Here is a 71,685-nt window from a genome sequence, read left to right as displayed (position 1 = left end):
GAAACAATTTTATTACAAGTCACATAAATATTTCACTATATGCACTACAGAATCTATTTCCATCCCTGAAAGAATACCATGCTGAAAGCAGCTTGCAAATAGTTTATTAGAAAAACTTTCATTACTAGTCTCTTAAACACCTCACTAAATGCATCACAGAATAAATATCACTGCCATCCAATGAATAAACTCTGTGATAAACATGGTTTGCAAGTGTCTTGTTAGAAACACCTTTCTTACAAGAACTTAAAACACACACAGCATGCCTTAGTGAATGGGTATGACTTCCATTCACTGCAAGAAACTGCTGAACAAAGCTTGCTAGTAGGCTGAAAGGAACATCTTTATTACTTTTAAAAATAAACACATCACTACATGTGTTACAGAATAAGTATCACTTCCATTCAATGAAAGAAACTGCACTGAACACAGCTTGCAAGTGTTTTCAGAAACAGTTTTATTGTAAGTCCTCTAAACAGTTCTCAAATGCAATACACAACAGGAATCAGTTTCATTCACTGAAATAACACTGTAGCAAATGCATTTTGCAAGCAGCTTGTTAGAAACTCCTTGACTACAAGTTTCTTAAACACTTCACTCCATGCATTATGGAAGAATATCAATTTATTCAATGAAAGAATACTGTGCTGAATATCGCTTTCAAATACCTTTTTAGGAACACTTTTATTATGCCTCTTAAACAATCATGACATGCATTACAGAATGAGTATCACTTCCATGAACTGAAAAACAAATTGTGCTTGTGGTGCAACTTGCAAGTGGCTTGTTATAACCATCTTTACTTCAAGTATTGTAAACAATTCAGTATATGCCTTACAGAATGACTATCACTTCCAATCACGGAAAGAACACTGTATCAAACACATCTTGCAATTAACTTGTTAGAAACTATGACAAGTCTTGGTAACACTATACTACATGAATTAAAGAATGGATTTCACTTGCATATACTGAAAGTACCATGGTTAACACACCTGCGAACACCTCTATAGAAAAATCTTTAGTTCAATTTTTGAAACAATTCTTTACAGTCATTATATAGTGGGTTTCACTTTCTTTCACTGAAAGAACTCTGTACTTAATGCATAATGCAAAGTAGCTTGTTAGAAATACCTTTATTACAAGATTCTAACCATGTCACTACATGCCTTAGTGAACAGGAATCATTTCCATTCACTGAAAGAATACTCTACTGAATGCATCTGGCAAGCAGGTTGTTAGAAACACCTTTTATTACAAGTATCTTACCATTTCACTTAATTTTTTAAAATTGAAGTGTAGTTCACATAAAATATTATATTAGTTTCAAGTGTACAACACAGTGATTCAATATTTTTATAGATTACGAACCATACAAAATTATTATAAAATATTGACTATAGTCCCTGTGCTGTACATTACATCCCACTGACTTATTTTATAATTTGTAGTTTGTACCTCTTAATTCCCTTCACCTATTTTACCTCTTCCCCCGACCCTCCTCTCTGGCAACCAGTAGTTTATTATCTGTATCTGAGTAATTTTCTCTCTTGTTATATTTGTTCATTTGCTTTGGTTTTTTAAAATTCCACATATAAGTGAAAATATACAGTATTTGTCTTTATTTCGCTAAGCCTTATACCCTCCAGGTTCATCCATGTTGTCACAAATGACAAGATTTCATTCTTTTTTAAGGCTGAGTAATATTCCATTGTGTATACATACCACATTTTCTTTATCCATTTATCTGTTGATGAACACTTAGGATGCTTCCACATCTTGAGTATTGTACTGCTGTAAACATTCAGGTGCATATATCTTTTTGAAATAGTGTTTTCATTTTCTTCAAATAAATACCCAGGAGTGTAATTGCTGGATTGTATGGTAGTTCTATTTTTAATTTTTTGAGGAACTGCCATAAAGTTTTCCATACTGGTTGTACCAATTTACATTCCCATCGCAGTGTACTAGGGTGCCTTTTCTCCACATCCACTTCAACACTTGTTATTTGTAGTTTTTTTGACAATAGACATTCTACCAGGTATGAGGTGCTATCCCATGGTTTTGATTTGCATTTCCCTAATGAGTAGTGATATTTGTTACTGAACATGGACTTGGGTCCACTCACCTGACACTCAGCAAAGTCAGTCTTATGACACTGGGTTGTGGTTAAGGAAAGTAAAGCATTTATTGCAGGGAACCAAGCAAGGAGAATGGGCAGCTCATGCTCAAAAGACCTGAACTCCTTGTTTGGCACCTTACAATAAAAGCTGTACCTTCCTTCAATACAACTCAGTGTCAGCAGACTGGCTTTGCTGTGCATTTGGTGAGCAGACCCAATCTAAGTTCAGTAAAATGTTGATCATCTTTTCATGTGCCTGTTGGCCATCTGTATGTTTTCTTTGAAAATATGCCTATTCAGGTCATCTTCCCAATTTTTTAATCAGATTTTTTTATATTGAGTTGTATGAGTTCTTTATATATTTTGGGATATTAATTCCTCATCTGACATATCATTGCAAATATCTTCTCCCATTCAATAGGTTGACTTTTCAAATGGTTGATGGTTTTCTTCACTGTGCAAAACCTTTTTAGTTAGATTTGGTCCCACCTGTTTTTTTGCTTTTGTTGTCCTAGCCTGAGGAGACATATCCAAAAAATGTTGCTAAGACCAGTGTCAAAGAGATTATTGCCCATGTTTTTTCTTGGAGTTTCAGGTCATACATTTAAGTCTTCCATTCATTTTGAGTTTATTTTTGTGTATGATGTGAGAAAGTAGTCCAGTTTGATTCTTTTGCATGTAGCTGTCTGGTTTTCCCAACACCATTTATTGAAGAGGCTGTCCTTTCCCCATTGTATATTTTTGCCTCCTTTGTCATAGATTAACTGACCATATATGCATGGGTTTATTTCTAGGTTGTCTATTTTGTTTCACTGATGTGTGTGTGTGTGTGTGTGTGTGTGTGTGTGTGTGTGTGTGTGTGTGTGTGCCAGTACCATACTGTTTTGATTACTTAGCTTTGTAGTATAGTTTGAAGCCAGGGAGCATTCTTTTTTCAAGATTGCTTTGGCTATCTGGGGTCTTTTGTATTTACGTACAAATTTTTGGATTGTTCATTCTAGTTCTGAGAAAAATGTCATGGGTATTTTGATAGGAAATGCATTAAATCTATAGATTGCTTTGGATAGTATGGACATTTTAACTATGTTAATTCTTACAATCCATGAACACAGATATCTTTCCATTCATTTGTATCATCTTCAATTTGCTTCAGTGTCTTATATTTTTCAGAGAACAGTACTTTCACCTCCTTGGTTAAATTTATTCCTATGCATTTTATTCTTTTCCTATGCATCTGCAAACAGTGACAGTTTTACTTCTTCCCTTCCTATTTGGATGCCTTTTATTTCTTTTTCTTGTCTAATTGCTGTGGCTAGGTCTTCCAATACTATGTTAAATAGGAGTGGCAAGAGTGGACATCCTTGTCTTGTTCCTGACATTACAGGATATTTTTCAGATTTTCACTATTGAGTATAATGTTGGCTCTGGGTTTGTCACAAATGGCCCTTATTATGTTCCCTCTATACCCATTTCATTGATAGGTTTTACCATAAATGGATATTGAATTTTATCAAAAAGTTTTCTGCTTCTATTTAGATGATGATATGATTTTCATGCTTCAGGGTGTTAATGTGGTGTATCACATTGATTGATTTGAGGATATTGCACCTTCCTTGCATCCCTGAAATAAATCCCACTTAATCATGATGTAAGATCCATTTAATATATTGTTGAATTCAGTTCATTAATATTTTGTTGAGGATTTTTATATTTATGTTTGACCTGTAATTTTCTTTTTTTGAAGTGTTTTTGGTTTTGATATCAGCGTAATGTTGGCCTCATAGAATGAGTTTGGAAATGTTCTTTCCAATTTTTTAAGAACAGTTTGAGAAGGACAGGTATTGACTCTTTATTAATCCTTTTATTTTTTTTTTAGTTTTTATTATTAGCTTAATATTTATTGAAATATAGTTGATTTACAATATTGTGTTAGTTTCAGGTGTACAGCAAAGTGATTCAGTTACACACACACATATTTTTTTACATTCTCTTCCACTGTAGATTATTACACCTATTGGCGTATACACATAGAGCTGAGCAAAACTTTAAAGTACATCTCAAAAGAGCAGTATTATAGATCTCTTCAACATATAATTCATGCATCACACTTCAAAAACATCTTCCACTCAATAAAAGAACGCAGTGCACAGAAATTCTTTCTTATGGTAAGAAACAATTGGCTACATTCCTTCTGTGAGAATCACGTTTAATTCTGCCCTCTGAAAGCCTTTACCTTCCAATCACATTGAGCACACTTAGTTGAGGTCAACAGGACTTAGCAAATAAAGTTGCTATTTACAAGTTTAGGGAACACATCTCTGCCTCTATCACATACAAGGTATAACGTTCCTTCATGAAAAGAACACTGTCGGAGAAACTTTATACTGGTAGCCAGGTACAAAGTTCTTCTAGTTGTGATGGGAGGCTCTTCATTGTATGCATGTTGACAAGGCCATTGACTATATTCTCAGTTAGTAACCTGTATTGAGAAAAGACTCAAATTACCTGTAAAACCGTAGTGTTAGACAGCTATGAAATAAAACACTACCTACTTCAGTCACTTGGGGTCAGTTCCCAACACTGAAAGAACACTGTGCCTAAGAGTTCTTTCCTCTATCTTGTGAAAAACACATACTTTTACTATGGGGGAAAGAAGCCTTGGCATACAGTCTCACTCTCATTTGGCCTCTGAACATGGAGCATCTCGCAGCTTTTGATGCCAATTTTCAAAGGGTTGGTTTACAGGTCTCTCAAACATTTAACTAGCTACTCCAAATCCTGGGAACAATTTCCAAACACTGAAAGAACAATCTGTATAAAACCTCGTCCTTCTACTCTGTATGATACATATATTTTCTATATAGAAATCAGGCCTGTTCCACAGTGTGAAAGACCTTCACACCAATTGCCACAGCTTTAAAGTACCTCTCCAAAGACCAGTATTACAGATCTCTTAAACAATATACTTCATGCATGACAATTCACATATATCTTCCACGCAATGAAAGAACGGAGCGCACAGGATTTCTTTCTTATGGTAAAAAAAACAGTTGGCTACATTCCTTCCATGAGAATCATGTTTAACTATGGCTTCTGAAGAAAGGCTTTAACTTCCAATCGCATTGAGCACACTTAGTTGAGCTCAACCTCACTAAGCAACTACAGTTGCTAGATTTACAGGTTTAGGGAACACATCTCTGCCTCTATCACATACAAGGTATAACTTTACTTTAGAGAAAGAACACTGTTGGAGAAACTCTGTATTGGTAGCCTGGTACAAAATGCTTCTGGTCGCAACTGAAGACTCTTCATTGTATTCGGGTTGACAAGGCCCTTGATCACATTCTCATTTAGTAGCCTGTTGTGAGGAAAGACTCAAAGTAGCCTGTAAAACCGTAGTGTTAAAGACAGCTGTGAAATAAAACACTACCTGCTTCGGTCACTTGGGGTAAGGTGCAAACACTGAAAGGACACTGTGCCTAAAAGTTCTTTCACCTATCTTGTGAAAAACACATATTTTACAATGAGAGAAACAAGGCTTGGCATGCAGTCTGCAAGGATTTCACTCTCATTTTGCCTCTGAACCCTGAGCTTCTTGCAGTTTTTGATGCCACTTTTCATAGGGGTGGTTTGAGGTCTCTCAAACATTTCACTCCAAATCCTGGGTACATGTTCCATACACTGAAAGATCAATGTGTATAAAACTTCATCCTTCTACACTGTAGGACACGTATATTTTCTCTATGGGAAACAGTCCTTTTCCTTACGTGGGAAAGGCCTTCACAACTATTGGCATAAAAACAAAGCTGAATGCAGCTTTAAATTACCCCTCGAAAGACCTGTATTACATCTCTTAAACAATATAATTCATGCATCACACTTCAAATACATCTTCTACTCTATTAAAAAAAAAAACACAGTGCATAGAAGTTTAACAGAAACAATTGGCTACATTCCTTCTGTGAGAATCATGTTTATGCCATCTGAAAGGCCTGACCTTCCAATTGCATTGAGCACACTTAGTTGAGCTCAACCTCACTTAGCAATTATAGTTGTCAATTTACAAGTTCAGGGAACACACCTCTGCCCATATCACATACAAGGTATAATTTTCCTTCATGGAAACAACACTGTTGGAGAAACTTTGTACTGGTATGGTAGCCTGCTGCAAAGCGGTTCTGGTTGTGATGGGAGACTCTTCATTGCATGTGGGTTGACAAGGCCAGTGATTATATTCTCAGTTAGTAACCCTGTTTTGAGGAAAGACTCAAAGTGCCCTGGAAAAACACTTGTTATATATGTCTGAGAATTAAATTACCACCGCCTTCAGTCACTTGCAGTAAGTTCCATACAGTGTAAGAACAGTGTGCCAAAAATTCCTTAGTCCATCTTGTGAAAATCACATAGTTTTTTTGAAGAAGGAAGAAGCCTTGACATGTGATCTGCAAGAATTTCACTCTCATTTCGCTTCTGAACACAGAGCTTCTCTCAGCTTTCCATACAACTATACAGAGGATTGGTTTGTCAGTCTCTGAAACATTTCACTAGCTACTCCAAATCATGGGTAAAAATTCCATACACTGGAAGAAAAATATGTATAAAACTTAGTCCTCATACGTGTATGACAAGTACATTTTCTTATGGAAATCTGGACAATTCCACAGTGTGAAAGGACTTCACACCTATTGGGATTTACACAGAGAGCTGAGAGCAGCTTTAAAGTACCTCTCCAAAGAGAAGTATTACAGATCTCTTAACAATATACTTCATGCATCATAAACAAATATAACTTACACTCAATAAAAAAACACAGTGCATTCTTATATGTGAAATAAAATACTACCTGCTTCAGTCACTCGGGGTCAGTTATGAACAATGAAAGAACACTGTGCCTAAAAATTCTTTCGTCTAACTTGTGAAAAACGCATATTTTTACTATGGAGGAAACAAGCCCTCATGTGAAGTCTGGAAGAATTTCACTCTCATTTTGCCTCTGAACACAGAGCCTCTAGCAGCTCCTTTTACTCTGTATGATATGTACATTATCTCTGTGGGAACCAGGACTTTCCTTACTTCACACTTACTTGCTTTACACTCAGAGCTGAGCACAGCTTTAAAGGACATCTCGAAAAAAAGCATTATAGTTACCATGGGAAACTCTTCATTGGATGCAGGTTGAGGATGCCATTGCTTATATTCTCAGGTAGTAAACCTGTTTTGAGGAAGACTCAAAGTAGTCTGTAAAAAACACTCATGTTGTAAGTCTGTGAAATAAATCACTACCTTCTTCAGTCACTTCGGTTACCTTCCATACGCCAAAAGACCACTGTCCCTAAAAATTCTTGCGTCTATCTTGTGAAAACAAATGCTTTTACTACAGGTGAAACAAGCCTAGGCATGCAGTCTCCAAGGATTTCACTCTCATTCCACCTAGGACCACTGAGTATCTTGCAGCTTTAGAAGCCACCTTCTAAACTGAGCGCAACCTCACTTAGCAATTACAGTTGCTAAATTTACAAGTTCCAGGAACACATGTCTGCCTCTATCGCATACAAGGTAGAACTCTCCTTGATGGGAAAACACTGCTGGAAAAACTCTGCACTGGTAGCCTGATCCAAAGGGCTTCCGGTTGCTCAGGAGCCTCTTCTTGGTTTGCAGCTTGACAAGGCCATTGATTACATTCTCACACCTGTTTTGCAGAGACTCAAAGTAGCCTGGAAACAGTGGTGATAGACAACTGTGAAATAAATCACTACCCACTTCACTCACTTGATGTACATTCCACATCCTGAAAAAGCACTGTGCCTTAAAATTTTTTGCATCCGTCTTTTAAAACAAATACTCTTACTAAGGGTCAAGCAGGCCTTGGCATGCGATCGGCAAGGATTTCACTCTTATTTTGCCTAAAATCTCAGACCATCTCGCCACTTTTGATGCCATGTTTCAAAATGTTGGTTTTCAGGTGTCTCAAACATGGCCCTAGCTACTCCAAATTCTATGGACGTGTTCCATACCATGAAAGTACAATCTGTATAAACTTTTGTCTTTCCACTCTGTAAGAAAACTACATTTTCTCTATGGGAAACAGTCTTTATTCTTCTGTGGGAAGAAGCTTTCACATCGACCAGCTTTTACAAACAGAGCTGAGCCCCTGCAACTTTTATGGTGAAAAAACACCTTACCTATAGAGGAACAAAGAATACATCCAGCATATTTTCAGAAACCATGCAGGCAAAAAGAGAGAAGAGTGAAATATTTAGAGTGTTGAGGAAAATACCCACCAACCTAGAATTCTGTGCCCTGCAAACTATCCTTAAGAAGTGAAAGAGAAATAAAGACTTTATCAGACAAACAAAACTAAGGGAATTTGCTATCAGGACACCTGTCTTTCAAGAAATGTTAAAAGAACTTCTTTAGAGAGAAGGAAAATAATATAAGTCAAAAACTCAGATCTACATAAAGAAAGGAAAAGCATTGAAGAAGGATTAAGCAAAGATAAAACTAAAACTTTTGTTTTTTAAATTCTTAATTGATCTAATAGGTAACAGCTTTTTCAAAACAACAATATTAACAACGTATTTGATTTTGTATGCTTGTGTACATGATATAGATAGGTAGATAAAAAGACAGATGCTTCTGTATGCTTATATATAAGTGAAATGAATGACAGCAATGATACATGGAACAGGAGGGAGGAATTAGAATTATTTTGCTATTGTTATAAGGTACTCACACAACCTATGAAGTGGTACAGTGTTATTTGAAAGTGGACATGTATTAGTTGTAAATGTATATTGCAAACTCCAGGGCAACCGCTAAAGAAAATAATAAAAGAAGTATTACTGAAATGCTATGAAACAAGAGAAAATGAAATCATATATAATGCTCAATTACCCACACACATATGGTCAAGTAATCTTCGACAAAGGAGGCAAAAATATAAAAGGAGAAAAGTCTCTTCAGCAAGTGGTGCTGGGAAAGCTGGAGAGCCACATGTAAATCAATGAAGGTAGAACACTCCCTAACACCATATACAAAAATAAATTCAAAATGGCTTAAAGACTTAAATATAAGACATGACACCATAAAACTCCTAGATGAGAACACAGGCAAAACATTCTGACATAAATAGTACAAATAGTTTCTTGGGTCAGTCTCCCAAGGCAATAGAAATAAAATCAAAAATAAACAAATGCGACCTAATCAAACTTACAAGCTTTTACACAGCAAAGGAAATTATAAACAAAACGAAAAGACAACCTACGGAATGGGAGAAAATATTAGCAAACAATGCAACCAACAAGGGCTTAATTTCCAAAATATGCAAACAGCTCATACATCTCAATAACAATAGCAAAAACAAACAACCCAATCAAAAAATGGGCAAAAGACCTAAACAGACATTTCTCCAAACAAGATATACAGATGACCAATAGGCTCATGAAAAGATGCTCAACATCACTAATTATTAGAAAAATGCAAATCAAAAGTACAATGAGGCATCATCTCACACCAGTCAGAATGGCCATCATTAAAAAGTCTACAAATAACAAATGCTGGAGAGGGTGTGGAGAAGACGGACTCCTCCTACACTGTTGGTGGAAATGTAAACTGGTGCAGCCACTGTGGAAAACAGTATAGAGATTCCTCAAAAAACTGAAAATAGAGTTGCCATATGATCTAGCAATCCCACTCCTGGGCATATATCTGGAGAAAACTATAATTCAAAAAGATACATGTACCCCAATGTTCATATCAGCACTATTTCCAATAGCCAAGACAAGGAAACAACCTAAACGTTCATCAATAGATGAATGGATAAAGAAGATGTGGTATATATACACAATGGAATACTACTTAACCATAAAAAAAAATGAAATAATGCCATTTACCACAACATGGATGGACCTAGAGATTATCATACTAAGTCAAGTAAGTCAGAAAGAGAAAGACAAATACCATATGATATCACTTACACATGGAACCTAAAGTATGACACAAATGAACTGATTTATGAAACAGAAACAGACTCACAGACATAGAAAACAAACTTATGGTTACCAAAGGGGAAATGGGGTGGGGGAAGGATAAATTAGGAGTTTGGGATTAGCAGATACAAACTACTATATATAAAATAGATAAACAACAAGGTCCTACTGTATAGACCAGGGAACTATATTCAATATCCAGTAACAGACCATAATAGAAAAGAATATGAAAAGAATATATATATATATATATATATATATATAAATAACCGAATCACTTTGCTGCACACCAGAAACTAACACAACATTGTAAATCCACTATACTTCAATTTAAAAAATTAAAACTTTAAAAAAAAACAGTAAACAGTATGTAAAATTAAAAGAAAAAATTTTAAATAAATAAAACACTCAATTAAAATCTCAAAGGCAGAAAGAGAGTGGAAGACAAAAACAGGAACAAAGAACATAAGCAACAAATAGAAAACAGTAACAAATATAATATTAATCTAACTACATCAATTTGAATGTTAGTGGTCTAAATGCACCAAGACAGAGATTGTCAGATGGATCAAACATGATCAAAAACATGATTCAACTATATGTTGTCTGTAAGATACGTTGTTTTCATTTTAAATATAAAGACACACAAAGTAAAAGTAAATAAATGGAGAAAAACATAATATGTTAACACTAATCAAAAGAAAGTTTGAGTAACTATTAATTTCAGACAGAGGAAATGTCAAAGTGAGGAACATTATCAGGGATAAAGAAAGGGAATTACATAATGATAAAGGGGTTAATTCTCCAAGAAGACATAACAATCCTTAACATGAATGCACATAACAATGTATCATCAAACTACATGAGGTAAAAACTGATCAAACTTCAAGGAGAAGTAGATGAATCAACTATCATAATTGGAGACTTCCACACTCCTCTATCAGAAATGGACAGATCCAGCAGGCAGAAAATCAGTAAGGATATAGCTGAACTCAGTAACACCATGGATCAACTGGATATAATGGACATCTACAGAACACTTCACCCAACAACAGCAGAATATACTTTTTTCTCAAAGTAACCTGGAACATTCACCAAGATAGACCACATTCTGGGCGATAAAACACACTTAATAAATTTAAAATAACACCAATGTCTGCTCTCAGATCACAATGGAATTAAACTAGAAATGAGTAACAGAAGATAGCTGAAAAAATCCCCCAAATTCTTGGAGATTAAATGATACACTTCTATATATCACATGGGTCAAAGAAGAAATCTCAAGAGAAATTCTTAAATATTTTGAATGAAATGAAAATGAAAACACAACTTATCAAAATCTGTGGGGTATAAGGAAAGCAGTGCTTAGAGGGAAATTTATAGCACTGAATACATCTATGAGGAGACGAAAGATCAAAAATTAATAATCCAAGCTTCCACCTTAGGAAACTAGAAAAAGAAGAGCAAATTAAATCCAAAGTAAGCAAAAGAAAAGAAATCATCAAAAAGCAGAATGAAGTTGAAAACAGGAAATCAATAGTAAAAATCAATGAAACCAATAGCTGGTTCTTTGAGAAGATCAATATCAAAAAGTCTTCAGCTGTGCCAACTAAGAAAAAAAGAGAGAGAGGGAGGGGCAAGATGGCGGAAGAGTGGGACGCGGAGATCACCTTCCTCCCCACAGATACATGAGAAATACATCTGCACGTGGAACTGCTCCTGCAGAGCACCCGCTGAACGCTGGCAGAGGACGTCGGACCTCCCAAAAGGCGGGAGGATCCCCACGTACTTGGCCGTGTGGATGAAAGGCTCTCGGTGCTCCAGCCAGGCATCAGGGCTGTGCCTCTGAGGTGGGAGAGCCAACTTCAGGACACTGGTCCACAAGAGACCTCCCAGCTCCACGTAATACCAAACGGCGAAAATCTCTCACAGATCTCCATCTCAACATCAAGACCCAGCTTCACTCAACGACCAGCAAGCTACAGTGCTGGACACCCTATGCCAAACAACTAGCAAGAGAGGAACACAGCCCCATCCATTAACAGAGAGGCTGCCTAAAATCATAATAAGGCCACAGACACCCCAAAACACACCACCAGACGTGGACGAACCCACCAGAAAGACAACATCCAGCCTCATCCACCAGAACACAGGCACTAGTTCCCTCCACCAGGAAACCTACACAACCCACTGAACCAACCTTAGCCACTGGGGACAGATACCAAAAACAACGGGAACTACGAACCTGCAGCCTGTGAAAAGGAGACCCCAAACACAGTAAGATAAGCAAAATGAGAAGACAGAAAAACACACAGCAGATGAAGGAGCAGGGTCAAAACACACCAGACCTAACAAATGAAGAGGAAATAGGTAGTCTACCTGAAAAAGAATTCAGAATAATGATAGTAAGGATGATCCAAAGTCTTGGAAATAGAATAGACAAAATGCAAGAAACATTTAACAAGGACGTAGAAGAACTAAAGAGGAACCAAGAAACGATGACAAGCACAATAAATGAAATTAAAAATACTCTAGATGGGATCAATAGCAGAATAACTGAGGCAGAAGAACGGATAAGTGACCTGGAAGATAAAATGGTGGAAATAACTACTGCAGAGCAGAATAAAGAAAAAAGAATGAAAAGAACTGAGGACAGTCTCAGAGACCTCTGGGACAACATTAAACGCACCAACATTCGAATTATAGGGGTCCCAGAAGAAGAAGAGAAAAAGAAAGGGACTGAGAAAATATTTGAAGAGATTATAGTTGAAAACTTCCCTAATATGGGAAAGGAAATAGTTAATCAAGTCCTGGAAGCACAGAGAGTCCCATACAGGATAAATCCAAGGAGAAACACACCAAGACACATATTAATCAAACTATCAAAAATTAAATATAAAGAAAACATATTAAAAGCAGCAAGGGAAAAACAACAGATAACACACAAGGGCATCCCCATAAGGTTAACAGCTGATCTTTCAGCAGAAACGCTGCAAGCCAGAAGGGAGTGGCAGGATATACTTAAAGTGATGAAGGAGAAAAACCTACAACCAAGATTACTCTACCCAGCAAGGATCTCATTCAGATTGGATGGAGAAATTAAAACCTTTACAGACAAGCAAAAGCTGAGAGAGTTCAGCACCACCAAACCAGCTTTACAACAAATGCTAAAGGAACTTCTCTAGGCAAGAAACACAAGAGAAGGAAAACACCTACAATAACAAACCCAAAACATTTAAGAAAATGGGAATAGGAACATACATATCGATAATTACCTTAAATGTAAATGGATTAAATGCTCCCACCAAAAGACACAGACTGGCTGAATGGATACAAAAACAAGACCCATATATATGCTGTCTACAAGAGACCCACTTCAGACCTAGAGACACATACAGACTGAAAGTGAGGGGATGGAAAAAGATATTCCATGCAAATGGAAATCAAAAGAAAGCTGGAGTAGCAATTCTCATATCAGACAAAATAGACTTTAAAATAAAGACAATTACAAGAGACAAATACGGACACTATATAATGATCAAGGGATCGATCCAAGAAGAAGGTATAACAACTGTAAATATTTATGCACCCAACATAGGAGCACCTCAATACATAAGGCAAATACTAACAGCCATAAAAGGGGAAATCGACAGTAACACAATCATAGTAGGGGACTTTAACACCCCACTTTCACCAATGGACAGATCATCCAAAATGAAAATAAATAAGGAAACACAAGCTTTAAATGATACATTAAACAAGATGGACTTAATTGATATTTATAGGACATTCCACCCAAAAACAACAGAATACACATTTTTCTCAAGTGCTCATGGAACATTCTCCAGGATAGATCATATCTTGGGTCACAAATCAAGCCTTGGTAAATTTAAAAAAATTGAAATCGTATCAAGTATCTTTTCCGACCACAACGCTATGAGACTAGATATCAATTACAGGAAAAGATCTGTAAAAAATACAAACACATGGAGGCTACACAATACACTACTTAATAACGAAGTGATCACTGAAGAAATCAAAGGGGAAATCAAAAAATACCTAGAAACAAATGACAATGGAGACACGACGATCCAAAACCTATGGGATGCAGCAAAAGCAGTTCTAAGAGGGAAGTTTATAGCAATACAAGCCTACATCAAGAAACAGGAAACATCTCGAATAAACAACCTAACCTTGCACCTAAAGCAATTAGAGAAAGAAGAACAAAAAAACCCCAAAGCTAGCAGAAGGAAAGAAATCATAAAGATCAGATCAGAAATAAATGAAAAAGAAATGAAGGAAACAATAGCAAAAATCAATGAAACTAAAAGCTGGTTCTTTGAGAAGATAAACAAAATTGATAAACCATTAGCCAGACTCATCAAGAGAAAAAAGGAGAAGACTCAAATTAATAGAATTAGAAATGAAAAAGGAGAAGTAACCACTGACACTGCAGAAATACAAACGATCATAAGAGATTACTACAAGCAACTCTATGCTAATAAAATGGACAACCTGGAAGAAATGGACAGATTCTTAGAAATGCACAACCTGCCGAGACTGAACCAGGAAGAAATAGAAAATATGAACAGACCAATCACAAGCACTGAAATTGAAACTGTGATTAAAAATCTTCCAACACACAAAAGCCCAGGACCAGATGGCTTCACAGGCGAATTCTATCAAACATTTAGAGAAGAGCTAACACCTATCCTTCTCAAACTCTTCCAAAATATTGCAGAGGGAGGAACACTCCCCAACTCATTCTACGAGGCCACTATCACCCTGATACCAAAACCAGGCAAAGATGTCACAAAGAAAGAAAACTACAGGCCAATATCACTGATGAACATAGATGCAAAAATCCTCAACAAAATACTAGCAAACAGAATCCAACAGCACATTAAAAGGATCATACACCATGATCAAGTGGGGTTTATTCCAGGAATGCAAGGATTCTTCAATATACGCAAATCAATCAACGTGATACATCATATTAACAAATTGAAGGAGAAAAACCATATGATCATCTCAATAGATGCAGAGAAAGCTTTCGACAAAATTCAACACCCATTTATGATAAAAGTCCTGCAGAAAGTAGGCATAGAGGGAACTTTCCTCAACATAATAAAGGCCGTATATGACAAACCCACAGCCAACATTGTCCTCAATGGTGAAAAACTGAAACCATTTCCACTAAGATCAGGAACAAGACAAGGTTGCCCACTCTCACCACTATTATTCAACATAGTTTTGGAAGTGTTAGCCACAGCAATCAGAGACGAAAAAGAAATAAAAGGAATCCAAATCAGAAAAGAAGAAGTAAAGCTGTCACTGTTTGCAGATGACATGATACTACACATAGAGAATCCAAAAGATGCTACCAGAAAACTACTAGAGCTAATCAATGAATTTGGTAAAGTAGCAGGATACAAAATTAATGCACAGAAATCTCTTGCATTCCTGTATACTAATGATGAAAAATCTGAAAGTGAAATTAAGAAAACACTCCCGTTTACCATTGCAACAAAAAGAATAAAATACCTAGGAATAAACCTACCTAAGGAGACAAAAGACCTGTATGCAGAAAATTATAGGACACTGATGAAAGAAATTAAAGATGATACAAATAGATGGAGAGATATACCATGTTCTTGGATTGGAAGAATCAACATTGTGAAAATGACTCTGCTACCCAAAGCAATCTACAGATTCAATGCAATCCCTATCAAACTACCACTGGCATTTTTCACAGAACTAGAACAAAAAATTTCACAATTTGTATGGAAACACAAAAGACCCCGAATAGCCAAAGCAATCTTGAGAACGAAAAATGGAGCTGGAGGAATCAGGCTCCCTGACTTCAGACTATATTACAAAGCTACAGTAATCAAGACAGTTTGGTACTGGCACAAAAACAGAAATATAGATCAATGGAACAGGATAGAAAGCCCAGAGATAAGCCCATGCACATATGGTCACCTTATCTTTGATAAAGGAGGCAAGCATATACAGTGGAGAAAAGACAGCCTCTTCAATAAGTGGTGCTGGGAAAATTGGACAGGTACATGTAAAAGTATGAAATTAGAACACTCCCTAACACCATACACAAAAATAAACTCAAAATGGATTAAAGACCTAAGTGTAAGGCCAGACACTATCAAACTCTTAGAGGAAAACATAGGCAGAACACTGTATGACATAAGTCACAGCAAGATCCTTTTTGACCCAGGTCCTAGAGAAATGGAAATAAAAACACAAATAAACAAATGGGACCTAATGAAACTTAAAAGCTTTTGCACAGCAAAGGAAACCATAAACAAGACCAAAAGACAACCCTCAGAATGGGAGAAAATATTTGCAAATGAAGCAACGGACAAAGGATTAATCTCCAAGATTTACAAGCAGCTCATGCAGCTCAATAACAAAAAAACAAACAACCCAATCCAAAAATGGGCAGAAGACCTAAACAGACATTTCTCCAAAGAAGAGATACAGATTGCCAACAGACACATGAAAGAATGCTCAACATCATTAATCATTAGAGAAATGCAAATCAAAACTACAATGAGGTATCATCTCACACCGGTCAGAATGGCCATCATCAAAAAATCTAGAAACAATAAATGCTGGAGAGGGTGTGGAGAAACGGGAACACTCCTGCACTGTTGGTGGGAATGTAAATTGATACAGCCACTATGGAGAACAGTATGGAGGTTCCTTAAAAAACTAAAAATAGAACTACCATATGACCCAGCAATCCCACTACTGGGCATATACCCTGAGAAAACCATAATTCAGAAAGAGTCATGTACCAAAATATTCATTGCAGCTCTGTTTACAATAGCCAGGACATGGAAGCAACCTAGGTGTCCATCATCGGATGAATGGATAAAGAAGATGTGGCACATATATACAATGGAATATTACTCAGCCATAAAAAGAAATGAAATGGAGGTGTTTGTAATGAGGTGGATGGAGTTAGAGTCTGTCATACAGAGTGAAGTAAGTCAGAAAGAGAAAAACAAATACAGTATGCTAACACATATATATGGAATCTAAGGGAAAAAAAAAAAAAAAAAAAAGAGGTCATGAAGAACCTAGTGGCAAGATGGGAATAAAGACACAGACCTACTAGAGAATGGACTTGAGGATATGGGGAGGGGGAGGGGTGAGATGTGACAGGGTGAGAGAGTGTCATGGACATATATACACTACCAAATGTAAAATAGATAACTAGTGGGAAGCAGCCGCATAGCACAGGGAGATCAGCTCGGTGCTTTGTGACCACCTAGAGGGGTGGGATAGGGAGGGTGGGAGGGAGGGAGATGCAAGAGGGAAGAGATATGGCAACATATGTATATGTGTAACTGATTCACTTTGTTGTAAAGCAGAAGCTAGCACACCATTGTAAAGCAATTATACTTCAATAAAGATGTTTAAAAAAAAAAAAGAAAGAAAAAAAGAGCTAGGACATGAATTACTAATATGAGATATGAAATAGGGGACATCACTACAGAACACATTAAAAGTATAATAAAGGAACACTATGAACAACTATATGCCAACTAATTTGATAATCTAGATAAAATGGACTAACTCCCTTTGAAAGTCACAATCTGCCAAAACTCATGCAAGAAGAAATAGACAATCTGAATATGCCTATATTAAAGAAATTGAGTCAATAATTAATAACCCTCTAGAATGAAAAGCACCAGGCCCAGATGGGTTCTACCACATTTAAGGAGAAACTATACCAATTCTCTACAATATCTTTCACAATATAGAATTAGAAGGGTATACTTCTAATTCTCATAAAATGGTAACTCATTTTATGAAGCTACCATTACCCCAATACCAAAACTTGACAAAGAAAATACAGGATAAAAGAAAACAAGACCAATGCCTCTCATGAAGATAAATGCAAAATCCTCAACAAAATATTAGCAAATCAAATACAACAATGTATGAAAAGAATTACACACCAGTACCAAGTGGGATTTATCCCAGGTATACAGGGTTGGTTGGCTCAACACTTGAAAATCAATTAATGTAATACATCATATTAACAAGCTAAAGAAGAAAATCATATGAGCATATCAGTAGATGCAGAAAAACCATTTGACAAAAAACAATACCCACTCATGATAAAAACTATCATAAAAACCCTATAGCTAACTCACTTAATGGTCAGAAACCGGGAGCTTTCCATTAAGATCAGGAACAAGACAAGGATGTCTCCTCTCACCACTGCTTTTCAACATCATACTGGAAGTTCTACCTAATACAATAAGACATGAAAAGGAAATAAAAGGCATGCAGATTAGGAAGGGAAAAAAACTATATTTGTTCACAGATGACTGTTCATTTGCAAAGTCAGGACTTCACTGGCTGAAATTTAAAACTGGTCCCCATACACAGAGGGCAAGGAGAGACTGAAGAAAGAGGCAGACCACTCCAGGCTAGTAGGTGGCAGTTTTAATAAACAACGGAACTTACATATGAGGCTTATCTTCGTCAGTCGCAAGACAAGTAGATCTTTGCATCCTCCCGCCAGAATCTTAAAAGTTTATAAAGAGGCTTTAACGGGATTCGTCACACATCCAGTCCAGATGGTCTCAACAACACATTACTCTCTCAAGGCTTCATCCTCGAAACGGCTGCTGGTATGGAAATAGTAGGTGGAACATAAATTCCAAGGACGGGGGAGAGGTTAAGGAGCCTCTGATTGCCTGGGTCAACTAGCAGTCACATCTTCTTGATGACCTCCTCCAACAATGACATGATCATCTATGTAGAAAATCCAAAAAACTCCTAGAATAAGCAACTATAGCAAGGTTGCAGGACGCATGGTTAATATACAAAAGTCAATTGCTTTCCTCTATACCACCAATGAACATGTAGAATTTGAGATTAAAAATATAATACCATTATATTGACACCCCCCATAATGAAATACTAAGGTATAAATCTAACAAAATATGTGTAAGATCTATGTGAAGAAAACTATAAAACTCTGATGAACAAAATCAGGGAAGAACTAAATAAATGGAGAAATATTCCTTTTTCATGGATAGGAAGACTCAGTACTGTCCAGATGTCAGCTCTTCCCAAATTGATCTATAGATTCAGTGCAATCCCAATCAAAATGCCTGCAAATTATTTTGTGCATATTGACAAGCTGAGTATGAAGTTTATATGGAAAGGCGTAAGATCCAGAATAGCTAACACAATACTGAAGGAGAAGAACAAAGTTGGAAGACTGATGCTACCTGACGTCAAGACTTACTACAGGCATATCTCAGAGATATTGCAGGTTTGGTTTCAGCCCACAGCAATAAACTGAATATCAAAATAAAGCAAGTCACATGAATTTTTTTGTTTCCCAGTGCATATAAAATTTATGTTTACACTATACTGTAGTCTATTAAGTGTGCAACAGCATTATGTCTAAAAAAACAATGTACATACCTTAATTAAAAAATGTTTTTTAATATCTTTATTGGAGTATAATTGCTTTACAATGTTGTGTTAGTTTCTGCTGTACAGCAAAGTGAATCAGCTATAAGTATACATATATCCCCATATCCCCTCCCTCTTGAGCCTCCCTCCCACCCTCCCTATCCCATCCCTCTAGGTCGTCACAAAGCATCGAGCTGATCTCCTTGTGCTATGCAGCAGCTTCCCACTAGCCGTCCATTTTACATTTGGTAGTGTATTATGTCAATGCTACTCTCTCACTTCGTCCCAGCTTCCCCTTCCCCCACTGTGTCCTCAAGTCCATTCTCTACGTCTGTGTCTTTATTTCTGCCCTGCCACTAGGTTCATCAGTACCGGTTTTTTAGATTCCATATATATGCGTTAGCATCTGGTGTTTTTCTCTTTCTGACTTACTTCACTCTGTATGACAGACTCTAGGTCCATCCACATCATTACAAATAATTCAATTTTGTTTCTTTTTATGGCTGAGTAATATTCCATTGTATATACGTGCCACATCTTCTTTATCCATTCATCTGTCAATGGACACTTAGGATGCTTCCACATCCTGGCTATTGTAAATAGTGCTGCAATGAACATTGTGGTACATGACTCTTTGAATTATGGTTTTCTCAGGGTATATGCCCAGTAGTGGGATTGCTGGGTCATATGGTAGTTCTATTTTTAGGTTTAAAAAATACTTTATTGCTAAAAAATGCTAACCATCATCTGGGCCTCCAATAAGTCATAATCTTTTTGCAATAGTAACATTAAATATCACTGATCGGAGATCTCCATAACAAATATAATCGTAAGGAATATGACTGTGAATTCATAATGAATTGAAATATTGTGGGAATTACCAAAATGTGACACACAGACACAAAGTTAGCAAATGCTGTTGGAAAAATGCCGCTGATAGACTTGCTCCAGGCACAATGCCACAAACCTTCAATTTGTAAAAAATGTAATATCTGCAAAGTGCAATAAAGCAAAGCACAATAAAACGAGATATGCCTGTATAGAGCTACAGTAATCAAGATAGCATGATCTTGGTGAAAGAACAGATCAGTGAAACACAATAGAAATCCCACATAAATATAGCCAATTGATCTTTGACAAGGTGCAAGGGCAATACGATGGAGCAATGATAGTCTCTTCAACAAACGGTGCTGGAACAACTGGACATCCACATGCAAAAAATATGACTCTAGACACAGACCTTACACCCTTCACAAAAATCAACTCAAAATGGACCAAAGAACTAAATGTAAAGCACAAAATGTAAAACTTGAAAAGATAACATAGGAGAAAATCTAGATGACCTTTGGTATGGTAATGACTTTAGATACAATACCAAAAACATGATTGATGAAAGAAATAATTGTTAAGTTGGACTTCATTAAAATTAAAAATGTCTGCTCTGTGAAAGGCACTGTCAACATAATGAGAAGACAAGCCATAGACTGGGAGAAAATATCTGCAAAAGAATATATCCGATAAAGGACCTATCAGATGTTATCCAAAATATACAAAGAACACTTAAAACTCAATAAGAAAATAAACAACCAGATTAAAAAATGGGCCAAAGACCTTTACGGACACCTCACTAAAGAAGATATATGGCAAATAAGCATATGAAAAGATCGTCATATAACCTACATTGTATGTCATTAGGGAAATGCAAATTAAAACAATAATGAGATACCTCTACATGCCTATTAGAATGGCCAAAATCCAGAACACTGACAAATGCTGCCGAGGATGTGGAGCAACAGGAAGTCTCATAGGAATGCAAAATGGTACAGCCACTTTGGAAAAGAGTTTGGCAGTTTCTTACAAAACTAAACATACTCTTATCATATGATTCAGAAGTCATGCTCAAAAGAGTTGAAAGCTATGTCCACACAGAAACTTGCACATGGCTGTTTATAGCAGCCTTATTCATAATTGCCCAAACTTGGAAGCAACCTAGATGTCCTTCAGTAGGTGAACAGATAAATAAAATGTGGTACATTCAGACAATGGAATATTATTCCGCTCTAAAAAGAAACAAGCTATCAAGCCATGAAAAGATGCAGAGGAAACTTAAATGCATATTACAGAGTGAAAGAAGCCAATCTGAAAAGGCTGCATACTGTATGATACCAACTATATGACATTCTGAAAAAGGCAAAACTATGGAGACAGTAAAAATATCAGTGGTTGCCAGTTAGGGGATAGGGAGGGATGACTAGGCAGAGCACAGAGGATTTAAGGCAGTGAAACTACCCTGTAATGGTAGACATGCCATTCATTACACATTTTTTCAAACCTATAAAATGTACACCACCAAGAGTGAGCCCTAAACTATGGATTTTGGGTAACTGGGATATGTCAGTGTAGGTTCATCAATTGTAACAAATGTGCCACTGTGGTGAGTGATGTTGATAATGGGGGAGGCTATGATGTGCTGGGGTAGAGAATAAATGAGAAATCGCTATACCTTCCTCTCAATTTTGCTGTGAACCTAAAACTGCTCTTTAATACTTTTTGTCTTTTTTTAAAAAACAGAACAAAACGAGAAACTAGTCACCTCTCCCATTCTTTGCAGACTGGTTCTGTGCTAGAGCAGTCCTTTACTAATTAGCTGGCTTGTTCTCAGCCTAGGGACCAGATGGAGGTGAAAACTTAAAGAGCTCCTTAGGTCTTTTGTGGTTGGGCCTTATGTTGGTTTTTCAGCTGCTTTTAAATGTCTTGATTTCCCAAAGCTTAACCACAGCCTCTCCTCAGGGTTTTAGATGGTCTATCTTATGTTTCTACCCTCAATGTCTTGCCCCAGGTGTCTGTGGGACTGTAGTCCACCCACAACTTTCAGGAGCAGTGCCTACTGCTTCTCCCCACCTGAGTTCCGAGATAGACAAGATAGAGCCCAGTACTTCTGGCAGCCCTCAGACAGGGCAGAACTTTACAAATAAAAGCTCCTCTGTTCCCTCTCTGTTGGAGCAAGGGAATTGGGAACTTAGCTTTGGCCACTCCAGACCAAGATTTTGCTACACTGAGGAAGGGATGGGGCAAGGGCAAGTAAAAACATCACAGTACTACCATGATTTCAAATGTGGTTTTTTCCTTGATTGAGTTTTCAGGTTTTTTTGCTGTAGATCTTTTACTGTTTCCCAGAGCTTTCATATGGTTATTTTAGCCAGTTTCTAGTCGTTTTTTGATGTTTCCAAGGGGGGCTGTGGGCTTGGGCCTGCTAAGCCATTTTGCTGACGTGCCTCTACTTTGACTTTATATTAACATTGTACTAAAAATCACAGCCCACTCAATATGACGATTAAAAGAAAGAAAATATAAAAGAAGCAAAAGTTTTGCAAAAGAAACAAAACTGTCATTCACATATTATATTATATTACATAGAAAATCCAAAACACACAATAAATTCATTACTGGAATTTATAAGACTTCAGGCAGTAAGCTAGACACAAAACTGGTACTTTACAAATGAAATTTAAAAAGAGATACCACTTACAATAGCTTCAAAAAGTATGAAACATACTCAAATAAAACTCACAAAAATATGTAATACTGCTATGGAGAAAATATATGGAGACCTAAATAAAAGGATTTCCGTACCATGGTAATGGATTGTTAAAGTCCATATTGTTAGATATTAATTTTCCTCAGGTTGATTTATAGATTCAAAGAAACCAGTCAAAGTCTCAGCATTTTTATTTACAAGTTGACACGATGATGATTATTCATATGAGTTGATTATAGCCAAGACAGTTGAACAAGAACTTATGGAAGGATACTCATTCTACCTTATCGAGATTGTTTCCTAATATGTTAACAAAGAGTAGTATTCGTGACCCTATTCCGTGCTGCAACTTGCCTCCGTACCTACCCCAGACACTTCCAACCCTGCTTTCCTTTCGCTTTTTCCGATAAAGCTTATTTTCTAAAATGCTGTATAATTATGTTCATGGCTTATTGTCTGCTCCCTCCCTCCTTCCCCCACCCCCAAAAAAAGTTCTCCAGAGCAACGATCTCTGTTTTGTTCACTGAGGTATTTCAAATCCTTTACAATAGGGCTTGGCGCGTAGCAGGTGATCAATATACTTATTGAAAGACTTAAGAGGAAACAGGTTTGTTTTTGGCGGTTGTCTACTTGCCTTAGTATCATTTACGCAGATGCAGAGCTACAAGACACTGTCCTCGGCGAAACCCCGTTTCCTCCCGGAAGAACCGGGAACCCAGGAGCCGGCAACTCGCGAAGCGCGGCCACGAGCCCAGAATGAGTACCTGGGCACGTGACAGGCTCAGCCGGGCCTCTCCACGCAGCAAGCGCGGAGAACTACACTTCCCAGAATCCTTGGGTCCTCGCGTGGACTACATTTCCCAGAGGGGTCAGCAACCGTTCCCCCGCCTCCCCCACACTACCCAGTTCCGGACGTGCACAGGGAGCCGGGCGTTTGTCGCTGGCGTGAACGGCGTCCTGGGCTGAGGTCTGCCCAGGCAGCACCCCGGGGAGTCCCGACCCGAAGTTGCTGTCCGGCCGTGGCAGTTCCGGAGCCTCCCGCCTGCGGCCCGCGGAACCCCCGAGGCCTGGGTGAGGTGAGCGGCGGAGGTTCGGCAGGATGCGGGAGGGAGGACCGGGCTTCGGGAAGATGCGGCGCCGGGGTATGGGACACAGGCCCAGGAGGCGCGAGCCGGGCCTTTGTGGGCGCCGGCGGGCCGAGGGCCGGGCACCCCGGCTCTGTCCGCCTGCCGCCACCAGCCATCCCACAGTGCCCCTGAACGAGACAGGTCGGGCACTTCGTCCCCATTGGCTGGACCCAGCCACCTTTCTGCTTCCTCCCGACCCGTTCCCAGTGCGCTACCTGCCCAGCGCCTGCCGGCATTTGAATTTGTTTCGGGCCGGCAGTGAACGTGAGAAATTTCCTCCCCTTACCATCACCCCTGCACTCCCGAGTGACAGGCTTGTTTTGCGCGAGAAGTGAGTCGCCGGCTTCCCCCAGTGGCAGAGCCAGGACTGGAACCCAGGTCTTTGGTTTTCTGTGCCCTTTCCTCAAGACAGCAGCCCTCTCCCCGCCATAGGAGAGCTGTTGTTTTCCTTTTCCGAAGCAGCTTTCTCTAGAAATCTGGAAATTGTTTCCCTGACAGGAGGGGGAGGAATTGGGTGGGAAGGCTTAAGGTGGAGAAAAGTTGTCACATGCACGCAGGGAGGTTAGAGCAGGTGCTCTGGAGCCCGCGGTGCTTGGAATCCTGGTGCCACCCTCCCTGGCTGTGTGGACTGGGGCAAGTTGCTCCCACTTTGCCCTCAGTTTCCTGATCTATAAAATGGGGTGCTGACAAGTGCCAACTGTGCTGTGGGACTCGATGATGTATTGGTAGGTAGTGCCTGGCACGCGGTGAGGCTCGGGGAGTTGCTGCTACTGCTGATGGAGTTCTAGGACCTTTTCCTCTGAGCCAGGGAAAGAGCTGGGCCTGGACCAGGATGACCCAGCCCTTCTCTCTGGTCCTGTCTACTCCTAGCTCCTGACTTCCTTCCTGAGGGCACATGGCATCATTCTCAGGTGGTGTAAAGGTTTCAGAGCTGCTGATTCTGAGGGGTGGAAAGCAGAAGGGGCTTCCTCCTGGCTCCCATTTTCTTCTCTCAGATTTGGCTTCTGGAGACTTCTCCCATCCTAAGGGGAAACTGCCCAAAAAGAGGACATGGCTGCTGAACAGAGGGAAGCAAGGTCTCAGGTGAGTGCATTACCATCTCAAGTCTTACGGACAGATAGGTTTGTTTTTTAATCCCCAAACTGAAGTTCTCTCCCCAGTACAGTCTTCGCCAGGATTTGGAGCCCATGTCCTTCTCCCTTTGAAGAGTTGGTCCATCCTGGTGGATGGTGGATTGCATAGGGAATGCTTGCCTCCAACCCCCCAATCCATGTGTTGTGTTTCTTTTTTTTTTTTTATAGACACTCTTTTATTCATTAATCTTAATTCACTGTATGATTACTGAATTGACAGGTAAGATGCTACATGTCTTATACCACTTGGGGTCAGAACAAACAAACATGTGCACTTGGCAGAGTTTCTTTCTGGCCTGCCTTCTTTGCTCACTCATGTCCCCCTCCCTACCCTTGGCCAGAATGCTTTTCTTTTTCTTTCCACCCCTGAGAATCCTCATGATACCTTACCCAGGCTTTTCCCAGTCCATAGTTTTTAGTTTTTTCTCCCTCTTAACTTTCTGGATCATGTGCCTTGCTTCTATCACCCTCTTGAAAACTGATCTTGACCTGCCATTTTCATCTTTATTCTGTGGGAATGAGGGTGGGACCCCATCCAGGTGAGGCGGTGTGTGAACAAAGGATAGCCATTTTGGTGGGGACACAGATGGAGAGGTCTCTTGACTTTAAGAGCTGAGAGAAGACTCCTCAGGAAGTGGCATGGAGGGTTTTGTGGGATATCAGTAGTGGAGAAGCAAGGTATACAGGGTGTACAGTTAGAAGTGGGGCTCTCAAGCCAGACAGCCAAGTTTGAACCCATATCTTCTGTTACCATTTATGGGCCTTAGGCAATTGCATCTCTCTGTGCCTCAGTTTCCTCACCTGTAGAATGGGAATAACAACCATGCGTACCTCATAGGGTAGATGAGAGGAATTGCAGCATGGCAAGTGTTTCAATAAGGCCCGGGCACATAGTTGATGATCAATATGTGGTGGTTGTGGTAGCTGAACAATATTATTCTAGTACATGATACTATTACTGTTGATAGATAAAAGTTAACTGTACAGTGTTTTTAGGACCCAGAAAATACTGTTCATTCTGTACTCATTTTCATCTAACAATAATAGTTAATGTTGCTGGGGGACTATCCCGAGGGCTTTACCTTTGTTCTCACTCTCATAACAGCGCAGCAGTTATTACCCCCATTTTACACATGAGGAAACTGAGGCTCAAAGAAGTCAAGTGACCTGAAATCAAACCCAGGTACGTCTGGCCTCTAAGTTCATGCTGGTTGTTGTCCAGCCATTCCTCTGGTGCATCTCTCAGAACACATGGCAGGCCCAGCCCCTGTGTTACCAGAGCTCTCTGCAGTGCAGTGTTGTATATCATTTGGACCCACAAAATGTGATGGTGGTTGATCTTCTGAGGCTATGGCTAGGACCTGCCTTTGCGTATTTGGGCTGCTTTTTTCTAAGGCTTTCACATTCCATTCCAACAGAGTCAAGCTGCTCTCTTGCCCAGAATCTTCTCTGTCCCTGTGTGTGAGTCCTATGTGACATTTCTCCCTAACCTCACCTGCTGTGTGGACTTGTGTGTAAAACTCAGTAACAGGATGTTTAAGATCAGAGAGAGAGTATACCAAGTGCTGTGTTGAAAGAATACTTTAGTTATCGTCCTGTCTCTGCCATTAATAAAGTATGTGACCTGGAATCTTGACTGTCCTGGATCTTGTGTTCCTCGTCTCTAAAATGAGGATTAGCAGAGATGGTGTATGGTCCTATCCAGCTACACATTTTCCTTTCAGTGTTCAAATTCATGCACTTTTCTTGTTTGCTAGTTAGATTGTAAGTTCTTTGAGAGCAGAGATCATTTCTTGTATTCCTCCCAATGTGCCAATAATTTAATGCTTTTTCTTACCATAAAAATATTGCATGATCATGGCAAAAAACTTTATAGAGAATAAAATATGCACATATATATGTATGGGTATATGTATATATGCTTGTAAATGTACATATGTGCATAGATGTGTGTATGTACATGTATTTGTCTATATGTTTTTTCCGTATATGCAAAAAAAAAAGTAAAATCACTCTTAATCCCACCATCTGGAGATAATCGCTGACAGCCATTTGTTATGCATCTCTCAGCATCACTTGCTATGTACCTATATAATTTTTTTTAAAAAATGGGAACAAACTATACATACTGATATATAACTTGCTTTTTATACTTAACATTATTATGAATGCCTTTTTAAGTCAAAAATATTGACTTACACCATCAATTTTAATGCTTTCATAGTACTTTATATTGACACGATAATAGGTAAGATCTGAACCTCTAATATGAGCCGTGTATGGTTTTAAGTACATTGTATGGATTATTTCATTTATTTATTAGCTATTTGGTAGGTTTTGAGAGGCAGTTTTACAGAGTGGTTAAGAATGGAGCCTTAGACATCCACCTGGAATTGGAATCCCAGCACTACCACTGACCAATTGTGTGACTTTAGACAAATTTCTTATCCTTTCTGTGACTTCTCTTGTGTAAAACGAGGACAATAATAGTACCTTCTTCCTAGGGTTGTTGTGAAGGTAAAATAAAGATTTACACTAAAGATTAATATAAAGCTCTAAGAATAGTACTTGTCCTGAAGAAAGCGTTCAATTAATGATAGCTGTTTTAATTTCCATTATTACTGTCCTCAGGCTTCAGAGAGCACACAGATAGTGCCTTAAATTATTTAACCAAGCTTCTGTCAGTGATTATTTAGGTTGTAGGTGTTTCCGTTTCTCTGCTGTTAACTAACACCATAATAAATGTCCTCGTGTGTGCATTTTTTTGCACTGTTCATTATCAAACAAATATAGTAATTGGAGAGTTAAAGAGTATGCACATTTTAAAGCTCTTAATATGTATTATCAAATTGCTATTAGAAAGATTATTCTAATTAACACTCCCACTAATGGTCTTAATACCTCCACACATCTCTGTGTGGTTAACACAGGGCCTGGTTCATATTTCATGCTACTCAGTATATATTTGTCACAGGTCAAGTGTTCATTAAACCAGTGACTTGAAACCTTAAGAACCTAGAATAATATAGAAGCATTTCATGGTAGCCTGTCTACTTCCCACTGCCGCCTTCTTCACCCTGTGTGATGGGTGGTCTTGGTTGAGCTGGGATGCTTGTCTCTACAGCTGTCAGTGACGTTCGAAGATGTGGCTGTGCTCTTTACACGGGATGAGTGGAGAAAGGTGACTCCTTCACAGAGAAACTTGTACCGAGATGTGATGCTGGAGAACTATAGCAACTTGGTGTCATTGGGTAAGGAAATTTCCTCTGTTTAGAAATTGGGATAACTCAGCATCTGATTCCCTGGATAAAAGCCATGGATCATCAAAACTTTAGCTGAGTTTTGCCTTAGCACTGTACACATTGGATCTCCACAAATAAATCTGAAAAACTTTTTACCCCTCATAGGCATGGATGCCTCATGCCCCACGGATGGGACAATCTACAGAGCTGCACATTAGAAATTCCCTCATAGTTCAGGCATTTCCCACTATGATTGTTCTATGATGTGTCTGCTCATCTCTAAGCAGAGAGCATCTTTCGTCCCTCTTCTTTGACCCACCACTTGCCTTTCCCATTCTCTTTTCCAGCTAGATGAACACTGTATAATCCATACTTGAAAGGGAGCCAGATAGTGTTTTCTCATTTTAAACAATCTACCTGGTATCCTCTCCATAGATACCTGTTTATAAATTTGAATTTAGTCTGTACATCTCATATATTTCCTCTTCTATAGAAAGCTAATGGTACTCTATTTCAAGGGTACATGTTTATTGTATTTCCCTAATATGCAACTAATTATTACATTGTTATGTTTTACAAGTCCCTTGCTTTTTCCCTAACACACCCCTCACATCATGGGGGCAGAACTTGAGCACCCTAAGGAGCTCTTTGTATCTCCTCTAAGTTTCCACTCAGATCTGAGATACCTCTTCGTGTCAAAACCAAGTTTGTTGTTGTTTTTATTTTTTTGTTTTTTGTTTTTTTTCTATGAGCAGGACTCCCATTTTCCAAACCTGAGGTGATCTCCCTGTTGCAGCAAGGAGACGATCCCTGGAAGGTAGAGAAAGAAAGCCCTGGAGGCTCCTCTGTAGGTGAGTGGGTAGGGAATCTCTGCAGGCAGCAGTCTGGTAAATGAGTACATGTGCAACTTGGAGATGTTGGTCAGGGAAATTTCTCCAAGTTCTCAGTCCTCAAGAAGTTGTGGAGAAGGGTCACAAACTTCTGCTTCATCTCTGATAATCACTTCACAGGTGAATCTCTCAGGATCTTTATTCTTTCCTCTTGTTTCGGAGGAGGGCTACATTTTTATGTATTCATTGAGCAAACTTAGTCCATTTAAGGAACTGCAGATAATTCATTCTGACTGAAGCCCAGGGTTGTGGGAAAAGAAAGAGATGAGGAAGGAAATGAGATCAGAAAGCCAGGTGGGGGCCACACTCTGAAGTGCTTTGGTACAGTTCTTAGAGATGGGAACTGTCCATGGATGACTGGAAATAATTCAAGGATTTTAAGCAGAAGAATTACATGGTCCTTGATATTTTAGAAAAAATGGTCAGAGTCTGAAACACTTTAAATGTCTTTCAGTAAAGGCATAGCTAAAGAAGCTGAGGTGGGTCCCTACACAGGCACACAGCACCACAGTCAGAAACAAGAAGCACTGGTGTGGGTGGAGCTCCAAGGCACGTGAAGGACTAAAGCAGGTTACGGCGCATGATTATGACATGTCGCCATTTATGTGTAAAGAAAATTACGTGGGTGTTTGTCGATATGCATAATATGCGTGTAAGTGCCAAGAGGAAGGTCGCGGGACACCTAAGCTGGTAACTAGTTACATTTGGATTAGGATCGAGAATGAGTATTGATGAAAGGGGACTTTATTTACATGTAATGTTATTAAAATTTTCACAGAGAATATATTCATGAAGTCCTTATTATGCAATTTCAATTTAATAAGAATGATCACTTTGGAAACACTGTTGGTCTTAGATTTGAAGTGAGGAAAAACTAGAGGTGGGAACCTTCTGGAGATTATTGTGTAATGCAGGCAAGACGTTACCTGCAGGACGGCACGTGCAGTGGGTTCAGGAAAGAGGAGAGAGGGACTTCCCTGGTGGCGCACTGGTTAAGAATCTGCCTGCCAATGCAGGGGACATGGGTTCGATCCCTGGTCTGGGAAGATCCCACATCCCGCAGAACAGCTAAGCCCGTGCGCCACAACTACTGAGCCTGCGTGTCACAACTACTGAAGCCGGCGTGCCTAGAGCCCGAGCTTCGCAACAAGAGAAGCCACCACAATGAGAAGCCCGCGCACCACAACAAAGAGTAGCCCCCACTCGACGCAACTAGAGAAAGCCCGCGCGCAGCAACAAAGACCCAATGCAGCCATAAATAAATAAATAAATAAATAAATAAATAAATATATATAACATTTTAAAAAAAAAGGGAAAGAGGAGAGGTCCCTTTGTTAAGGGTTCAGGATGAGTTCGGTGTGGGATGGGTTTCCTTTGAGATGTGAGTGAAATATGGGTAGAGGTCGCCAGTGGACAGCTGTAGAAGGTATACAGGGTTGGAACTCAACAGGGAGGTCAGGGAGCCGTCAGTGAGAAGGTGGCATTTGAAACCTTGAGCTGAGCAGATGAGGGAATGGAGGAGAGGACAGAGTCCCAGGAAACCTCAATGTTTATGAGGTGGGTTAAGAAGGAAGAATCTGTGGCTGAGCCTGAGAAGAAGTCACCAGAGGAGAAAAATGGCAGATTCGGCTGTCATGGAAGTTGAGGACTGAGAGCTGGGAGGCCAGGGCTCTGGGGGAGCCAGGTTCTAACCCTCGCCCACTGCTTTCCTGTCCCGTGATAAACAGCAGTGCAACCTTGGACAGAAGGACGCAGGTCCTGCCCTGGCGGAGCTCAGTGGAGGGGAAGGCTAAGCGCACACGGGGCTGTGGAATGACAGACTCTGGTGAGGACCTCTGGGGAAGAGCCACAGGTTCTGTGAGAACATGGAACAGGAGGGATGCTGTGGGCAAGGCTTCCCGAGGAAGGGCCGGATCCCACGTTGTGAGAAGCGTTCAGGCGCAGGAAGAGCATGTACGAGAGTCCAGACAAAGGAAGCCGGTGTGTGGAGACGGGACCGGGGAGAGCGGGGCCAGGGACCTGAGAGCCAGGCACAGCCTCTGAGGAGTTGAAGTACCCTGGCCACGGGCCCAGGTTTATATTCTGCAAGGATCAGCCTGCAACCAATGTGGAGCCACCTGGCATAGACGTGGTAGGACTTGTCTGAGGTTGCTGTTGGGTCCAGACGAGTCAATGATGACCCCTCACAATGCGGGCCCAGCAGAAGGGCTGTGGGACAGGCTGTCTCCATCCCTAAAGCACCCACACCTTTAGTAGAGCTCATTCTTCCCCGTATAAGGTGAGATCTTTTGAGGTGGGAACCACACTTATCTCTCCTTATATCTTTTAACTGTCATTTGGGAGAAATATTCTAATTTTGTGGGAACTGCTGGAGACCACCACAAAGTAAACAGAGAACGCAGGCAGCAGGGAACCAGTGGAGAGTTTAGGAGGGGCATCAGGTGTGGACTGAGTCTGGTGTGAAAGATCAGAGGAAGAGAAGGAAGAATTGTTCACTTTCCCTTCGCCTCGGGAGCCTCTGATCCATGAGGAGTCCCCCTTCCTGAGTGAAGTGTTAGTTGGATTAAACTGAATAGAAAGTATGACTGGAGTCCAAAGCTGTCCAGAGAGACCCTGAAGACACCTAGTGGTGATGTCAAGTCCTTCTCAGGTTTGGGAAGCTGTCCCTGAAGGAAAACTCTGAGTGGGTGTCTGGAGGAAGTAAGGACATCAGAGCCAACCGGTGTGCGTGTTTCTCTTGATGGGATGAACCTCCTCTCTGGTCAAAGGTGACAGTCAGATGGAGCGTCCTGGGAGTGCTGGGCTGTGGTTGTGTCTCTCCTGCACCCCTAGCGAGTCTCCCATCTGCCTGGACTAAAGTGCCCTCAGAACAGTTTCCCTTCCAAGGGGAGCTCACTTCCCTGTGAGCTCAGGTGAAGGATCTGGGTGTTCTTGGAAGCACGTTGATCATTAACTCTAGACCAGAACCAAAAACCGACCCTTTGAACAGCCAGTGACAGAAAAGCTTATGCTTCCAGGGTAGGACTCCTAGAACCTCTAATTGCCTCCAAGTGTGTTTTTAAAATATAATTTTCACTTCAAAACTATTTACAACTAGGAAAAATAAAACGAACAGAAAAACAAATTGTGTCACCCCTGGCTCTGTATGTTTTATACTGAGAGATGGGAGGAAATGGCTCAAAGAGACTCATCTGAGTCTCTTGCTTAAGAAATGAACCCAAAGTCTAATCACTTTTCTGGAATATTTTATATACATATGTATACATATATACATATGTATTTTACATATATACATATATATAAAATATGAATAATGTGATTAAATCAACTTGAACGTCTCATGAGTTTGGCTGACACCCAATGTGAAAATATTCTTAAAATCAAAAATTTAAAAATTCAGGGATGATTAGGTAAATTACCTCCAATGAAAAAGTGTTTTTCTTTGTCTTTTTCTCTTTCTTTGTTATATTTATGCAAGAATTCAGGGCATACTGAACCTGGCAGGGTGGTCGGCTGAGGGGTCCCTTGTGGGCTGCCTTCCACCCACCAAGATTTGCTGAGGCTGCATCTGCAAATTTTTTTAATTTGCAGAAAGGTGCTGTAGGGGTTGGAGCAGCAGTGGTTTTAAAATAACATGCAGTGGTTTTAAAGAGTTAATTTACAAGGTGAAAGTTGAGCCCAAATGCTCTGTAGTCCTGTTTAATATGTTTGATTTAGTCTTGTTCTCATCCCCTGCCACCAACATCTATTTCCCTAGTAGCTGCCAGAATGGTCTACTTAAAAGGTAGATCAGGTTATCTCACTCCCATGCTCAAAACCTTTAGTAGCTTCTATCACATAGAACACAATCCAAAGCCCCTAGTGTGGCCTTCATGGTCTGGCGTTGGCTACCTTTTCATCTTCACCTCCTTCCTCTCTGCCCTTCATTCAAGAACTCTAATCACCCTGGTCTCCTTGTAGTTCTTCAGACAGGCCACCTCAGAGCCTCTGCACTTGTTTTTTCCTCTCCTGGACCATTCTTCCTGAGCCACAAGCCACATGACTGACTTCCTTGAGTTGCACAGGTGTCTGTTCAGATGGCACTTTGTCTATTAGACACAGCACATCTGAACATGGCCCTCTGTCCTCCACATTCTTTTTTTTTTTTTAATTTTATTGAAGTATAGTTGATTTACAATGTCATGTTAATTTCTGCTGTACAGCAAAGTGATTCGGTTATACATATATGTATTCTTTTTCATATTCTTTTCCATTATGGTTTATCACAGGATATTTATTATAGTCCCCTGTACTATATACAGTAGGACCTTGTTGTTTATCCATTCTGTATATAATAGTTTGCATCTGCTAATCCCAAACTCCTAATTTAACCCTCCCCCACCCCTTTTCCCGTTGACAACCACAAGTCTATTCTCTATATCTGCAAATCTGTTTCTGTTTTGTAGATAAGTTCATTTGCGTCATATTTCAGATTCCACATGTAAGTGATATCATATGGTATTTGTCTTTCTCTTTCTGACTTACTTGACTTAGTATAATCTCTAGATCCATTCGTGTTGCTGCAAATGACATTATTTCATTCTTTTTTATGGCTGAGTAGTATTCCATTGTGTATATATACCACATCTTCTTTATCCATTCATCTGTTGATGGACATTTAGGTTGTTTCCTTGTCTTGGCTATTGTAAGTAGTGCTGCTATGAACATAGGGATGCATGTATTGTCTCTTTCTTTTTTTTTTTTTTTGACAAAGGAAACACAACATTTTTATACTTAATGCATTCTTTAAAACATGCATGCAAGTTAAATGTGTAAAATCCAAGCAACAGACTTAAATGTTGTAAGAAGGTCTCCATTTTCAGAGAGCTAAAAAATAAATGTGGACACGAATTTTAGTGGTGTAATCTCCATTTCACTTATAGTTTTAATTTTGTTCGTTTCCTTTACAGTTCAGTGGCTTGACTCCTTTTTTTTGTGGAGCGGAGGGTTAGCTGTCTACTTTTTTTTTTTAATTTTTATTGGAGTATAGTTGCTTTACAATGTTGTGTTAGTTTCTACTGTATAACAGAGTGAATCAGCTGTACGTATACATATATCCCCTCTCTTTTGCATTCCTTCCCATTTAGGTCACCACAGAGCATTGAGTAGAGTTCCCTGTGCTATACAGTAGGTTCTCATTAGTTATCTATTTTATACATAGTCTCAGTAGTGTATATATGTCAATCCCAATCTCCCAATTCATCCCACTCCCCCTTCCCCCTCAGTATCCATACGTTTGTTCTCTACGTCTGTGTCTCTATTTCTGCTTTGCAAATAAGATCATCTATACCATCTTTCTAGATTCTATATATATGCGTTAATATACGATATTTGTTTTTCTGGCTTACTTCACTCTGTATGACAATCCCTACGTCCATCTAAGTCTCTATAAATGACCCAATTTCACTCCTGTTTATGGCTGAGTAATATTCCACTGTATATATATACCATATCTTCTTTATCCATTCCTCTGTTGATGGACATTTAGGTTGCTTCCATGTGCTGGCTATTGTAAATAGTGCTGCAGTGAACATTGGAGTGCCTGTGTCTTTTTGAATTATGGTTTTCTCTGGGTATATGCACAGTAGTGGGATTGCTGGGTCATATGGTAGTTCTATTTTTAGTTTTTTAAGGAACCTCCATACTGTTCTCCATAGTGGCTGCATCAATTTACATTCCCACAAACAGTGCAAGAGGGTTCCCTTTTCTCCACACCCTCTCCAGCATTTATTGTTTGTAGATTTTTTTGATGATGGGCCATTCTGACCAGTATGAGGTGATACCTCATTGTAGTTTTGATTTGCATTTCTCTAATAATTAGAGATGTTGAGCATCTTATCATGTGTTTTTTGGCCATCTATATGTCTTCTTTGGAGAAATGTCTATTTAGGTCTTCTGCCCATTGTTTAATTTTTAATTTTTTTTTGATACTGAGCTGCATGAGCTGTTTGTATATTTTGGAGAGTAATCCTTTGTCTATTGCTTCATTTGCAAATATTTTCTCCCATTCTGAGGGTTTTCGTTTTGTTATGGTTTCCTCTGCTGTCAAAAGCTTTTAAGTTTAATTAGGTCCCATTTTTTATTTTTGTTTTTATTTTCATTACTCTAGGAGGTGGGTCAAAAAAGATCTTGCTGTGACTTATATCAAAGAGTGTTCTGCCTGTGTTTTCCTCAAAGAATTTTATAGTGTCTGGCCTTACATTTAGGTCTTTAATCCATTTTGAGTTTATTTTTGTGTATGGTGTTAGGGAGTGTTCTAATTTCCTTCTTTTACATGTAGCTGTCCAGTTTTCCTAGCACCACTTATTGAAGAGGCTGTCTTTTCTCCATTGTATATTCTTGCTTCCTTTGTCATAGATTAGGTGACCATATGTGTGTGGGTTTATCTCTGGGTTTTCTCTCCTGTTCCATTGATGTATATTTCTGTTTTTGTGCCAGTACCATACTGTCTTGATTACTGTAGCTTTGTAGTATAGTCTGAAATCAGGGTGCCTGATTCCTCCAGCTCCCTTTTTCTTTCTCAAGATTGCTTTGGCTATTTGGGGTCTTTCATGTTTCCATACAAATTATAAAATTTTTGGTTCTAATTCTGTGAAAAATGCCATTGGTAATTTGATAGGGATTGCACTGAATGTGTAGATTGCTTTGGGTAGTATAGTCATTTTCACAATGTTGATTCTTCCAATCCAAGAACATGGTATATCTCTCCATCTGTGTCGTCTTTGATTTCTTTCAGCAGTATCTTATAGTTTTCTGCATACAGATCTTTTGTCTCCTTAGGTAGGTTTATTTCTAGGTATTTTATTCTTTCTGTTGCAATGGTAAATGGAATTGTTTCCTTAATTTCTATTTCTGATCTTTCATTGTTAGTGTATAGGAATGCAAGAGATTTCTGTGTATTAATTTTGTATACTGCAGCTTTACTAAATCCATTGATTAGCTCTAGCAGTTTTCTGGTGGCATCTTTAGGATTTTCTATGTATAGTATCATGTCATCTGCAAACAGTGACAGTTTTACTTTTTCTTTTCCAATTTGGATTCCTTTTATTTCTTTTTCTTCTCTAATTGCCATGTCTAGGAGTTCCAAAACTATGTTGAATAATAGTGGCAGAGTGAGCACTAGGGGTGCATGTATGTTTTCAAATGATAGTTTTTTCTGGATATATGCCCAGGAGTGGGATTGCTGGATCATATGGCAACTCTATTTTTAGTTTTTTGAGGAACCTCCATACTGTTTTCCATTGTGACTGCACCAGTTTACATTCCCACCAACAGTGTAAGAGGGTTCCCTTTTTTCCACACCCTCTCCAGCATTCTTTCACAGTCTTTATGCCCTCACCATGTGTTATTTTCTCTCAGAGTACTTTTCACTGCAAAATAGTACATATTTATTAATAATCTGCTCTTCCTCTGAATTATAAACTCTCTTGTGCTGGGTTGTCTGTTTCATTTGTACCCATTTCTCCAGTACCTAAAATAGTGCTCGGTCAGAGTTGGCTTCCAGTTAATGAATGCATGAATGACTTGGCTAGGTTAGTGGTGATGGACACAGAAAGAAGGGAACCAGTTTCGGAGACATTTTGGAGATAAATGCAGCAGGACTTAAAGATGAATTGGATATGGAAGATAAAGGAGATTGAGTTGTCAAGGATGCTTGCTTGGTTTGTGACTTGTTCAGGGATGGATAATGATATAATTCACTGAGATAGTGGTACTAGGAGATCAGATTTGGAGGAATGATACCAATTTGACTTTTTACTTTAGAGGGATTTTACTTTTTAAAAAAATTTTTTTGATTTTAAGATAATTGTAGATTCACATAAGAAGTAGTACAGAGAGATCCCATTGGTCCTTTACCCAGTTCCAAAACTATAGTTCAAGACTGCAAACAAGATATTGATGTTGGTACAGTAAAGATATGGAAGAATTCCTTCTGTCACCATAAGGATCCTTCCTGTTACCAATTTTTAGACACCCACTTTCCTCTTGTTCCTTGTCCCTGTTCCTCACCTCCTCTTGTTCTTAACCCTTTGTAACCACTAGTCCATTTCTATAATTTTGTCATTTCAGGAATGTTATTTAAATGGAGTCATAAAGTATGCAACCTTTTAGGACTTTTTTTTTTTCACTCAGCATAATTCTCTGGAAATTTATTCAAGTAGTTCCTTGTCAGTATTTCCTTGTTCCTTATCAATATTTCATTCCTTTTATAGCTACTTTATTTATTTATTTATTTATTTATTTATTTTTGGCTGTGTTGGGTCTTCGTTTCGTGCGAGGACTTTCTCCAGCTGCGGCAAGCGGGGGCCACTCTTCATCGCGGTGCAGGGGGTCACTCTTCATCACGGCGCACGAGCCTTTCACTATTGCAGCCCCTCCCGTTGCGGGGCACAGGCTCCAGAAGCGCAGGCTCAGCAGCTGTGGCCCACGGGCCCAGCTGCTCCGTGGCACGTGGTATCCTCCCAGACCAGGGCTCGAACCCGTGTCCCCTGCACTAGCAGGCAGACCCTCAACCACTGCACCACCAGGGAAGCCCAATATTTCATTCCTTTTGATTGCTGAATAGTTTTTTGTAAAACAGTATACCACAGTTACATAACCATTCACTGTTGAAGGACATATGGGTTGTCTCCAGTTTCTGACAATTACAAGTAACATTGCTATAATCATTTGTGTACAGGTTTTTGTGCAAAAGTAAGTTTTTATTTCTCTGTGATAAATGTGGAGGAGTGCAATTACTGGGTCATGTTGTAGTTGCATGTTTAGTTTGAAAGACAGAGCCAAACTGTTTTCCAGAGTGGCTGTACCAATTTACATTCCACCAGCAACGCAGCAGCATATGAGTGATTCAGTTTCTGTGCATCCTTGCCAACATTTTGTGTTGTCAGTACTTTTATTTTAGCCATTCTGATAGGTATATGGTGATATACACTGTGAGTTTAATTTACATCTTCCTAAGTTCTAATGATGTTGAACATATTTCCATGTGCTTTTTTGCCATCTGTATATCTTCTTTGATGAAATGTCTGTTCGTGTCTTTTGTCCATTTTCTAATTGTATTGTTTGGCTTTTTGCTGTTGAGATTTGAGAGTTTTTATATATTCTAGATGGTAGTCATTTGATGGATATGTGGTTTGCAAATATTTTTTCCTAGTCTTTAGTTTCCTTTCATCCTCTTAGTTGTGTCTCTGTGGAACAAAAGTTTTAATTTTGAGAGGTCTGGTTCATCAGTGTTTCCTTTTATGGATTGTCCTTTTGTTGTCAAGTCTAAGAACTCTTTGCCTATCCTCAGATCTTGTAGATTTTCTTCTGTGTTTTTTCTAAAAATGCTGTAGTTTTACACTGTACATTTATTTCTGTGATTCTTTGGCATTTAATTTTTGTATTAGATGTAGGATTCGGTCAAGATTCATTTTTTTTGCTTACGGACAGTCAGTTGTCCCAACATTATTTGTTGAATAAGCTATCTTCCTCCACTCAGTTCTTTTACACCTTTGTCAAAAAGCTGTTGAGCACATTTGTGAGTCTGTTTCTAGGTGTTCTGTTTCACTGATCTGTGTTTATCCCTCCACCCACATCACACAATGTTGATTACTGTAGCTATATATAGGCTTTAATATTGGATGGGTTGATTATTTCTTTATTCTTTTTCAAAGTTGCTTTAACTATTCTAGTTTCTTTGCTTTTCCATATAAATTTTAGAATAATCTTATTTATATCTACAAAAAAATCTTGCTGAGATATTGCAGTAAACCAAGTAAACTTGGAGACAATTGAGATCTTTACTATGCTGAATCTTCCAATCCATAAATATGGTGTATCTTACCATGTATTTAGCTCTTTTTTGTTTTTGTTTTTGGCTGCAATGTGCAGCTTATGGGATCTTAGTTCCCCGACCAGGGATTGAACCTGGGCCCTCAGGCCCTCAGCAGTGAAAGCGCTGAGTCCTAACCACTGGACCACCAGGGAATTCCCTAATTAGCTCTTACTTAATTTCTTTCATCAGTGTTTTGTAGTTCGCAGAATACAAGTCCTGTACATATTTTGTTACATTTACACCTAAGTATTATTTGAGTAATTATAAATGGTATTGTAAATATAATTTCAGTGCCCACATGTCCATAGTATATGGAAATAATATTGATTTTTGTATGTTTATCCTTGTATCCTGTGACCTTCCTAAACTCCTAATAGTTGTAGGAAATGTTTTGTAGATTCCTAGGGATTTTTTTTATGTACTGTCATCTCAAGATAGGGATAGTTTTATTTCTTCCTTTCTGATTTGTATGCTTTTTATTTCCTTTTCTTACCATGTTGTACTAAGTAGACTTTCAGTACTATACTGATTAAGAGTGGTGAGAACAGACATTCTTGCCTTGTTCCCGATCTTAAGTATAAAGCACTTAGCCTTTCACCATCAAGTATACTGTTAGCTCTAGGTTGTTGCAGATGCTCTTTATCAGGTTAAGATATTTTTCTGGGAGGCCAAATGACCTTCACTTCAGCAGATTACATTTATAACATAGTGATTAAAAGAGATTTAAGAGTCATACCAACCAAATGCAGTGGGTGAACCTTGATTGTTTCCTAATTAAAAAAATTTATGAAGCAATTAGGGAAGTTCAAACACTTCCATGTATATAAGATGCTACTAGTGAGTAGTGTTAAGTTCATTGGCTGTGAGATGTTTTTCTTTTTTCTTTTTTTTTTTAAGACCTTATCCTTGAGAAATGCATTTGGAAACATTATTAGATGAAATGATATGATGTTTAGGATTTGCTTTAGCCAGTCTGATGGAGGAGGAGTAGAGCTTATATGTGAAGTGTTGGTGGTTGTTGTTGCATTGTACAATTCTCTCTATTTTTGTATATATTGAAATTTTTCCATAATAAAAAGTTTGAAAAATTGGAGTTACGAAAAACAAATTGTCTAGACCAGCATTCCTTTTTTCAGTAAGACACAGGATGTTCACAGATGTGCAGTACCACACCCATCTATAATTATACTGTTATGTGTAATTCCCAGCATACCAATTTTAAGTCTTTCAATCCTCTGGTTCTCAAGAAAGCCCTGTGAGAGTGCCAATTAAAGTCACATTTTTATTGAGATATGACTTTGAATCTGACTGATTATTGGATAAATCAGGGAAATACTTCAGGAAATAAGGCCAAAAAGCCATTTAAGGTAAAAAAATAAATATTGATTCTGCCTTCAACCCTCACCCTTATTCCTTCATGTAGTATTGGGGAAAGTTTTTTTTTAATCTCCCGCCAACCCAGAAAAACCTTTCCAGAAGACAGAAAACATTGTTACTATTGAATAAACATTACTATTGAATAAACATTAAACCAGATTTCCGCATGCATCATAGGTAACCTGCTGATGAGATTAAAAAGGGTGGGGTTTCTTTCTGTTTTTGTAATGTAGCTGAGCAATTATATACATGTTCTCGAGGTTAATTGTAATTTGTCCTCATTTAAGGGAACTGACAACACAGTTAGCTATACATTCTTTCACATTTATCCTAAATTCACCTGGCAGTTGGGCTATCTGTGCTAGTGAAAAGAAAACTTCTGGTCTCATATGATGAGCAGGTGATGACAGTTTGGAGCTAGGCACTAGGTAAGCTTCCACAATGACGGAGATTGGATCACTATCTTTGTTGATGTTTACATTTCAAAGAGATGGCTCCCAGGCTCTCAAGGAAAACATTCCTGGTTTGTAATGCTCACAGAGGCTTTACAAGTTTACATACATATCAAAGGCGTAGAGGAAGGATTTACAATACAAATTTTCTCAAAGAATATTCTAAGAAAAAGGGCAGGGGTAGGGGCACATATCTTTCCCTTTTGGCAAAAGGGAAGATTCAATTTTTAAGTTTTCACTAGCAAACTGCTAATCCCCTAAAATCTTAGAAAACTGTAACCACTGCGTGTACCTCTTTCCTGCCTACATCCTCCACTATCTAAGGATAGTTTGGATACTATTCAAAGCTCACATTTGCTTCTGTTTCTATCTTTTGTTTTTGTTGTAGAAATGATCACATTGTGTTGTGACTGCATGTTGAATTATTCATTTCTAATGTTAAACTAGGCTCCTGGAGGAAACGAATTATTTCTTTTCATTACTAGATCCCTGGTGTCTTACAGAGCACCAGCGCCTAGAATAGAGTCTGGCACATTGTAGCAACACAGTAAATATTTGTTGAATGAATAAAATAAAGAGTAATCAGTGTCTTTTAAATAACAGAATGTGATAGGCTGAGTAATGGCCCCTAAAGATACCTGGGACCCTGTGATGTTACCTTTTGTTTTGTTTTGTTTTTTTAATTTATTTATTTTTGGCTGTGTTGGGTCTTCTTTGCTGCACGCGGGCTTTCTCTAGTTGTGGTGAGCAGGGGCTGCTCTTCAGTGGGGTGCACGGGTTTCTCATTGCGGTGGTTTCTCTTGTTGCGGAGCACAGGCTCCAGGAGCGTGGGCCTCAGTAGTTGTGACACGTGGGCTCAGTAGTTGTGGCTCATGGGCTCCAGAGCACAGGCTCACTAGTTGCGGTGCACGGGCTTAGTTGCTCCACGGCATTTGGGATCTTCCCGGACCAGGGCTCGAACCCGTGTCCCCTGCATTGGCAGGTGGATTCTTAATGACTGCGCCACCAGGGAAGTCCCTGTGATGTTACCTTAATATCCCCTTAAGTTACCTTAATATGATTGAATTAGGGATTTTGATGGTGAAGTTATCCTGGGTTATCTAGGGGTGCCCAAGTGTAATCACAGTTGACTTTTTATGAGAGAGGCAGAAGGAAATTTGACAAGATAGCAGAGGTAGTATAATGATGGAAGCAAAGAGAAATATGAAGATGCTATGCTGTTGGCTTTCAAGGTGGAGGAAGAGACCATGAGCCAAAGAATGCAGCTCTAGTGGTTGGAAAAAGAAAGGGAGTGGATTCTCCCCTTGAGCTCTACTAACACCTTGGTTTCAGCCCAGTGAAACTGATTTCAGACTTTTGGCCTCTAGATAGTAAGAGAATAAAATGCGTTGTTTTGAGCCACCAAGTTTGTGATACTGTGTTACAGCAGCCATAGGAAACTAATACACAAGATGAGTTCTCTAAGGATAAAAACAGTGGAAAATAATACTGGATGGGTAGGAAACTGGGATCAAAGGAACATAGTGAGAGTCAGTAACAGTAACCATTATAGGGTAATGAGACCCTCAACCTAGGCATACTTTAGGGATGACTGTTAGAGGCATTTCAGTGATGGAATTTAATTAAGAGCATTTGGTGACTAGGCTTGGAATGCAGGGGGCAGAAAGTTTTGAGATGGAATTAAGAACTTATGGCAGAGCAACTGTAAGGTTATGATGTCATTCTGAACTAGGGAAAATAGTAAAAAGGTTTGAAAAAGCATGTGCCAGGTTCAGATTTGGACAGACTGAATTTGAAGTATAAGAAAAATACTAAAATGGAAATGCTAGTAGGCAGTTAGAAATACCACTTAAAGTACTTTGAGGAAAGTTGGGATAGTCGTTCATGTAGCAGGTGTTAGAGTGGATAAAATCAACTAGGGAAAGAAGAAGGTTGAAGATAGAATCTCAGAGTCTTAAGAGCCAAGGAGAGAGAATCTAGACCTAATGACAGAAACTAGTCAGGGTGGTGACCATGCACAGATGACAGCTGTTTGTCATTTGTTAGACCTTCTGCCTCCTGGCAGAGGAGAGATAAGCAAGATCATTTTGGTCTCTATAAACTTCTGACTTGTTCATGAGGTAGCTCAGGTTTGGTCTAAGATAGACCAATGTTTGATCTGCACTTCAGGAGATAGATTTGTAGGCCTTGCTAAAACCAAAATAAAAAGAAGAAAACCCTAAGCTGGTCATAAGGAACACTTAGGAGGGCCATGGTCCAAGGCTCTTCTTTGCTTCAGGGGCATGGTCCAAGGCTCTTCTTTGTATGAATTTAGGACTCTGGTGTTGGCACTTTATGGTGTAGTTGGGATGAGTAGAACTGATACAGCGCCTTGTAGCTAGGCTTACAAGATTGTCATCCTATCTTGCAGATCATGACCTTTTTTCATCCAAGCCGACTGATAGGGCCTCTTATATGAATGCAATGTCTTGATATGGTTTTTTAATGCTTTGTAATAGTCTACACCTTTATAATTTGGCATATAAAGTGAGTGTCCTTGACACTATTCCTTTAAGATTTTTGAAGCTGTTTTTTTTTCCTTCAAACTTTTTATTAATGATGAATATACAAGTCTTTATGTGTGGGTAGTCATCTGTCAAGCTTGATAACATACTTAAAACTGAATAATAATTTTCTCAAAAATATCAATCTAGTTATAGTTCCCTTTTTTTAATTAATAATTTTTTTTTCTTTCTATTATCATTATGAACTCATGGCTTTTTATGATGTATTTTTGATACAGCTTGTCGACTTAGTCATCAGGAACTCTTTTAAAGCAGGTCCCTATGTCCCTTGACACAGCCCTACACACACACACAGACACACACACACACACGTATATGTTTGTGTATATATATTATATATTTTTGAATCTCAAGGGCAGAGGATTGAGTTAGCCATACTCTGTTTAATAGCACATTTTTTACACTCATGTCTACAAGGCCCATTTTTTCATTCTTATATTTCTACTCCATTCTCTTCCCTATTCCCTATCTCACCCCACACCACGATAGGCAAACATGCTAATGAATTTAATGCTTATCTTACTAACCTTATAAATTTTGTTAGCATCCTTGCTTTCTACTAATATCAGTATGTCCCACACTCACCGTGTACCACCTTCCAGAGCCCATACAAAGAAATCACACATATTTTGTACCTCTCATAGGCCATAAAGGAAATAGCCATCCTTCTAAGGAGTCCTCACTCATTTTAGTGTTAGAGATCAAAATCTTGAAGACTATAACACACATGTACTGGTGGGATGATATTGTTTAGAGCTCCTTTAGAAAACAGAGCCAGAGATTTATTTACAGGATATTTTATTTTCCATTTTAGTTCCAACATTACTTTAAAACTTACCTATTGAAATTTAACTTTTTGTAAACTAAAACTGTGCTATCTTTTATAGTTCAGTGAACCATATAAATATTATTCTAACTGAAATCATTGAATTATGGCCTTAATAAAATTTTAATTGAATTCAGTTTTTTACTATTATCATGTTAGCCCTCCTTTACCTCCTTCTGTCCTTGGCTGTCCATATTACTGACCCTTGACTTTTCAGTATTGCATGCAATTCATTATTGCCTCTTGCTTGAGGCACATACTGGCTTTTCCTAGCTCACAACTTTTGGCTTCATCTTATATTGTGACACTTCCATACACTACCTCAATAATGCCTACCTGTTTCCCTGCTTGGATTGGTCCTGAAACCTCCCCACAACCCAACTATTATATAATGCAATTTCTAATATGAGCTTAAAAGATGTGTGTATATCAACTAAGAGTATTTGACATTGTTCAAAAAGATTAAAAAACTGTGTTTAAAGAAGATTAGTAAAACAAAAATTGTAATTTGACTGCCATATTGAGGAATTTATAGTGAGTAGGAGATGATTTCTGGTCATAACCCACGGGGTAGAAGAGGAAACTGTATGATATTAATGGATTTACTAATATTGAAGCAACTTTGCTTGCATTCCTGGAATAATGTGGTGTTGGAATCTGTTTGCTAAAGATAATTTTCTTAGAATGTTTGCATTGATATTGATAACTGATACTGTTATGTAGTTTTCTTTCTTTGTATTATTATCTGGTTTTTTTCCATATTATATTTCCTTCATAAAAGGAACTAGGAACTTTTCCTTTCTTTTAAATGCACTGGCATAATTTATAGAGCCTTGGGACTATCTGGTCCTTCAAGATTTGGTAGAATTCTCCAGTGCTTTTTTTTATAGGATTGCTCTTTAATAACTTAATTTTTTCTATGATAATTGGTCTGTCCCTGCTTTCTAATTGTAATGGGGTCAGTTTTGGTAACCTGCATTTCTCTAGGGAATTATCTGTTTCATATAGGTTTTCATAGATTTGAATAGAGATATCTATTCTCTTCATTATTAATTCCTGTTTTTATCCTTTTTTCTTCCATGGCTTTCTTTCCATTTACTTAGTTTTTCTAGTGTTGTGAGCTGGGAATTTAAATTAAGCTGTACTTTATGTTTCCTGTGCTCCTGTTCCTATCTTCTTGGTTATTTTTTTCATATTTTTCAATTCAAAGTGGGATTAATCTTTCTGGTGGTCACTTCAGCTCTTCTTCAGGCTCTTTGCTAGAGTTCTTCCTTTCTCTGGCATTTTTTTTCAGTCTACCATTGCTCATCACAGAGCCTTTTACCTGGGGAAGTGAGGATCAGGAGCATACAGGGCTATGATGCTGGGAATTGTTGCTTTTTTTCTCTCTCTTTTTTAAACAACTGTGTTGAGGTATAATTCACATACTATAAAATTCATACTTTTAAAGTATACAATTTAATGGTTTTAAGTATGTTCACAAAGATCTTCAACCATTGCCACTAATTTTAGAACATTTTCATTACCCCAGAAAGAAATCCTGTACCAATTAGCAATCACTCCACATTCCTGCATCCTCCTAACCCCTGGGAACTCCTAATCTACTTTCTGTCTTTATGGACTTGACTATTCTGGACATTTCATGTAAGTGGAATCATATAATATGTAGCTCTTTCTATCTGGCTTCTTTCACTTAGCATATTTTCAAGATTCATTCATGTTGTAATATGTATCAGTACCTCATTCCTTTTTATGGATAACTAATATTCCATTGTATGGATATATCACCTTTTGTTTATCCATTCATCTGTTGATGGACATTTGAGTTTCCATTTTTGGTTATTACGAATAATGCTGCTATGACCATTTGTGTAAAAGTTTTTATTTTGACAAATGTTTCATTTCTCATGGGTGTATACTTAGGATGAAATTACTGAGTCATATGTTTAGGCTATGTTTAACTTTTTAAGTAACTACCAAACTGTTTCCCAGAGCAGGTGTATTTACTATTTTACATTCCCACCAGCTATGTATGTAGGTTCCAATTTACCCAAATTCTCGACAAAACATTTTATTGTCCCCTAATTATTTTTTTTATTGTGGTAAAGTAAAAGTAATGTAAAATTTACCATTTTAACTATTTCTAAGTATACACTTTGGTGCCATTAAGTACATTCACAGTGTTGTAACCATTATCATTATCCATCTGGAGAAGTTTTTTATAATCCCTTACTGAAACTCTCTACCCATTAAATAATAATTCTCCATCTGCTTTTCTCCCCAGCCTCTGGTAATCACTGTTCTACTTTCTGTCTCTGCATTTGACTGTTCTAGAATCCTCAGAATTGGAATCATATAACACTTGTCATTTTGTGTCTGGCTTATTTCACGCTGCATGATGTCTTCAAGGTTCATCCATGTTGTAGCATCTATCAGAATTTCATTTCTCTGTAAAGCTGAATAATCATTATATGTATATACTACTTTTTGTTTATCCATTCATCTGTCAATGGACATTTGGGTTGTTTCCACCTTTTGGCTATTGTGAATAATGCTATTATGAGCATGGGTATACAAATATCTCTTTGAGTCTTTGCTTTCAGTTCTTTTGGGTGTATCTGTAGGAATGGAATTACTGAATCCCATGGTAATTCTCTGCTTAACTTTTTGAAGAACTGCCATACTGTTGTGCACTGTGGCTATATTATTTTACATTCCCAACAGCAGTGCACAAGGGTTCCGGTTTCTCCACATCCTTGCCAACATTTGTTATTTTCTGTGTGTATACACACACATACACACATGTATATAAAATATACACATACACATATATATTAGCCATATTAACAGACATGAAGTGGAATATTGTGCTTTGAATTTTTATTTCCTGACATGTTGAACATCTTTTCATGTGCTTATTGGCCATTGGTATGTCTTCTATAGAGAAATGTCTATTCAAGTCCTTGGCTTATTTGTGAATTGGATTGTTTGTTTTCTTATTGTTGAGTTGTAGGAATTCTTTATATATTCTGGATATTAACCCTTTATCAGATACATAATTAGAAAACATTTTTTGCTGTTCTGTAGGTTACCTTTTTATTCTGCTGATAGTGTTCTTTGATGTACAAAAGCTTTTATTTTTTTTTTAATTTTTCTTTTTTTTTGGCCACACTGCTCGGCTTGCAGGATCTTAGTTCCCTGACCAGGGATAAAACCCTGGCCCTGGCAGTGAGAGTGCCGAGTCCTAACCACTGGACTGCCAGGGAATTCCCCCAGAAGCTTTTAATTTTGATGAAATCCAATTATTTGTCTATTTTTTTCCTTTGTTTCCTGTGCTTTTGGTATCCTATCCCAGAAATCATTGCTAAATCCTAAGTCATGAAGCTTTTACCGCTATGTTTTCGTCTAAGAATTTTATAGTTTTAGATCTTACATTTAAGTCATGTATTCATTTTGAGTTAATTTTTGTGTGTGGTGTTAGGTAAAGGGTCCAGCTTCATTTTTTTTGCAGGTGGATATCCAGCTTTCCCAGCACTATTTGTTGAAAAGACTGTCTTTTCCCCATTGAATAGTCTTGGCACCCTTGTCAAAAATCATTTGCCCATATATGTGAAGGTTTATTTCTAGACTTCCTGTTCTATTCTGTTGGTCTATATGTTCATCTTTATGCCAGTACCACAATGCTTCGATTACTGTAACTTTGTATAAGTTTTGAAATCAGTAAGTATGAGTACTCCAACTTTGTTCTTCTTTTTCAAGATTATTTTGGCTTTTCAGGGTCCCTTGAGATTCCATATAAATTTTAATATGGGTTTTATTATTTCTGCAAAAAAAAACGGCATTGGAATATTGATAGGGCTTGCATTTAATCTCTAGATCACGTTAGGTAGTATTGCCATCTTATCAATATTAAATCTTACAATCTGCAAATACCTGATGTTTTTCCATTTACCTATGTCTTCTTTACTTTCTGCAGTGTTTGTAGTTTTCAGTGTACAAATCTTTTACCTCCTTTGAGTTAATTCCTAAGTATTTCATTCTTTTTGATGCTATCGTAAATGAAATCCTTTTCTGTATTTATGTTTTGGCTTGTTCATTGTTAGAGGATAAAAACACAACTGTTTTTGTGTTGATTTTTTATCCTGCTACTTTGCTGAATTTGTGTATTAGTTCTACCAGTTTTTTTGTGGAACCTTTACATTTTCTACATATAAGATCATCTGTTGTCATCTGTTGCAAACTATTATATATAGAATGGATAAACAAGATCCTACTGTATAGCACAGGGAACTATATTCAATATCCTGTGATAAACCATAAATAATAGAAAAGAATATGAAAAGAATGTATGTATGTGTAACTCAAATCACTTTGCTGTACAGCAGAAATTAACCCAACATTGTAAATCAACTATACTTCAATAAAATAAATTTTTAAAAAAGATCATGTCATCTGTGACTGAGATCATTTTACTTTTTCCTTTCCAATTTAGATATCTTTTATTTATTTTTCTTGCCTGATTGCTCTGGCTAGAAATTCCAATACTATGTTGGGTTGAAGTGGTAAAAGTGGGCACCCTTATCTTGTTCCTGATCTCAGAGGAAAAGATTATAGTCTTTAACCATTGAGTATGATGTTAACTATGGGTTCTTTAAGGATGGTCTTTATTGTGTTGGGGTATTTTCCCTCCAGTCCCAGTTTATTGACTGTTTCGTTTTGTTTTTAATCATGAAAAAGTGTTGAATTTTGAATTTTGTTAGATGCTTTTTTCTACATCACTTGAGATGATCATGTGATTTTGTGTCTTCTTTCTGTTAATGTGATGTGTTGCTTTAATTGGTTTTCATATGTTGAACCATTCTTGCATTCCAAGGATAAATCTCATGGTGTATAATCATTCTAATATTCTGAATTCTCTTTGTCTAGTACTTTATTGAGGATTTTTAAATCAATATTCATAAGGAATATTGGTCTTTAGTTCTCTATTCTTATAGGGTTTTTGTCTGGCTTTATTATCAGGGCGATAGGAAATATTGCCTCCTCTTTAGTTTTTTGGAAGAGTTTCAGAAGGAGTGGTGTTAGTCCATCTTTAATATTTGATAGACAGTAAAACTATCTGGTACAGAGTATTTTTACTACTGGGATGCTTTGATTACTGGTTCAGTTGTTTTACTAGTTATATGTCTGTTCAGATTTTCTACTTCTTCATAATTCAGTTTGGGTAAGTTTTGTGTTTCTAGGAATTTGTCCATATCATCTAGGCTATCCAATTTTTTGTCATACAGTTATCCATGGTTTTTCCTTATAATCCTTTTTATTTCTTTTGACTCCGTGGTAATGTTGCCAACCTGCATTTCTGATTTTAGTACTTTGTGTCTTCTCTCTTTTATTTTTAGTCAGTCTCACTAAAGGTTTGTCAATTTTGTAGATCTTTTCAAATAACTGATTTTGGATTTGTTGATTTTTTTCTCTACTGTTTTTCTATTTTCTGTTTTATGTATCTAGGCTCTTGTCTTTATTATTTCTTCCTTCAGCTAGCTTTGGGTTTAGTTTGTTCTTTTTCTAGTTCCTTAAGTTGTAAAGTTATGTTGTTAATTACAGCAGGATTTAAAATATATTTTTTTTAATCCTTATATTTTTATAACATTGAAGTGTTTTATCCAAGAATAGGAGAGGTTTTTCAGGTAACTTCAATGTCATTCAAGACTGTTCTAAGGACTTCCCTGGCAGTCCAGTGGTTAAGACTTCACCTTCCAATGCAAGGGGTGTGGGTTTGATCCCTGGTCAGGGAGCTAAGATCCCACATGCCTTGGGGCCAAAAAACCAAAACATAAAACAGAAGCAATATTGTAACAAATTCAATAAAGACTTTAAAATTGGTCCACAACAACAATAAAAAAATCTTTAAAAAAATTTTTTTTTAAAGACTGTTTTAAATTTTTTCTCATATAAGTTTTTCATATTTCTTGTGAATTCATTTCTCTAAATCTTTGTATAAATGAAGGTTATTGATTTTAGTGTGTTAATTTTATATCCTGGTATGTCACTGATCAAGGTTTATCATTGATTCTCTGAGGTTTAATTTCAGCTATAGTATTATATCATCAGCAAATAGAGATAGTTTTATTTCCTCTTTACTCATCCTTATGCCTCTAATTGATTTTGCTTGTGTACTTGTATTGGTTGATACATCTAGTACAATGTTGAATAGAAGTGAAAGTAATGGGCATCCTTGCCTTGTTCTTGATCATAGTGGAACTGTCTCTAGAGTTTCTTCATTAAATAAGATGCTGGCTTTAGGACTAAAGTATATGTATTTATCTTGTTGAGGAAGCATCTCTCAATTTCTGTTTTCTTGAATATTTTTGTTATCAATGGTGCTGAATATTTTTAAGGCTTTCTCATTATCTCTAGATATACTCATAATTTTTTCCCTTAGGTACATATTATAATATACTGTGGTTAAGTGGTATAATAAGGGGAATAGATTGTTGGAGCTCAGAGTCAGGAAAGGGTGCAAAGAGGAGCTTAACACTGGAACTGAATCTGAAGGCTACAGAGAAGTTTGACATGTAGGAAAAGTAGGGAAGACATTCAAGATTAGAAATAATTACAGAAATGAGAGTGATGTCATGGAGATAATGTATGAGTCTGTCATAGGCTTTGGATACTACACTGCATTTCCCAATTCATACTCCTCCTCTGATGCCTTCTCTCCATTCTCCTGGTAATGTGTATACTCTCACCTTCTTTAAATGAGCATCTTTGTTTTATTCACCCTAGTACTCCAGCTCTCATCCATTATTATTTTATACGGTAACACTGTTACTTTCCTATTTTTTCCTCTTGCTAGTTTCTTTTAGCCAGAAAGCAATGCCTTATTTAGATATCATTAATATTTAGTCCTTCTACACATTTAGTCTCAGCTAATCATGTGAATCATTGGTAATTTCTTTCTTTTTTTGTTTTTTTCAGGATGTAAGAGCAGTCCTAAAACCACAAAGTCAACTCAAACTCAAGACGCATCATTTTGGGGGCCAGTAAGGAAAAGACTCAAAAAAAATGAACCCTGGAACTTCATATCAGAAAAACCCTGCATATATGAAGACAGAATAAAGAAACAGAAGGACAAAAATGAAAGTTTACAAATAATTTCAGTCACCCATACAAAGATCCTCACTGTAGAAAGAAGCCATAAAAATAATGACTTTGGCCAGAATTTCAGCCTGAAATCAGTGTTTGTTAAGCAACAGAAGATTGCTAGAGAAAAAACACCCTCAAAATATGAAATACAAAGAAATATAAGGCAGGATTCAAATTTACTTAACCAACCAAAAATCAAGACAGCAGAAAAGCGCTATAAATGTAACATTTGTGAAAAAGCCTTCATTCACAATTCATCCCTTCGTAAACATCAGAAAAACCATACTGGAGAGAAATTATTTAAATGTAAAGAATGTTTGAAAGCCTTCAGCCAAAGTTCAGCTCTTATTCAACATCAAAGAACTCATACTGGAGAGAGACCCTATATATGTAAAGAATGTGGAAAAGCCTTCAGCCATAGTGCATCCCTTTGTAAACACCTAAGAACCCATACTGTGGAAAAATCCTATAGATGTAAAGAATGTGGTAAATCCTTCAGCAGAAGGTCTACCCTTTTTATACATCAAAAAATCCACGCTCGAGAAAATCCCCACAAATATAACCCAGGAAGGAAGGCATCCAGTTGTAGCACATCCCCTTCTGGATGTCAGAGAATTCATCTCAGAAAGAAGTCCTATCTATGTAATGAATGTGGCAACACCTTTAAGTCTAGTTCATCTCTTCGTTATCATCAGAGAATTCACACAGGAGAGAAACCTTTTAAATGTAGTGAATGTGGGAGAGCCTTTAGTCAGAGTGCATCTCTTATTCAACATGAAAGAATTCACACTGGAGAAAAGCCTTATAGATGTAATGAATGTGGAAAAGGTTTCACTTCTATTTCACGACTTAATAGACACCGAATAATTCATACTGGAGAGAAACTGTATAATTGTAATGAATGTGGTAAAGCCTTAAGTTCCCACTCGACACTCATTATTCATGAGCGAATTCATACTGGAGAGAAACCATGTAAGTGTAAAGTGTGTGGGAAAGCCTTCAGACAAAGTTCAGCTCTCATTCAGCATCAGAGAATGCATACTGGAGAAAGACCCTATAAATGTAATGAATGTGGGAAAACATTCAGGTGTAACTCATCCCTTAGTAATCACCAGAGAATTCATACAGGAGAGAAACCGTATCAATGTCTGGAATGTGGGATGTGCTTTGGCCAAAGTGCAGCTCTTATTCAACATCAAAGAATTCATACAGGAGAAAAACCCTTTGCATGTAATACATGTGGGAAAACTTTTAGGCAGAGCTCATCACTTATTGCGCATCAAAGAATTCATACTGGAGAGAAACCCTATGAATGTAATGCATGTGGGAAACTCTTCAGCCAGAGGTCGTCCCTTACTAACCATTATAAAATTCACATTGAAGAGGACCCCTTCAAAGTGGATTTGCATGTGTGAAATCCTTAAACCAAAGCTCATTAGAATACAGTTGGCCCTGCTTATCTCTGGGTTCCACATCCACTGATTCAAATAACTGAAAATTTTAAATATTCAGAAAAAAAATTCCAGAAAGTTCCAAAAAGCAAAATTTGAATTTGCCACACACCGGCAACTATTTTCATAGCATTTGCATTGTATTAGGTATTACAAGTAATTTAGAGATGATTTAAAGTACATGAGAGGATGTACATAGGTTATATGCAAATTCTACACCATCTTATATAAGGGACTTGATCATCCTCAGATTTTGGTATCTGTGGGGGGGGTCCTGGAAACAGTCCCCCATGGATGCTGAGGGACAACTGTATACATACTTGAGAATGATTTAGTAAATGTAATGAATATGATAAAACTTCTATTTTAATTTAGTCCTCACAGTTATTAAAGTCTAAGGATAAACCTTGACTGTGTAATAAATATGTGGGATACTTTCACACCTGTCAGTCACTTTTTTAAATATCCTGAGACAAAAAACAAAATATTGATTTTGGCCATTTGTAAGATAAAAAGTAAGGTTTTTCGCTTTATACATCATTATACACTTTATGCAACATATAAACAGAAAAATCTGGGTGCAGCGGTGCTGGATTTCTCATTAGAAACCAACTGTATAAGCTAATAGCATATTTATTACAACTAACATTTTAATAGCAAACAAAATCTTAAAATATATGCATTTATAGAGCCAAGGACCAAATAATAGATAAAAATAAACTGCAAACTACCTCAGTCTGGAACTTGCCTTTTCCTAAACTGTTGTCAAACTTTGTGCGTGGTTTTCATCAAAAAAGAGGCAAAACAAAAACAAAAAAACCCTCTGTTCTCTTCCTCCTTTATTTTTCTAGTTACTTCCAAACTACACCTGTTTCCCAAATTTTTTATGCAATTTCTAATTTTGTTTTCAGAATTATTTTTCTTTGTTGTATTGAAGTCATTTATTCTATAACTGTACTTGCTATGTTCTATACAGCGTGCTAATTTAAGTAGGAAAAATATACTTTGATTAGGTAATCACTTTAACGTTAAAACTATTTTTTTTAGTTCGCTGCAGAAGAAATCCTAAGAACCTATCACCCGTGGCAAAGTCTTTAAAAGGGATCAATTTCATGAAATAAAAGCATGTTTTCCCCACTTGAGGTTTTCTAGTTTTTAAAAATCTCAGACTCCAAAGGAAAATAAAAGAAGGGGAAGAATTCTAAACCTTTTAAAAACCAGTTTACTCAGTAAATGTTTGTTTAACCCCTGAGCCAGGTATTATCCCAGGCACTGGAAATTGTTCAGGAGAAAAGAACAGGCCTTCAAGAAGTCATGAACTGAGGGGCAAAAGGAGGGGGTTGAAGAGGTAACAAAGTAAGTAAATTACCATGTGTTAGAGTAGTTTTCACAGAGAAATAGATGATACAATGATACTATGTTACAGAACACAAATGCTGTAGAGATTTGTGCAGGATGCGGAAAGAAGGAATGGTCCTAACGAAGGGAGCCCGAAAGGACCAGGGACAGTCATGCCTGAGCCCAGTTTTGGAAGAATAATGGGAATTCTCCAGAGAGTGAGATGAGTGCTTCAAGGGGAGGGAGCCACATAAGCAAAGGTAAAGGTGGGTGACAGCATGACACGTTTGTAGAACATCTGTTGTGAGAATGACAGGTTGAAGCTTGAGAAGAAAGCAGAACTGAAGTTCTTACTGCCATCCTAAAGAACTTGAATTTGATTCTGAAATTTCTAGAACCAATGAAAGATTTTATATAAGGGAAATTGTTCTGGCAATAAGGTGTGGAGACTGAATTTAGGAGGTTGAAGACAGCTGAACAGACAAGCCTAGAAGACTAGAGTCAGAAGACTAGAATTCAGAGTAATTAAAATACACGGTAGTCAAAACCTCGGTATGTGAACTTGGCCAGCAGAGTGTACAGATTAGAAGGAGAAGCAGGGATCATGGATAAACCCCACAAAAACATCAGTAAATAAGGAGTTGGTGGAGGAAAAGGAATTTAACTAAGATGAAATGGAATGGCCCTAGAGGTAGGAGAAAAGCCAGAAGTGTGATGTCACTGAGCCCAGAGGAGAACTGAATCTCCGTAGTGTCGGGTGCCACAGATCACAAAACAGTAAATTGGAATTGGTAGCTAGAATGTTGGAGATCTTGGCAAGAGCAATTTCTGTTAATTAGGGTGAACAGAAACCACATTATTCTAGGTTAGAAGATGAGAACTAGTGGGCTGTTTTACACTATGTTTCAAGAAGTTTAAATGAAGGGAAGAAAAGAGGGTTGCATTTAGAAGGGAGAAAATTACTTAGGGAGCATTTCTGTGTTAATAATTGAGGCAATGTATACACATGCTGAAGATGAACTAATGAAGAGATCATTGTGTGGAACATATTTTCTGAGAGATTATGAAAGAATTAGAGCATAGGTGGAAGAATTTACCTTAGGCTGGAGAGAAAGCCTACAGAAAGATAGGAATGCAGATAAATTTCTGTTTAATTTGGAGGTGAAGTAATTTCTATCTGCTGACCTTATTTTCTGTAAAGCCGGGGATAGATTTCACTTTTTAAGATGTTGACTATAGTAGCAATTTTTGGATCTTTGGGTGCTTAAAAATGTTAATGAGTTTCAATCTGTGTTTTGGAGACTTTTTAGGAAGTCATCCCTCTGAGTTCACTCTATACTCCTGTTTCAGTAAGAAAGCTCCACTTTTATTCTATATGTTTGATATCTGTGTTACTTTTTGTTTTTTTTTTTTAAGAAAAGAATTTGCTGGTAAATTAAAGTTTAAAAAGTACTTAGGATAAGAAAGAATGCTTTAAAAGAGTGATAAGTCTGAACAGAGACTGGAAAGGATTATAGGAGTTCAACAAGTGTGTGGAGGTAGATGGAAAGACATTCACATAGGGGAAAAGTTTGTGCAATGGAAAGGAAGCATAAGAGGACATGATGTCCTCACTGTACTCTTGTAAGTAGTATTTTTTAAACTTCATTTTCCAATTATTTGTTACTAGTACATAGAAATACAATTAATTTTTATATATTGACCTTATAGCCAATAACCTTGCTAAATTGACTTTTTCTAATAGCCTGTTTGTAGATTCTTTGGAATTTTCTGCAAACAATGATCATCTGTAAATAATGACCGTTTTATTTTTCTCTTCTAGTTGTAATACATTTAAAATTTTCTTCTTACATTATAGTACTGTATACAAGCCAGTACAATGTTGAATATGAATGATAACATTCATTTTTCACCATTTAATGATGTTACCTTTAATTTGTCTGTGGATATCTGTTATCAGAATAGAAACATACCCCTGTATTCCCAGTGTGCTGTGAGTTTTTATCATAAATGGGAGTAGTATTTTGTCATTTTTATTTTCTGCGTTTAGTGAAATAATCATAATTGTTCTCTTCACACTTTTAATAGGTAATTATATGGACTGAATTTTTATGCTAACCGATGTTGCGTTCCTGAAATAAATTCTACCTGGTCATGATACATCATCATTTACGTTGTATGTGTTTATAAGATCAGGTTTCTTAATAAGTAGAAGCTTGATGAAGTGACCAAGATGTGTTTAAGAACTCAGAGCAAATTTTTTTATCATCCAAATCTGAAGGATGGATGGAATCATAATACCTAGAGAGAGGAAGGGGATGGCAAGGACAAGAGTACCACGGGAGCAAAAGGCTCAGAAGGAGAGTGTATGTCGCATCTATAGAGACCAGTAGGTAAACAAGCCTTGCTGATGTGGAGGATTCCTGATAGGATAAAAGAAAAAAATAATATTGGAAATGAAAGCTAGAGTTAGGTTATTAGAAACTTTAAGTGCTATCTGAGAGTACAGGAGTTTGGATGTGATCCTTAGATATTAAATCAGAGTATATTTCTGAGGAGCAAATGGCCAATTTGAAACCTGTTTTAGGAAGACTGATAGGGCAGAAGGTTCAAAGTTTCTGGCTTGAGAAACTGGCTGAAGGATGGATTCTTGAGAATAGGAGTTTGGGACAGTCTGTGAGAAATGTTTAGTGAGAAGATAAAAAAACAAAAACAAAAACAGGCTAGCTTTGCTCTTGGTGCCTGACAATTGTCCTGCACAAATTGACAAATACCACAGATGCTAAAATTCTTCAAGCTGACAGTGTTATTTTCTTTTTAATTAAGCTGCAGTTATGCTTTCAAAATGAGAACATATAATTTCAGTTAGTATTGTAAGTCAGTATGCTTCAGGTTATAAAAACAGTTGTTTAAGGAGTACAACTTTCAAGAACTATTTTTAAAGTTTGTTTTGTTTTGTTTGAGAGAGAGAACTTTCAATGAGAGCATTGGACAAAAAGTCAAGAGACCTGTGTGTTTTCCTGCCCCCATTCTGGTTCAAGTTACATAGTCCCTGGCCTTTTCAACCCTAGAAATTCCACTGTGTTTTTTCATATACTGCTTTACGGTTCCTAATGGTATAGATTAACTCAAATTTTTAAATGTGCATCATATGTATTTTGGGGGTAGAAACATCATTAGTTGGTAACAATATTAGCATATATTGTTGGATAAAATAATCAAGTTATATATTACAAACTGAAATTTTCAATCTAAAAATTAAATTGTTCTAGGAAGATGGAGTAGGCAGATATATACTTTTTGATATTTTCCCACTAAGTACATTTAAAACCCCTCTTTATTGTATTTAAAACAATCATAAGATTCTGAAAAATGGAGAGAAGCATATAGGCCAGCTAAGAACCTCAGGACCAGTGATACGGTAGTTCTTTTTGCCTCATATATCCCAAATGTAGAGCTGAAGAAGCAGGAACCCAGAAACAGCAAGAGACATAGACACAAAAAAATTTACAAAACCCCAACAAAGCCTACTTTCATTAGCCAAAGGACCAGGAAAGGGGTGCCCTAGCAAGACAGAAAACTCTTAGGTAATAACCACTCTACTCCAGCCAAACAACACGGAAAAAACTGGTCCCATCACTACACACACCAGAAAAGGCTGAGTGGAGAGCCTAGGCTTCCACCCTTATAAGACTGTAAAGAGGGGCCATAAAACTTTGCTGGTGGTGCCAGAAAAGGCCAAGAGCTAGGACATTCATTCATGCCCGGTGGTAATAAACAACCTCTCTTCCCAGCAATAATAGTGGACACTACTTGGGGAACTGGGACACCCCCCTCCCTTCCACTCAGTAGTAAGAGCATCGCATCCTCTCCCTGCTGGGGTGGTATCAGAGGGGGCCTAGTGTAGGGACAGAATTTTTACCACTACCCAACAGTGATGAGGCCACACTCCCACCCCATAGTGCCATTGGAGGCCAAGTAGGGAGCAAGCAAGGCACTCTTATCTGTCTCAACCAGAGTGATATCAGTGAAGGCTTAGTGAGGAACTAGAAGTCCCACCCTCATCAAAGAATAAAAAGGAGACCCTTAACTCCTTGGGTGTCTAGGGAGGCCAAATGGGAAAGCTGAACTTCTACCCCACATGGCCATTATGAGGTGGAACTTCATAATGCCATCTTTGCTGTAGCAGTATCAAAGCAAGTCAGCTGAAGCAAAAGATTCAAATAAGATCCAGAGTTTCATAACATAATACCCAAATTTTCCAGGATTCAACAAAAGACTTTCATCATACCAAGAACCAGGAAGATCACTTGAATGAAAAAGACAATTAGTAAACATCAACAATTAGGTGACAGAGATGTTAGAATAATCTAACAATGATTTTTATAGCAGCCATCATAAAAATACTTTGATGAGCAATTTCAAAAATGTTTGAAACAAAAAATAGAGCCTTATCAAAGAAATTTAAGTCTCAGCAAAGAAGTAGAAAAGATAAAAAAGAAACAAATGGAAATTTTAGAACTGAAAACACGCAGTAACAGAAATTTTAAAAATTCACTGTATGGGCTCAAGAACAGAACTGAGTGGATAGAGAATATGTATGAACTTAAAGTTAGTCTCCTGAGTCCTGTTTAAAAATATTGGTTCCTGGGACTTCCCTGGTGGTGCAGTGGTCAAGAATCTGCCTGCCAATGCAGGGGACACGGGTTCGAGCCCTGGTCCAGGAAGATCCCACATACGGCAGAGCAACTAATCCTGTGTGCCACAACTACTGAGCCTGCACTCTAGAGCCCACGAGCCACAACTACTAAAGCCCACGTGCCTAGATCCCATGCTCTGCAACAAGAGAAGCCACCGCAGTGAGAAGCCCATGCACCACAACAAAGAGTAGCCCCTGCTCGCCACAACTAGAGAAAGCCCACGCGCAGCAACGAAGACCCAACACAGCCAAAAATAATAAATAAATAAAAATACATAAATTTATTTTTGAAAATCCTTTGTTCGTTTAAAAAGATTATATCAGAAAATGAAGACATTATTTATTAATGAATTAATTTACTTATTCAATTTATTTTACCATCAAAAAGAACAAAAACAGTCCATTCTTTGCCCATTCTTAATTGGATTATTTGTCTTATTATTGAGTTGTGAGTTCTCTGTATGTTCCAGATACTAGTTCTGTGTCAGATATATGATTTACAATTATTTTCTCCCATTGTGTGAGTTAACTTTTCATTTTTTGATGGTATACTTTGAAACACAAACATTTATCTCGAAGTACTTTCTAATATCTCTTTTGAATTGTTCTTTGACCCATTGTTTTTTTAGGAGTGTGTAGTTTAATATCCACATATTTGTGAGTTTTCCATATTCTTGTTATTGATTTTTAATTTCATTCCATTGTGGTTGGATAATGTACATTGTATTACTTCAATACTTTTAATTTATTGAGGGTTTTCTGTTTTTGTTTTTGTTTGTTTCTTTTTGTCTAGTACGTGATCTATCCTTGAGAATTTTTCATGTGCCCTTGAGATTATATAATCTGTGTTGTTGGGGGAATTGGTTTACCAATATCTGTTAGGTCTAATTTGTTTATAGTGTTGTTCAAGTCTTCTCTTTCCCTGTTTATATTCTGCCTGGTTGTTCTGTTGTTGAAATGGGATATTAAAGTCTCCAAGTATTAATGTTTAACTATTACTTCTTCCTTCACTTCTGTCAGTTTTTGGTTCATGTTTTTGGTGCTCTGTTTTTTTCTGTTGGTTTGTTTTTTAATGTCTTTATTGGGCTATAGTTACTTTAAAATGTTGTGTTAGTTTCTGCTGTACAACACACAAAGCAAATCAACTATATGTATACATATATCACAATATCCCCTCCCTCTTGAGCCTCCCTCCCACCCTCCCTATCCCACCCCTCTAGGTCGTCACAAAGCATCGAGCTGATCTCCCTGTGCTATGCAACAACTTCCCACTAGCCATCCATTTTACATTTGGTAGTGTATGTATGTTAATGCTACTCTCTTACTTCGTCCCAGGTTCCCCTTCCCTCCCGTGTCCTCAGGTCCATTCTCTGTGTCTGCATCTTTATTCCTTCCCTGCCACTAGGTTCATAAGTACCATTTTTTAGATTCCATATATGTGTGTTAGCATCTGGTATTTGTTTTTCTCTTTCTGACTTACTTCACTCTGTGTGACAGTCTCTAGGTCCATCTACCTCATTACAAATAACTCAATTTCATTCCTTTTTATGGCTGAGTAATATTCCATTGTATGTATGTGCCACATCTTCTTTTTCCATTCGTCTGTCGATGGACATTTATTTAGTTTGCTTCCATGTCCTGGCTATTGTAAATAGAGCTGCAATGAATATTGTGGTACATGACTCTTTTTGAATTATGGTTTTCTCAAGGTATATGCCCAGTAGTGGGATTGCTGGGTCATATGGTAGTTCTATTTTTAGTTTTTTAAGGAACCTCCAAACTGTTCTCCATAGTGGCTGTATCAATTTACATTCCCACCAACAGTGCAGGAGTGTTCCCGTTTCTCCACACCCTCTCCAGCATTTATTGTTTGTAGATATTTTGATGATGGCCACTCTGACTGGTGTGAGGTGATACTTCATTGTGGCTTTGATTTGCATTTCTCTAATGATTAGTGATGTTGAGCATCTTTTCATGTGTTTGTTGGGAATCTGTATGTCTTCTTTGGAGAAATGTCTGTTTAGGTCTTCTGCCGATTTTTGGACTGGGTTGTTTGTGTTTTTTATATTGAGCTGCATGAGCTCCTTGTATATTTTGGAGATTAATCCTTTGTCAGTTGCTTCGTTTGCAAATATTTTCTCCCATTTCTGAGGGTTGCCTTTTCATCTTCTTTATGGTTTCCTTTGCTGTGCAAAAGCTTTTAAGTTTCATAAGGTCCCATTTGTTTATTTTTTATTTTACTTCCATTACTCTAGGAGGTGGGTCAAAAAAGATCTTACTGTGATTTATGTCATATAGTGTTGTGCCTATGTTTTCCTCTAAGAATTTTGTAGTGTCTAGCCTTACATTTAGGTCTTTAATCCATTTTGAGTTTATTTTTGTGTATGGTGTTAGGAACTGTTCTAATTTCATTCTTTTACATGTAGCTTTCCAGTTTTCCCAGCACCACTTATTGAAGAGGCTGTCTTTTCTCCATTGTATATTCTTGCTTCCTTTGTCATAGATTAGTTGACCATATGTGCGTGGGTTTATCTCTGGGTTTTCTATCCTGTTCCATTGATCTATATTTCTGTTTTTGTGCCAGTACCATACTTTCTTGATTACTGTAGGTTTGTAGTATAGTCTGAAGTCAGGGAGCCTGATTCCTCCAGCTCCGTTTTACTTTCTCAAGATTGCTTTGGCTATTCAGGGTCTTTTGTGTTTCCATACAAATTGTAAAATTCTTTGTTCTCGTTCTCTGAAAAATGCCATTGATAATTTGATAGGGATTGCACTGAATCTGTAGATTGCTTTGGGTAGCACAGTCATTTTCACAATGTTGATTATTCCAATCCAAGAACATGGTATATCTTTCCATCTGTTTGTATCGTCTTTGATTTCTTTCATCAGTGTCTTACAGTTTTCTGCATACAGGTCTTTTGCTTCCTTAAGTAGGTTTATTCCTAGGTATTTTATTCTTTTTATTGCAGTGGTAAATGAGAGTGTTTCCTTAATTTCTCTTTCTGATTTTTTGTTGTTAGTGTACAGGAATGCAAGAGATTTCTGTACATTAATTTTGTATCCTGCTACTTTACCAAATTCATTGATTAGCTCTAGCAGTTTCCAGGTGGCATCTTTAGGCTGTTCAGTGTATAGTATCATGTCATCTGCAAACAGTGACAGTTTTACTTCTTCTTTTCCAATTTGGATTCCTTTTATTTATTTTCTTCTCTGATTACCATGGCTAAAACTTCCAAAACTATGTTGAATAATAGCGGTGAGAGTGGACAACCTTGTCTTGTTCCTGATCTTAGAGGAAATGGTTTCAATTTTTCACCATTGAGAATGATGTTGGCTGGGGTTTGTCATATATGGCCTTTATTATGTTGAGGTAAGTTCCCTCTATGCCTACTTTCTGGAGGGTTTTTTGTCATAAATGGGTGTTGAATTTTGTCGGAAGCTTTTTCTGCATCTATTGAGATGATCATATGGTTTTTCTCCTTCAATTTGTTAATATGGTTTATCACACTGATTGATTTGCATATATTGAAGAATCTTTGCATTCCTGGGATTAACCCCACTTGATCATGGTGTACGATCCTTTTAATTTGCTGTTGGATTCTGTTTGCTAGTGTTTTGTTGAGGATATTTGCATCTATGTTCATCAGTGATATTGGCCTGTAGTTTTCTTTTTCTGTGACATCTTTTTCTGGTTTTGGTATCAGGGTGATGGTGGCCTTGTAGAATGAGTTTGGGAGTGTTCCTCCCTCTGCTATATTTTGGAAAAGTTTGAGAAAGATAGCTGTTAGCTCTTCTCTAAATGTTTGATAGAATTTCGCCTGTGAAGCCATCTGGTCCTAGGCTTTTGTTTGCTGGAAGATTTTTCATCACAGTCTCAATTTCAGTGCTTGTGATTAGTCTGTTTATATTTTCTATTTCTTCCTGGTTCAGTCTCAGAAGATTGTGCTTTTCTAAGAATTTGTCCATTTCTTCGAGGTTGTATGTTTTATTGGCATATAGTTGCTTGTAGTAATCTCTCATGATCCTTTGTATTTCTGCAGTGTCAGTTGTTACTTCTTTTTCATTTCTAATTCTATTGATTTGAGTCTTCTCCCTTTTTTTCTTGATGAGTCTGGCTAATAGTTTATCAATTTTGTTTATCTTCTCAAAGACTCAGCTTTTAGTTTTATTGATTTTTGCTATTGTTTCCTTCATTTCTTTTTCATTTATTTCTGATCTGATCTTTATGATTTCTTTCCTTCTGCTAACTTTGGGTTTTTTTGTTCTTCTTTCTCTAATTGCTTTAGGTGTAAGGTTAGGTTGTTTATTTGAGATGTTTCTTGTTTCTTGAGGTAGGATTGTATTGCTATAAACTTCCCTCTTAGAACTGCTTTTGCTGCATCCCATAGGTTTTGGGTCATCGTGTTTTCATTGTCATTTGTTTCTAGGTATTTTTTGATTTCCTCTTTGATTCCTTCTGTGGTTTCTTGGTTGTTTAGTAGCATATTGTTTAGCCTCCATGTGTTTGTATTTTTTACAGTTTTTTTCCTGTAATCAATGTCTAGTCTCATAGAGTTGTTGTCGGGAAAGATGCTTGATACGATTTTAATTGTCTTAAATTTACCGAGGTTTGATTTGTGACAAAAGATGTGATCTGTCCTGGAAAATGTTCCGTGTGCACTTGAGAAGAAAGTGTATTCAGTTGTTTTTGGATGGACTGTCCTATAAATATCAGTGAAGTCCATCTGGTCTAATGTGTCATTTAAAGTTTGTGATTCCTTATTTATTTTTTGTTTGGATGATCTTTCCATTGGTGTAAGTCGGGTGTTAATGTCGCCTACTGTTATTGTATTACTGTTGATTTCCCCTTTTATGGCTGTTAGCATTTGCCTTATGCATTGAGGTGCTCCTGTGTTGGGTGCATAGATATTTACAATTGTTATATCTTCTTCTTGAATTGAAGAAGAAGATATAACTACTCCAGCTTTCTTTTGATTTCCATTTGCCTGGAATATCTTTTTCCATCCCCTCACTTTCAGTTGGTATGTGTCCCTAGGTCTGAAGTGAGTCTCTTGTAGACAGCATATATATGGGTCTTGTTTTTGTATCCACTCAGCCAGTCTGTGTCTTTTGGTTGGGGCATTCAATCCATTTACATTTAAGGTAATTATTGATATTTATGTTCCTATTACCATTTTCTTAATTGTTTTGGGTTTGTTTTTGTAAGTCTTTTCCTTCTCTTGTGTTTCCTGCCTAGAGAAGTTACTTTAACATTCATTGTAAAGCTGGTTTGGTGGTACTGAATTCTCTTAACTTTTGCTTTTCTGTAAAGCTTTTGATTTCTCCATTGGATCTGAATGAGATCCTGCTGGGTAGAGTAATCTTGGTTGTAGGTTTTCCCCTTTCATCATTTTAAATATATCTTGCCACTCCCTTCTGGCCTGTAGAGTTTCTGCTGAAAGATCAGCTGTTAATTTTATGGGGATTCCTTTGTATGTTATTTGTTGCTTTTCCCTTGCTGCTTTTAATATCTTTTTCTTTGGGTTTAATTTTTGTTAGTTTGATTAATTTATGTCTTGGCATGTTTCTCCTTGGGTTTATCCTGTATGGGACTCTCTGCACTTCTTGGACTTGGTTGACACTTTCCTTTCCCATGCTGGGGAAGTTTTCAACTGTAATCTCTTCAAATATTTTCTCAGACCATTTCTTTTTTTCTCCTACTTCTGGGATGCCTATAATTCGGTTGTTGGTGTGCTTAATGTTGTCCCAGAGGTCTCTGAGCCTCGTGCTCTGTTATTAGGTTCATATATGTTTTGAATTATTATATTTTCTTTTTCTCTGATTAAGGGCTTTAACACAGAATATATAAAGAATATTCACAGTTAAATAAGAAGGCAAATAACCCCCCAAAAAAGATTTGAACCCTTTACCAAAGAAGATACATAAATGTCAATTAAGTACATGAAAAGCTATTCAAAAATAGTTATTGGAGAAATGAAAATTATGAGACTGATGCAGTGCCTACTTCGCTAAGGAGGCAAGTTTGGAGAAATGCAAATTAAAACCACAATGAGACACCACCACGCACACACCAGAATGCCTTAAATGTTAAAAACTGATAATACCAAGTGCAGACAAGGATATAGTACAATAGAACACTCTCACACAGCTGAGGGGCTAAAAATGGTTCACACACCTTGAATTATTTTATCTTCTCAGTGCATTGGCTCTTTTATCACTATAAATGTCCTCTTCATCTCTACTAACTTTTTTGTTTTGAAGTTTACCTTGTCTGGTTTTAGTATAGCCACTCCAGCAATTATCATTGCTCTTTGCCTGAAATATATTTTTCATCCTTTTACTTTTAATCTCTTTGTATCTAACATTGTCTCCTATGGGTAGTATATAGATAGATCTTCTTTTTTTATCTAGACTGATGATCTCTGACTTTTTATTATGTTTTGTGTAATCTACTCATATGTAAAATATTTTATTTACAAACTGCATTTTACTTTTGGATTTCTATGTCTCAGGTATTTTTTCTTCCTCTATTCCTCTTACACTGCTGTCTTTTACATTAAAGTGGATATTTTCCAAAATAGCATTTTAATTTCTATGATTGTTTCATTATAATTTTTAAAGTTGTTTCCTTCATGCTTCCTCTAGGGCTTACCTTACACATCTTAACTTATCAAAATCAGCTTCAAATTTATTTTAACTTAATTCCAGTGATGTATAGAAACATTACTTCTTTATAATTGTATTCTCTTTCCCCCCTTTTTGTGGTATTATTGTTATACATATTACATCTATAAATATAACAAACCCAACAGTACATTGTTATAATGATTATCTTATGTAATGTTATGACTTTTAAAAAGCTGAGAAAAGAAAGGAGTACAAGTAAATGTTCGTAGCTTTTGTTATATTAACCTCATTATTTATCATTTCTGGTTCTCATCATTTGTTCCTGTGGATTACCATCTAGAATTATCTTCTTATCCCAGTACAGCTTTGTTTCCACCCACCTTTTTTGTACTATAATTGACAAATGTAATACCTTTCTAAATGTTAGGCTTGACAATACATTACATGATTACTGTTTTATTCAGCTACTTTTTTAAATCAGTTGAGACAAACAAGAAATATGTATATATATTATCTATTAGAATTACATAATTACCTTTTCCAGTGCTCTGTTTTTTTCATTTGGATTTGAACTACCATCTGAAGAATTTCCTTTTAAGTTTCTTACTAGGTGGGTCTGGTAGAAACAAATTTTTGCTTTTGTTTATCTGGGGATGTCTTTATTTTGTCATCATTTTTTAAAAGATAGCTTTGCTGAATATATGATTCTTGGTTGACAGGTTTGTTTTTTTTCCTTTAGCTCTTTGAATATCCCACTGCTTTCTAGCCTCCATTGTTTCTGATAAGAAGTTAGCTGTTATTCTTATTAGGTTTCCCTTATAAGTGACAAGTGGTTATTCTCTTGCTGTCTTCAAGATTATGTTTTTGTTTTGGCTTTCAGTATTTTTAATGTGATGTATATAATTGTGGCTCTCTTTGCATTTATTTTACTTGGAGTTTGTTGAGTTTCCTGAACGTGTAGGTTATTGTGTTTTTTAAATAAATTTGGGTTATTTTCAGTTATTGTTTCCTCAAAATAATTTTCTGCTCCCTTCTCTCCTATCCTTCTGATACTCCCATTATGCATTCATTGGTGTTCTTAACCATGGCCAACATTTATGTGAGTCTCCTTTCATTTTTCTTCATTCTCTCTTCTCTCTCTTTTTCAGATTACATAATTTTTATTATCTACATTCAAGTTTGCTAATTCTTTCTTCTACTAGTTCAAATCTATTGAGACACTCTAGCACATTTTTCATTTCAATTGTACTTTTCAGCTATTTTGAAGTATTTTTCTGTTTCATCTGACATCTATTCACAGGCAGTTTCTGGTGCCTGCTTATTTTCCAGCGTATGGGCCATGCTTCTCTATTTTTTTGTGTGTCTCATATCTTTTGTTGTATTTTGGAGTATCTTTTGTTGTATTTTTGGAGTATTTCCAATCCCTGTAGATCATTACTTTTATGTTCATATTTATACTGTTAATGACTGGCTGGATTATTTTAGTGAACTCTACCACACACACACACACACCACTCACAGTGTTAACCTTCTGATATTATACAATTCAATGGATGCAACACTTGTCTCTCAAATAGAATTGGGATCCAGGTTTACATGACTTTAAGTCCTGTCTTTAAGATCAGGATCTGGTTCAGAATCAGATGGAGTCTACCACTGCTGCTGGGCCTGAGGTCTGTCAACAGAAGACCAGGAAATGGGTGTCGAGATAACCAGACAGGACCCAAGGTTCACAGAACCCATAACAGTACTCGAGTGTCTCAATATAGTTCACTTTTGAGGGGGCAGATCCAGAGCTCTGACCCTCAGGAATGTAGATGGACCAAGCCTGGAGCTGGTCCTGGGAAGTGGGAGGTGGCCATGTGCACAGGGAAGAGCTGGCTGGAACAAACACCATCAGGGCTGGGTTAGGTGGCCCAGACCTACTCCTTGGCTCTCTGCCTCTGAACCTGCCTTTCTCAGGGGCCATGAACACTCTGCACAATATCCCCAGATGATTCCCTCAACATTGTTGCTTTGGGCCGCAGTTGTTGAGGAGCAACTAGGAGAGAGAGGCAGGGCAAGCTCGGTGTGTGAAGTCCTTTCCAGTCTTGTGAAGACAGGACCATGGGCAGAGGCTGGTCTCATAATTCTCTACTCTGCTCAGGGCAGTGTGATGAGTTGGGCCAGCCCATGTTGGTCACCTAAAGATCATGAAGTGTAGTATAGAAGAGACATACACCTGAGGGGATATGTTCCTCCCAGTCTGGCCCAGGTTCTGCTGTAGGGCTTCTCCATAATGACGGGCCAGTGTTCACTTGGCCTCTTGAATATTCAAGTCTTACAAACTAATCTGGGGACATTGTTTCCAGTTCTTCTTTGTGGCCCTGGGCTTGAGACTCTGGGCAGTTGTCTTTGCTGTACATGATTCTTCTTCCTTGACTCAAGATGAAACTTCCAAAGGATTCCCCATTCTTACAACAAGGACTGGCCAGGAAGGGACAGAGAAATGTGGATGCACCTTGGCATGACTCACTCTGTATATTTGAGTGGTTTTCAGAGACCCTCCCTCTACACTGATAAGGCCCACACATGCCTTTGTGTCTGTCAGTGGGAGAGGATAAAACATTAACAAGAAGGTCAGAACCCAGCATCACTGGGAGAAGTAATGTCCAATCCCTGTACTCGAGGGCTTGTCAGGAAACATCTGTTTGCCTGGGTATTGTTCAAGTTAACTAATGAATAACAAAATCTGAAAACTGACAGAACACAAGGACTTTGACTAAGTATTTCATGGCCTGAAAGGGCTCATCCTTTGTTTCAGGAATGTAATATATCCTCAAAAGGGGCCTTGATCACCCTCTGCTTACCACTCTGTAGACAAAGACAGAGCTCTAGGTACAGGGAGCCACAGGCCCTGTCAGCCTCAGAGATGCCCCTGTGGGCCTGGGAGGGGAATTTAGAGCTGGTGCAGGTCCTGAGGCTGAGACAGAAAGTTTAGAGAGAAAGAAAAGTGACTGATAGAATGTTGTAACCAGAAAGCTTCTCTTGTCCCTGAGTTTCCTTTTCTTTCTTAATGACTTAAAATTTTTAATATTTCAGTCATCAACTAATTTTTAAAAATGAAGATATTTTAACATGAGGTAATCACTATTAATTCACAATCCTTGCTTGTGAATCTGTTAAAATATGGAAAATCACACTATTGAAAATAAAAATCTAACATTCTTAACACTAAGAAGTAAGCTAGAATTACATTATATAAAAGTAACAGGACTTCCCTGGTGGCACAGTGTTTAAGAATCCACCTGCCAGTGCAGGGGACACGGGTTCGAGCCCTGGTCAGGGAAGATCCCACATGCCATGGAGCAACTGAGCCCATGCACCACAACTACTGACCCTGTGCTCTAGAGCCCTCGAACCACAACTACGGAGCCCATGCTCAGAGCCCATGCTCCACAACAAGAGAAGCCACAGCAATGAGAAGCCCGCGCACCCCAACAAAGAGTAACCCACACTTCCCACAACTAAAGAAATCCCGCGTGCAGCAACAAAGACCCAACGCAGCCAAAAATAAATAAATAAATAAATTTATTTTTTAAAAAAAGTAACAAAGATTCTCAGTCCCAAGTTAATAATCAAGAATTTATTTCAAAATCCTTTCAGAGCCTCCCCTTCTGCCTGTAATGGAATAACAAGATCCAGACTTCCTTCCAACATCAAATGAGTAAAAAGCCAGATGAACTATGTAAAGCAAATATTTCAGACACTGGATGAGAAGAGCGCAGGATAGTGGTCTAGAGGCAGGAAGCAAGTGAGGGGAGGCCCACAGCTGCCCCAGTTCAGAGCCTGCAGAGCTTCTAGGACACAGTGATGAGGAGATCCAGGCAGAGAGTGAATTAAGTTAAGGAAACAGGGATAAAATTTTGAGGAGGGAAAGGCAGCTATAAATCTAGGGCCACAGTATAAAGAGAAGGTTGCTGCACACAGAGAGAACTCTGGAGATCTTCATGGGTGTTTGCTGAACTCTTTGCACAGGAACTAATGAGTATATGCACATGAGGAAACTATCCAGGCTGGATAAGAACCATGGAAAGGGGAGCAAGCTGAACAATCCCCGGGGTCACTCAAGTGGGTCATTCTGTGTCCGCAGAAGTCAGAATGGAAAAACTTCCTACCTGGTGGGTCATGCTATAGAGTCCTTAGAAATGTATTGCCCCACTAGCAAAGCCACATTAGCCTATCCTGGTCCTGCCTTACAAAGCTTTTATAGTATCCTCAAAAGATCAAGCTCTTGATCTTTAAAATGACTGCATCATTTTTAGAAGTCTAAAAATATTTAAAATAATTCTGTGATAGTTAATTTTATGTGTCAACTTGTTTGGGTGAAGTGATGCCCAGATAGCTGGTAAAACATTATTTCTGGGTGTCTCTGTGAGGATGCTTCCAGAAGAGATTAGCATTTGTATGGTAGACTCAGCAAAGAAGATCCACCCTCACCAATGTGGGCGAACATCATTCAATCTGTTGAGGGCCGAAATAGCACAAAAAAATGTGGAGGAAGGGTGAATTTTCTTTCTCCCTCCTTGACCTGGGACATCCATCTTCTCCTGCCCTTGAACATCCAAGCTCCTGCTTCCCAGGCCTTTGGACTTGGACTGCATTATACCACCAGCTTTTCTGGTTCTCCAGCTTGCAGACAGCAGATCATGAGACTTCTTGGCCTCCAAAACTGTGTGAGCCAATTCCTATAACAAATCTCCTTTTATACATAATATAATATTGGTTACAGAACCAATGGGATATATGTATATTACATATAATAGGTCCTCTGGAAAACCCTGACTAATACAAATACACACACACACACACACACATATATATACAATCTACCAACCACCAACATAAAATTAATGATGTCTAGCCTCCAGGCCAAAATTACAAGGCATGCAAGAAATCCAATTCATGACAAGGAGAGATACCAATCAATAGAAACAAACCCATAGGGCTTCCCTGGTGGCGCAGTGGTTGAGAGTCTGCCTGCCAATGCAGGGGACGTGGGTTCGAGCCCTGGTCTGGGAGGATCCCACATGCCGCGGGGCAGCTGGGCCCGTGGGCCACAGCTGCTGAGCCTGTGCGTCTGGAGCCTGTGCTCCTCAACGGGAGAGGCCGCGACGGTGAGAGGCCCATGCACCGCGGTGAAGAGTGGCCTCCGCTCGCCACAACTGGAGAGAGCCCTCGCACAGAAACGAAGACCCAACACAGCCAAAATAATAATAATAACAAATAAATAAATAAATAAATAAAAATTAAAAAAAAAGAAACAAACCCATAAGTGATACTTATAAAAGAATTAGTAGACAAGGACTTGAAAATAACTATTACATAAATAACTGAGATGTGAAAGACATAAACTGAGCTGAAAAATCAAAGCACCTTCACATTCTCATTAAAATTAGAATGGTAGCATAGCACAGTGGTTAAGATCATGCACCCCAGGGCCAAGTGGCAAGTTCTAGTCCCAGCTCTGAAAATTACAACTGTGGAGTCCTGCTCCAGTGAGGAAAACATGCTGGACCTTAGTTTTCTATTTTGGAAAATAGGGATTGTAATAATACCTTCCTTGTAAGTTGCTATGAAGACAAGTGACTTAATATTTATCATAAACATAGAAGATATTTCAGGGCTGTATAAATACATATGAAATAACTGAAAGACACATAAGCTAGTGACCTGCCATAAGCAGAGTAAGTAGATAGCTCTATTTTACCTCCTTTATTGCTGAGATTTCAGCTGCACTTAACACTGAAATTCTGGAGAGCAGTCTGTATTTCTCTTCTCTGCATCTTCAAGGCCTATTCTATTGCCCGG

At 37.8% G+C, this 71,685-nt stretch overlaps 1 protein-coding gene across 2 annotated transcripts; it reads left to right on the top strand.

The window, feature by feature from the left end:
- Nucleotides 1–24,013: 24,013 nt before the first annotated feature.
- On the top strand, nucleotides 24,014–53,548 carry LOC133091137 (zinc finger protein 354B). Of its 2 annotated transcripts, none has more exons than XM_061190085.1 (5): nucleotides 24,014–24,186; nucleotides 25,233–25,320; nucleotides 28,495–28,621; nucleotides 29,368–29,463; nucleotides 51,553–53,548. In XM_061190085.1, exons 2-5 carry the CDS (start codon nucleotides 25,288–25,290, stop codon nucleotides 53,133–53,135), a joined length of 1,839 nt encoding a protein of 612 aa, XP_061046068.1. In that variant the 5' UTR covers nucleotides 24,014–24,186; nucleotides 25,233–25,287; the 3' UTR covers nucleotides 53,136–53,548. The 2 variants fall into 2 exon arrangements, with proteins under 2 accessions (XP_061046068.1, XP_061046067.1); XM_061190084.1 differs by having other exon boundaries at nucleotides 25,108–25,320.
- The last annotated feature ends 18,137 nt before the right edge of the window (nucleotides 53,549–71,685 follow it).

This window comes from Eubalaena glacialis, chromosome 4, assembly GCF_028564815.1.
Source record: "Eubalaena glacialis isolate mEubGla1 chromosome 4, mEubGla1.1.hap2.+ XY, whole genome shotgun sequence".
Classification (NCBI taxonomy): domain Eukaryota; kingdom Metazoa; phylum Chordata; class Mammalia; order Artiodactyla; family Balaenidae; genus Eubalaena; species Eubalaena glacialis.
Note: the sequence above shows the minus strand (reverse complement) of the source record. Positions and strands in the feature narration are given on the sequence as shown.

Coding starts and splice junctions, on each gene's coding strand:
- LOC133091137 (XM_061190085.1), top strand. CDS start 25,288: ATGGCTGCTGAACAGAGGGAAGCAAGGTCTCAG. Junction 28,622..29,367: donor TAGCAACTTGGTGTCATTGG/GTAAGGAAATTT, acceptor TTCTATGAGCAG/GACTCCCATTTTCCAAACCT. Junction 29,464..51,552: donor CCCTGGAGGCTCCTCTGTAG/GTGAGTGGGTAG, acceptor TGTTTTTTTCAG/GATGTAAGAGCAGTCCTAAA.